At 36.9% G+C, this 72,089-nt stretch overlaps 1 pseudogene; it reads right to left on the bottom strand.

Annotated features, from left to right (window-relative positions):
• Positions 1-13,737: 13,737 nt before the first annotated feature.
• On the bottom strand, positions 13,738-71,445 carry LOC104655846 (annotated as a pseudogene).
• Between the last annotated feature and the right edge of the window lie 644 nt (positions 71,446-72,089).

Raw genomic sequence — 72,089 nt, 5'->3', positions numbered from 1 at the left:
GACCCTCCCGGCCAGGTGAGGGATATATTCTTCTGGTGTTCCCGTTTGCTTAAAGCGTGGTATTGGGGTGGGAGTTACCCGATTTTCCAGGTGTTGTGTGTCTCAGTTCCCCTGGCTAGGAAAAGGGATTCCCTTCCCCCTTGCACTCCCCAGGTGAGGAGATGCCTCGCCCTGCTTCAGCTCTCGCTGGTCAGGCTGCAGCAGCTGACCAGCACCGATTGTCCGGCACTCCCTAGTGAGATGACCCCAGTACCTCAGTTGAAAATGCAGAAATCACCGGTCTTCTGTGTCGCTCACGCTGGGAGTTGGAGACTGGAGCTGTTGTTTCTTGATTTTTTAATGATCGCCATTCTAACTGGTGTGAGATGGTATCTCATTGTGGTTTTGATTCGCATTTCTCTGATGGCGAGTGATGATGAGCATTTTTTCATGTGTCTGTTGGCTATATGAATGTCTTCTTTTGAGAAGTGTCTGTTCATATCCTTTGCCCACTTTTTGATGGGGTTGTTTTTTTTTTTTTTTCTTGTAAATTTGATTGAGTTCTTTATAGGTTCTAGATATTAGCCCTTTGTCAGATGAGTAGATTGCAAAACTTTTCTCCCATTCTGTAGGTTGCCTGTTCACTCTGATGGTAGTTTCTTTTGCTGTGCAGAAGCTCTTTAGTTTAGTTAGATCCCATTTGTCAATTTTGGCTTTTGTTGCCATTGCTCTTGGTGTTTTAGACATGTAGGCATAAAGTTGAGCATATGTTCTCTCCCAACCCTCAACAACAAGCAATAGTTCTCTCTTATATCTAACATTCTTGTTTTTCCAGTTCCTCTCCTCCCTATTCTGAGTTTGAACCATCTTTGGCTCATGAGGGTATAGGAACTTGGCCAGGCAGGGAGAGCAAAACATTACTTACTGAAGTCATGTGCTTTATCCCTGGGGGGTATTTGATGCCCCTGTTCTTTGGTTCTCCACGAAAGAAAGAAAGAAAAAAAAAAAAAACTGATGATATCACTGGATAAGACAAATGTTAGATTTTCACTTTCCCCTGAATTATCTATTTTTATTTTAGTGGAAAGCTTAAGTTGATAAACGAAATTATATGCACAGGAATTGGTAAATGCTTTGAAAGTAAAAACCTAAATGAATGGAAATAATTGTTTTAAATTCTTGAGAACGAGAAAGGAAGAATGAGCATATGGTCCATCATGCTTTTGCTGGCTTTTGGGTTGGCTCCAAATGGCAAACTATTGCCTGGGCAAACGTATGGAATCAAAATGACCATACTCTGTTTGCTGAGAATCTTTCAGTGCATTGTGTACTCTGCAAGTCATGTTCACCACTATGAAAGGACATTAAACTTGATAGAAAAAAATGTGTAATGTATTAGAGCACTAGGAAGGAGTTTGAAATTAAAGTGGCGGAACTTTTATCTAGATGTGAGCAAATTTTATATGCATGATTGTCCCAAAGACCAGAGCTATTTTCAAATGAGAATTGGATCCTGAATTATGAATTTTGTTTTAAATAAGTCAGAATATTACATTATTTTGATATAATCAATAACCTTTATGAGAAAATAACATTTTACTTATTTTGCCCTTTTTTTTTTTTTTTTTTTTTTGAGATGGAGTCTTGCTGTGTCACCCAGGCTGGAGTGCAGTGGCACGATCTCAGTTCACTGCAACCTCCGCCTCCTGAGTTCACGTGATTGTCCTGCCTCAGCCTCCTGAGTAGCTGTGATTACAGGCACGCGCCACCAAGCCTGGTTGATTTTTGTATTTTTGGGCGAGTCAAGGTTTTATCATGTTGGTCAGGCTGGTCTCGAACTCCTGACGTTGTGATCTGCCCACCTCAGCCTCCCAAAGTGCTCGGATTACAGGCATGAGCCACCACACCCGGCCTATTTTGCTTTTATTTTGACATGAAATCACTGTTTTGAAATAGCTCTTGAGGACAAAATTGAAGCAGAATGGTACATATCTGAAGAGCATCAATCAAATTATTTTAGAAAGAAAAGAAAAAACTTGAAAGATATTTAATTGGTAATAGGAACTAAGTTTTGGAGGGCGAAAACTAACATTCTTAATGCTCTCTTAATGCTCATTCTTAATGCTCTCCAATATATTATTTGAGACTAAAAGACAACAGTGGAAGTGTATGGAGGCTAGAGGTCATGGTCTGACTGCCCATACAGTCAGGAAGCCAAAGCTTGAATTTCTGTGGTACCTTCAAATAGCTGTTTAGTATTAGGCAAATCTTAACCTGTCTGAGAACTTGCCATTTGCCTAAGTATCAGTTTCCTATTCTATAAAATGGAAATATTAAAACCTACTTCATGATTTGCAATCTTTTAGCGTAGTGTCTGGGGCACAGATTTGGGATTTTGTATGTAGTCTCGGTAAATTATCTACGCAAAGCACTGATTTGATATTGTCTGAACTATTTGATTTTTCTTTAACACATTTGAGAATAAATTCAATATAATGAATATGTGCTGTGTTTTCTCTCACTTAATGACTGAGTAAAACTGAAGGCCCACTGTCTCATTAAAAGGGATCTAGAAGGACCCAGACATTAGGATTTCCCTAAAATAAAAGAAAGTTTATTCTAGCTGGCTACACTTTGGTTGTTCCCAATCACTCTAAGCAATTGGTATACTCTGAAAATTATTTTGTATTTGTAATTGTTAAAAGTTGGGCAAATATCTGCTAGTCTACCCCATCCAAGCTAGTCTAGGTCATCCCTATAGTAGGAATGTGTTATTCTCCTCACATTGTAACGCATCCCAGGAAAGGGCATTGTGTTACATGGTGGGGTGAGGGGTGGAAGCGGGGAGTATGGTGGTCTCTAAAATGATGAAATTCTTGAAGATCCTGCTTAAATGTGTCCTGTCCATGAAGTCTGTTTCTTTAGGCCTCTAGTAAAAATTAATCGCTTTACCTTTCCTCAAGTAGTTTTTATAGCTCAATTTTCCATTTACATCTCATTCTGTCTTGTATAATATTTGTGTTCTTACTTGTCAGTCTTCCTTAGGAATTAGCAACCTCTCTGAGAGCTGAAACCAGTCTTTTTCTTCATTTTTCCCTTTCATGTGGTACCCAGCATCCAGGCTTGTATGCAACTGGTGTCCAAATAGTTAGATCAGTTAATCACCCTCTATAGAACCTTAAGACTCGAGAGTTTTAGTTGCTGTCAGTGTATCCATAGAAGTGAATGCCCTTAATATGGGAATTGGGGAAATTTTTCAGGTAATTGTAATTGTCTACCAGCCCAGTTTGAGGTAAGAAAGATTGCAGATTGTGGAACCAGTCCTTCATGTAATGCAGAAAGTATTTTCTGGTTCTGCGGGCTTCCAGCTCCTTGACTGAGAAATGTCACAGACTGGTAAAGCTCACCTCCAAGCCAAAGGCACATTTATTTACACAATCATTACTATTTCTGTTTCAAATATACATCTGCTTCTCAAATGTTCCCCTCCCTTGACAGCAATGTGTCTCACTGCTCCATGTAAATTCTTCTATTTTTCTAATTATTAATCTGAAAGGGATGGAAATGGAGGCTCTTGCATGAAAGGAAAAATCCCCTGACATGTAGTTACCTTGAAAGTCTAACATTTGCTTTTAGTTGTTACCCTTCTAAAAAATAAATAATGTCCTTTTAAGGCATAAAAAAGGGACCATTACAAACTCTGATTTTAAATATCCATAGGTATTCTGGACCAGATCTAAACATATATTTTTTTATTTTTTTTGGCGGGAAGTGAGTATGTTTTGCAGATCTCTTTGATACCATTGTGCTCAAGCCAGCAGACCTCTGTTCTTCCTGATGGGAAAATGTAAGTCATATTTAAGAATTATTTCAAAAAAAGTCACAAGCTGGGTCCTTGGATGTAAAGTTGCAGCTCACTGCAGATTCCGATAGTTGAGTTACAACTCACTGAAAATCAAGGGTTTAAAATGGAAACACTGACAAACCTTCAAGCCAGGGCAGCACAAATGGCGCCTTGATAATTTATAGTCTACAGACAATGACAAATGCACTGTCATTGTTAATAGGATATTTCCCAGCAAGGACTTCTTGCTATGCAAGCCAGGTCCGTTATGTCATGCCACATGATAGCAATAAAGTCTACAAGAATTTGTAATAAACTTCAATTACTAATATATTATGGTTAATGGGAAATATGTGCAGTAAAGATATGGGTTTTTATATGCGCCTTCTGGTATTCTATGAGGCAATGATTCATGCTACAATTTATGTTAACATTTTCTACTATGAAAAGGCCCAATTTGGTAGAAAGCCACTTCATCCATAACAAATATTTAAGATAATTTTGCACCTAATATAAATGAAAGTATAAAATTAGATATTAATCTATTTAATTCTAGCATTTTTATTTTTATTGAAAGTGAAGACTTTTTTCCTCTACCTGGTAGTACCGTTGGTTAAAGATTCTTACTATAAAACAAAAGCATAAAATACATTGAGGTCTTTGAGTTAAATGTAACATCTTGTATGTTAATTTCTTTGTTTAACTTCCCTCTGTAATTAAGAATCCCATTAAAATTTGATGTATACTGGTGTCCTGCTTATGCAAGTATTATTTTAAATTAAGAAAATACACAAGTATTCATCTTAAATTAAAATGAATTTGTAATCCACATCATGTTTTCTGTCACTATAGAGATCGACAGCTGGTATACAAATGTGGAAGTGCATATATAAATGATTTGTGTGTGTCTTTATGTCTGGGTGTGTATGACACACACCCACAGATATTACATGTAGACCAGGTGTGGTGGCTCACATCTGTAATCCCAGTACTTTGGGAGGCTGAGGCTGGCTGATCACTTGAGGTCAAGATTTTGAGACTGGCCTGGCCAACATGGTAAAACCTCATCTCCACAAAAATCACAAAATACTTACTGGGAGTGGTGGTGTGCACCTGTAGTCCCAGATACTAGGGAGGCTGAAGCACGAGAATCCCTTGAACCCAGGAGGCAAAGGTTGCAGTGAGCTGAGATAGTACCACTGTATTCCAGCCTGGGAGACAGAGCAAGACTTCATCTTTAAAAAAAAAAAAAAAAAAAAAATTGAAAAATGTGACCATAACTTAGCCAAACGCAGACAAAAAATATCAATAAAATTAAACTATAAATTTGAAACAATTCACAAGATTTTGTTAAATCATTATGAATTTAAAATTCTGAAACTAGAGTTGTCACAATCTTGGGAACCCACTGAAAGCATTTTTACATCTCTAAAGTCTGTGTGTGTGTGTGTGTTTAAAATCGCTAAAATGATTTATGCAAAGCTTGGCCTTTTAACTCAGAAAATGTGTTTTTATGTTCTCTCTTTTATTCTAATCCCTGAACTTACGTCTTTTCACAAATCCTATATGATATCTTGCAAATGGCAGGTACAGACATGCTGAACACCTGTGTGCTCACTACTGCTTACTTGAATAACCTTTGAGCCATGATTTTTCTCTCTGAATGATGAAGGCTCCAAGATTCCGTGAAAGACCTTCCTGTCTAAGAGTCAAACACCTGGACTGTGAAGGGAGAAAAATCCAAAAATGGCCCCATGCTATCACTTTTTAGCTTAGACTGTGGGCAAGTCTATCTAAACCTATCAAACCTCAGAGTCTTCATCTGAAAAATGATGATAATTTTAAAGACTGACTTTTTATTGTGAAAACAAAATGAAATAATATGTCAAGAATTTTATATAGTCCCCAGAAAATATAAATACTCAGTTCACTGTAGATAATATTATTATTAATTGCAGCAATTTGATAAATACTTGTCGAGATAGGTAAGCATATGATTTTAATGTTTCTATAATTATTACTATTTTTTATTATTATAATATTCTTTGGAAACCTCAATATATTGCAGGTTTAGGGGTTTTGGTGAGCCAGAAAATCACCTGGTTAGTTCACAAAGACAGATTCCTGAACTGCACACATGGTTCAGATTTGGGATGGAACCAAGAAATTTACGTATCTAAAAAGCCTCCCAGGTCTTTCTTCAGTCCACAGAAATTTTAAAAGCAGTGCACGGGCACCATGCATAGAATCTGTTAATGTTTGTATTTTTATGTTTTATTGAAATCTAACTAAATACCATGATGAATGACTAAGTCATCTGCTCATCTTTTGGGTATTTGACATAATGCAGATTAAATGTCTAGGACTCAGGTGACAGATAAGATGAGTGCACTTCTCATCTTGATATTTTGGCCCCTTTTGAAAAAATGTTTTTCTTCCAGTGCAGTCATCCACTTTGCTACCCTCAATATAACTTATGTTATATTTTCCAATTTTTTTTTTTTTTTTTTTTTTTTTTTTTACCATTTTCATAATATTTCTTTTGGCTTCCTTTGCAGATTACAAAAATGATTCTGAAACACAGGTGGGAAATACGTGGGTCAGATTAAGCTACCCATGGTAGTTTGGACATTGTTTCAGCTGGTGTTACTCTAAGAAAGTTAACATCATACGTACAAGGTAGAATGCCCTTTCTCTCTCAGGTAACACTCAGAGGGCAGGCAGGCCACCCCAAAATGGCAACTCTGCTCTGTCAGGTCCAGGGATGCGGTTTCTTGTACCTTGTTCCTCCACATTTCCAAGGGTGTTGCTGTCCTTGTCTGCATGGTCTGACATAGATGACTACCACAGTAACATTCCAGCCATCCAGAAGGAAAGAAAGTAGAAGAGGAGAAGCTATCTCTTCCTTTGTCATCATGTTCCACAAATTGTGTTATTTCTTCTCACATTCTATTGTCTAGAACTGTCATATGGCTATATCAAACTCCAAGGGCGTATAAGAAATATAGTCTTATCTGGGCAGGCTTGTAGCTAGTTAAAAATTAGACATTCTACTACCATAGAAGGAAGGGAGAGGGGGCTAGTCTCTGCCACCTCACCTCATGACTCTGTCCAGCTGGAGCTACACGGGGCTCAATATTTGCTGTTAAAAAGCCTCTTGCAGCCAGGCACGGTGGCTCACGCCTGTAACCCCAGCACTTTGGGAGGCTGAGGCGGGCGGATCACGAGGTCAGGAGATTGAGACCATCCTGACTAACAAGGTGAAACTCTGTCTCTACTAAAAATACACAAAAAATTAGCTGGGTGTGGTGGTGGGCACCTGTAGTCCCAGCTACTTGGGAGGCTGAGGCAGGAGAATGACGTGAACCCGGCTGGTGGAGCTTGCAGTGAACCGAGATTGCACCACTGCACTCTAGCCTGGCCAACAGAGCAAGACTCCGTCTCAAAAAATAAAAAATAAATAAAAATAAAAATAAAATAAAATAAAATAGGCTCTTGTTATCAGATACGTAGTAACTGAGGATACGTTTATACAAGGTCAAAATAATGGATCAGTTCCCTGGGATTGTTCTCTCTTGCCCAAGAGACCAAGCCACAGCAATACAGGAGTTGCCTCTTGAAGATAATGTATTTTCCTCTTGAAGATAATATATTCTGGGCCAAAGTTGATCAAGTCAAACAGGTGCTATCTTTATACTAGAGTGACCAGGTGAGATCCATTCTGGGAAATAGAATACAAATTAAGAAGCTAGGAGATAATTCCTATGTGAAACTTAAAGAGGAGGAAAAGGGACAGAGAGTCAATGGAGGTCAACATTAAAGGCAGCAAGATGCAGTGGTTATGAACATGGCCCTGGGGTTAATTTGTGTGTATTAGAATTCTGGCTCCTCCAGAAGTGAGAATGTGGCACATATTATATAATTTAATATATAATTTAAACCTCAGTTTCCTTCTTTGTGAAACTGGAATAGAAATTGTAACTAACTCACTCATAAGCTTGTCATGAGGATTAGATTGCATAATGCCTATAAACTTAACATGAGTACGACACATCATAAGCCTTCAAATATGTTAACTATTATTAAAATGGGGTCTTTTAAATCCCCTGTGGTCTGTTTTATTTAGCAAATAATCTTCTTCCATGATTAACTCTTTTTCAAGCTGGAAACTATGAATTAGAGTGGCCAAAGAAAACAGGGAAGCAGCCAACCTGAAGAGCCAGTTTTTGCTCCACCATTCCTAGGACACACAGATGGGAAACTCAAAAGTTGCCAACCTTGCCCAAACAAATTCATGCCATGAGGCTTCTCCTGGATTAGTAAGCCCTGGCTAACTTCCTTGCCTGGGTAACTTATACAATGAGGAATAAGACCAAACTCTTCTCCTAGTCAGTCCTGGAGAAATAAAAACCCTAATAAAAATAATTATAAACAAACCACGAGGAGGGTAATGCATCTTCCATTAAAGGCTATTGTGGGGTAGATGAAGTCTGTTGGGAAATGTGCAGCATGGCAGCAATATCTTGATAAATAAGCTAAGGCTGCAGTGTGCTCGTGCTGATAACAAGCAGCATGGAACAACTGCCTCTTCTACAAAACCCTGGTATTTATGTCCAGTCTGCCTGCATTGAAAACCAGAGAATTAACTCATGAAACTCATATATCAACACATGCAAAAAAAGGAATCACAGTATAGAAATGAAATTAGCATGAAATTAGTTAGCTGTAGAACATAAATAAAGGTACTGACACTTTTCTGCATCTTCTATAGCAAATGTCTTTGGAGAACTCACCAAACTTGGACTATACCTGATGGCTCCTGTGATTTATTTCAACATTTTCTATCCTAAGCAGGTTGTTTGCAAAGTCCTTCAAGTATCATTAAGACAAATCAGGAAACAGATAATTCTTCAAGAGAAAAATATGATCATGGAAAGACACTGCTTATACAGAATATCCCCGTGTGTCAGTGTAGCTTCAGAACATGGTCTTGTTGTATTTATTAATCCATTGCCACAGAGATTACTACAGTTTGACTCAGAGTCCTAATTAATTTTTGGCACATTTAGAAATTGTGACTGTCGTTACCCAGGGAGCCTCTTAAATCAACCCCCCTTTTACTGCAGTTGCCTTTTTATGGTGTATATCACATTGAGAAATGGATTACAGGATCCTTAGCTTTAACTATCCTGCATTAGTTGATCGTGTACTATGGATGTGTATTGCACAGTTTATGAATCATAGGGGAACTAGGGTATGGATGACAGATAATTTAAACATGACATTGGTGATGTCTGGGACCTGGTAGGAGGTGAGGCAGAGAAATACAGGCAAAAGTCAAGGCAATGAGATGGAAAAATCAGATATTTATGACAAGCTTAAAATGAACTTATTAGTGAAGTGTAGTATTTAGAAAGAGTCCTATCTCGTTATTCAAGGAGGTGATTTTTTTTCGTAGTACTCTGATCCTCTGATTGCTTCTTCTTCCCTTTTATGATCAGATCCCCTTCAACGTGCAAGTGGATATTTGGGGGCAATAGTGATTTAGTTCTATAAAGTCATACTCTGCATCTAAGATGAATGAAATCACGTATTTAACTTGTCCAATATGTAGACATACAGTGTGAGTCGGTAGATATAGGGTTTGACTAATTTCCTGTTATCAACTTGCTTTGGGAGCTGGGTTAAATTGTTCAATGTATTAGTATCTCAGTTTCCTCACCTATGAAATAGGATAATAATAAATAATCTTTCTAATTCATGAGGTAAGAACCAAATAAGATCTTCTATTTTGCTCTACCTAAGACATTTGGGAGGCAAGAAGCAGACACCCACAAGGACACCTGGAGTAAAATGGTATTTGTTTTCAGGTTAGACACAGACGGGAACAGAAATTGCAAGGACCCTTCCTTGAGACAGCCAAAGCTCATCTCCCATTCCAAGCCCATGTGGTCTTACACTCCTGGCATCTCTCATTCTCTCTGCAAGTTGGTTCCATGCCTCACCTTCAAACCATGGCAACCTAGTGAGGTCCTCACACATGTGGCCCACAGTGGCGACTCTAGACTTGAATCTATCTTAGGACCTTTCAGCTCAGCTACTATAGAAAGCCAACTCACCTCCTTATTGTCCTTTAGATATGTCAAGCTCATTTCCACATCAGGGCCTTTGTATTCGCACTTCTTCAAATGCTCTTCTCCCAACTCTATGCATGGTTTGCTCCTTCACTGCATTTCAATCTCTGTTCAAATCTCATTTGTTTAAAGATCGCTTCCCTGATCACTCCACTTAATATTACATCATCTGGTACTCTTTTCCCCTTATTTACTTTTATTTTCTTAATACCACCTATCATTCTCTGGCATATATTTATTTTTTGTCTATTTTACCCACTAGAAATCAGGTCAATGAGGTCTGGAACTTTGTTGTTGTTGTTGTTGTTGTTGTTGTTTTGCTGTGATATGTCCTTTGCTTCGAAAACTCCCTCACACCTAAGAGGAACTCAATAGATACTGATTAACTGTATATATCACGAATAAGTGAATGAATGTCTTATTGCCCCAGATTTGTAGTTTCAAATTTTTAAGAGAATTTTTAATGGATGCATTTCATAATTTTCAGAAAGACCGTTTCATCAATTTCTGCTTATAGGTTTCTATCCATGTGCCAGCTGGATAGTCTCATTAGGCAGGGTTGAGATGGGGCCATTTCACATAGTACTGAGCACAGGCACATAGAGCATGGATAGCCAAGGGAGGCAGATCCCTTACGTTGGGGCTTGGATGGTGCAATCCTGAAGGCACGTTGAGTCTCTTGGACGACCAGCTTAGCTCTGAAAGACACAGAGGCCATCTTCCTGTGGCTAAGAATCTCAAGGTCAGAAACTAGGCCAGATCCTACACGTACTAGCTCTCTGGCCTTAGTTGTAATTTTCCTTAACCTGTTTATTTACTCTGCGTTTTGTATTGAGTTTCCATGAGTAACTAATAACAGCAGTGGTTAATATTTTTGAGTACTCCTGATGAGTCTAACACTTTATGTCCATATTTGTGAAGCTTAACTCCTAGGCTTCTCATAACCATCTTCTGAGGTAGATACTATGATTCACTTCATTTTGCAGATGAAGAAATATGAGAATAGAGAGAAAATAAAGTGCCTAATGTCACTTGGTGAATAATTAATACAACCAGAATTTGTACCCAGTTAAGTCCGGCTTTTTAGCTCTATTTAACAAGGTTATTTTAATCCACTCACTCCACTGTGGGACTTCGCAAGAAGTTCACATTTTCTTAGAAGTAACATTCTGATGAGGTGACACATACAAATATGATTTCAATAATAAATTATTATGTGCAAGCTATTCTCATTAAACAAACATTTAAAATACATTAAATATACATTTGGTCTGTGCAGTTCCACAGACTTAAGATCTAGTATTCTCTATGGCCTTTGCATCTCTTTTTATGGATGTGCATTAGAAATTACTTAATTTTTGTGGCCCAAAATGGTAGGGTTTTTAATTAAGAAAGTCACCAATTTTTATAACAAGCAAATATCAAGCCCTAAAATTCTGTGCTCCATATCACGCTTTCTCTTTGGGTTTTGGCAATATGCCCTAACAAAACATGCAAAAAAGTGTCTGAAAGAGTCCTAAATAAGTTAAAGTTTACACTCATACTAATGGCAACACATAACTTTGTTGGCTTTCTTGAGCTCTGTTTATAATAATAATATGAACACACAAGGTACAAAATAAATGTTTGAGAAGGAAAAAATTCATTGATGCCCCTTTACTTAGCATTTACCATATGCAAGGCACCATGTTAAACACTGAGAGATCCACGATACATAAAACAACATTCCAAATTCACCCCGAGCACTTTTTTCTGAAACACAAGAACAAACCTGAAAAGTTAGTATGTGACTGCCCCAAATGTTGGTTATATCATACAGTGCAAGAATAAATCAGGGATAGGTTTATCCCTTGAACTTATATAGCTTCCCATGGCTAGCTAGTAGGTTTTCATGGGAATTTCTCTCTTTAAAAAGGCTGTGTGTTTCAATTGCATTAAAATTAAGCAGATGAGAATTTATTTATCCTTGTATACTAAAGGTTTAACAAGGATGAGAAAAAGGCCATATTTACAAACACCAATCTATGGACTGCAATTGTTTTGCATCTTTCAATAGGATTGTTAGGTCTATTTTTGTTTGTTTTTGCATGTGTGCTTTATACAAAAGACTCTGTAAAGTCTTGATTTCCATATTTCTGGTGAAGCTCTTCAAGGTCTTCATGGCCCCATACCCATCAATCATATGTGCCTCACAGATTTCCTTTGTCAGTAGCACATATCAGGATGATTAATGATTCAGTGTTCATACTCAGGAATCTGATTGGAGAACTGTCGTTTCATTTGCTGGAACGTATAATTCAGAAAGCAATGATGAAGTTGTCCAAAAGAAAGAGAGAGCAATACAAGTCCGTCTTACTTATTATGAACAACAAAGCTTGGTAGCTTATCAGTGTAAATAGGCTCTCTATGCCAGTATATTTCCTGGGGATAAACTAGGTGATTGAGAGAGGTCGTTTAAGTTTTTAGAGTGATTATACATCAGCATTACATGGAAGGCCTATTACATGAAAGACTGAGTATCACACCGGGTTGAAGGCTTCCTCATTGGCAGAATGAGGGCTCATGAGCTGTTTAGTAAAACCTTACTTTTGTTTTGTTTCTGACAGGGAGTACTAATTATTTACATACTTAAAATATTTATTAATTAATTATTAAATTAGCTATTTACTTATCTAAAGATATGTACTATTTATGTAAAAAATGATAGAGGGTTATTATTAAAAATAAAAAGCATCAAATATGTTTTCAAAACCCCCCTGAAATCCTACAGTCCAAATGACTCTTGGTCTTACAGGAGGTCTTAAGAGTGACATAAGAAACTATAAAGTATCAAAATGCATTGAAGGTTTTCTAGAACCTTGCATTTATGCAATTCCTAGAAATCTGGTAAAAGGTGCATTTTAAGCTAGAACAGGTTTTAGTTTTGTGGTTTTTTGTTCTTCAATAAATTTTATTTATATATCTGGCTATTATTTTGAGGGGAAACAGTTTGTTCTCACTGTTATACTTACCTAAATTTCAAACATATTAAGGACTTCATTTAAAAAAAAAAAAACTATAATATTATTTTAATAAAATGTTAGTATTCTAAAACCTTGGTTTTAGAAGGTCTTTTAAAATGTGCCAAAGCCCAGACTTTAAAAAATTTGGCTGAATATAATAGAAAACTTCAGTATATCAAAAATACAAACAAAAATCTATTAATTCACAGATAAAATTACAAGAGAAACACCATGTGAAGAAATGACAACATATGATAAAGAATTAATTTTTAGTATTCTAAAGGTGCTTATTCTTAAAAATTAATAAAAATGAGATAAAAAGTACAATAGAAGAATGTACAAAGAGAAATATTTCTTCACAAAATGGCCAAAACAGTAACACAGGCTTTGAGTTCAAAGTATTGATAAGTGCATACTTCACTAATAAAGAATCTATAGTATATATTTTATTATTATTCTAGAAAATTTCAGACAATCAGCAAATGGAATGAATTTTATTATCAATATGCCATAGAAATTCAGTCATCTAATTTTTCTAGCTTATGTTGTGTTGAGCCTGCATGTGGTCTCTCTTCCCGGAGGAGGGACAGGATAAGACCAGCAATGTCCCATATGATTCCAAATGGAAGTCCAAAAATGTCTTGGAATTCGCTACATCTCATACCCAAGCAGTGCTTTATCTACATTAATGTAGGTGTTTGTAATTTTAATATGGAAATCAATGAGCAATCAGAGTTGTTCAAAATATAATTTTTGAATATACTTTTGTGATTCATAGTTATGCCCCAATCACTATGAAACTCAGATTATTATTAAAAAGAAACTTCCCCTCTTTCTTAGTACTAAATTCAGGCTCTTGTAGATCTTTCACAAGCTCTGCTTTGAGATTTGCACGTTTCAGTCAAAAAATCCCAAAGCAGTTCTGCAGTTTCATTACCATCAGTAAAGCAATCAGATATGTCCAAGGTGGACAAAAGATCATAGCACTCATACTTAAGCCCTAGGTTGTCCAGCATCTAAGTGAGGTCATCTGATGTGACATACAGGCAGAGGTCATCCTGGGGTAAGCACATCCGTACTTTTTCCACAGCTTGTCCCAGCCACTGCTTCCTGTGCAATAAAACACAATTCATGCTTTCATTTATTCTTTCTTTCATTTGCAGTCTGCCAGAAAGCACACTAGATGCTTAGAACAGAACAAAATAATAATCTTGTCCTTTGTGCAGCTCGTATTTCAAGGAGTACGGGAGGAGAGAGAAAAATAAGTAAATATATGGTGATAAATGCTAAATGAAAAAGTAATCTGAGTAAGTGCTAAGAGGGTTAAATACTTTGATGGGTTGCTGTTTTAACTAGGGTAGTCACAGAGTCTCTCTAATAATCTGATATTTCAGCAGAGACCTGACAGCAAGCCATGAAGATATCAGGTGGAAGATGACTCCAGGAGACAGATGAGCAGCTGCAAAGGACCTGAAGCAGGATGATACTTGGCCCGTTAAAGAACTAGCCGGGAAGCCAGTGAAATTGGAGCTGAATGAGTGAGGGCAGAAGGGAAGGAGATGAGGTTGGAGAGATTAGGGGTGGGGAGTGGATGAGCGAGCCAGATCACTTGGGGCCCAATGGGAAACCACCATAATGCTGTCTGATAGAACTTTCTGAACCAATGGACATGTTCTATATCTGCATTGTCCAGCAGGATTGTCACTCACCACTTGTTGCTATGGAGCACTTGAAAGGTGGCTTAGGACTTGAGTTTCAAGTGTGACTGAAGACCCGAATTTTAAGTTGCATTCATTTAAATTAATTTCAGTTTCAACTTCACTACCAAAACATGGTTTCTGTATGGAACAGCACATTAGGATGACTCAATATACATTTAATAAGGTCACCCTGGCCACACAGATGAGAAGAGAGTACTGGAGCATAAGGGCAGAGGTGGGGAGAACAGTGAGAAGGCTACTATAATCACCTGGGGATAGGTGGGGGCAGGTCCCATAGACCAGCGAGCTGGGAGGAGAAAAGAAGTGGTGGGAGTTTTTATGTATTATACTCCTAGATCCAACAAGGTGTGCCAACAGTTTGGATGTAGGATATGGGTAAATGGGAAGAATCAGTGATGACCCCAGTGATTTCTGCGTGGGAGCCTGAGAAGACAGAATTGCAATTATTGGAGAGGAGAAGAATGAGGGACGAGCAGTTTTGTATCATCAGGCCTCTGGTTTCAGGAATATAGATTTGAGATACCTAGTGGATATTCAGGTGGTGACATGAGAAAGGTAGTTGTTAGTCTGGAATTCAGACAAGAGTCTTTAACAGTAAAAATTAAAATGGAAAAAAAGAGCACAGTAATGATGATTTACTCAAATAAATGATTTTTTACTCTCGTCCCTATATAAAAAATGATGCTGCCTTGGACTGACAATAACTAGGTGGATTTCTATAAATCTTGTCCCCAAGTTCAGAAGACCCTTTAGCAATGTTTGTAGTATTTAACTGAAATTCTAACCCTGCAGAGAAGCTACAGAATACCTTATCTGAGAGAGACAGACATGAACTGAACTCTTCTTCTGATGCTTTATGAATGAGATGAGGCTTGTGAGATGAGCCTCTCAGCACTTAAATTTCTCATCTGTAAAATGCAGATTATCTTACTTACCTTGAATGCAACTACAAGCATTACATGAGATAATTTAAGTGAATTATTGCACAATGGTAAGCAGATGAAAGATGTGTAATAAGTGCTTATAAAATACATGAATTAGTCTGCTAGTGCATTTCCACTGATTGCAATCTTGAGACTAAAAAAGCAAACCTGCTATTCAGAAATCTAAAATAATAATGAGTTTCTATTTATGGGCCTTCTAATACATGCCTATTACATACACAGTCAGTACAGGCAGTAATAAAGAGCATGGTCTCTAAAACCCAATTGCCTGAGTATGAAGCCTGGCTTTCCCTCTTACCAACTTTATGAACCTGTGTCTCAGTTTTATCATCTGTAAAACAGAGGTGATAATATAATCCGTTCATAGACTGCTACAAGGATTCACTGAGCTAATAAAGTAAAGGCCCTTAGAACCATGACACATTAGTTAACATTACTGAAGTGTTAAACTGGATTTGGCAAAAGCAATATAAGAGACAACTTATACCTTCTTTGTGCTTCTAGGATTAAATGTCTTGAGCTACTTTTGGTTCCCAAGTCCCCTTTATGATTTAGTGAGAGTAACTGACTCTCCAGAAAAATACACAAACAATACATACCCATACAGTTCTGCATATGATTATAGAATGCTCAAAGACCCTTGACTCTCGTGCATGGATTAAGCTAAAGTTCCCAGATTTAATTCAACCCAAGAGATGAACCAAGACAAAGAATAGGCTAAATAATAAATAGCCTAAGATAACTGATGTTCTACTTACATTTCAGAAGAGGGAGAGGTAACTGTAGGATATGCTCTAGGAGAAGGTGGAATTGGAATGAAGTAGAAAGAATAAAACTTCCATTCAATGAAAATAAATGAGGGTTGTGAGTATTTATTACAAAATCTTTTATTCCAAAGACAGTGAATTGTCTTCCTAAATAAGAGATTGCCGGCAAACAAGACATTACAAGAAAATCAGCATTTCAGTGGCTGAAGAGAGGCTCTGTTATCATCATTATTATTATTTTTAACCTGGCAGAGAAAAAAGAACCAAACACTAATTGCAGAAAATGTGCTGGTGTCAGTGATGTGACTTGATGCCATTTCTGAGCTGAGCAATTATGCACCTCCCGACTGATGCATTATCATAATGGCTCTCGGTGGGCACAACATATGGTGTTACTTTTGTTTTCACCATGATGTAAACCAGATTTTTTTTTCACTGCATTTAAATAACACACAATGACTTGCCTCCTTCCTTACTCAGGTAAGGAGAGGACAGACAGAAAGCTTCAGTGATCTCCTTCTGGCTCATCTCCCTTAACCAGACAGGCTGCCTTTTAAATAGCAACCCTCCCAATTGATGTTTGGCTATAACATTTGCAGAAAAAACATTTCTTTGATACAATTTCAGTGTGGGACACTCCACATTTTTTTAAGAAATCCAACTCTCTTGTTCTTATGTCTCTTCTTTTTTATCCCCAGATCAAATTTCTTTCATCTCCATTATCAGGAACTTCTACTAGTTATCACTAAATGACTATCTCTTGAGTTGGGGTAATTCTGTAATAGATATTTAGAAACAGAGGAAAGGTTGATTTCCATCAAGCAACATAAATTTCAATAAGCTGACCAGTAAATGTTGTCATTTAATTCTGATTTCAATTTATTTTTCTTTCCCTAATTAGTTTTAGTTGTTCTTCATTGCTTTTGTCTGGCTGCTTCCATTTGTAGAGTGTGTGTGTGTGTGTGTGTGTGTGTGTGTGTGTGTGTGTGTGTGTGTTTATTGAGTCTTTTATTCCTATTTATTAAACTCCATCTGCAAATATCCAGAAATTTCTGTGTTCTCTGATTTCATTAAGTCAGTTTTAGCTGAAATATACTCTTTTTCCTTGGATGTATGTTCAGAGCTTATTGTAGTTCTGAAATAATAATAAACAATTATTCAGTTCAATTAAAACATGTTTACTGAGTATTGTCTCTGTGCCAAAGTCTTTACAAAGATCTAGGAACAGAGATGAATCTCCCTATATGCCTCCCTATATACCATGAGTACTCAGTTTTGTGCATTGCAGAGCAGCTATGGACAATATTACCCTGCAACAAATGAACATACACAGAAGCATCTTCCCTTTTATGTAATTATGAGGCAAATTCCATTGAGAAAGTGACCCAAAGAATCTTGATAAAAACAGAACCTAGTGTAAACCAATGTGGTACAGATATTCCAAGTTCTAGGTCAATATTCAACTTTAGGAAATGTTTCAGTCTGTTGAGTAAATGGAAAATGGGGTTTAAAGAATTATTTTGTTCACTGACATCGATACGAAAATATCTGATTAGAGATTTCTTGGGATCAAATTTGTTCCCAATGTTGGAAACTAGATTTTATCTATTTTTCCAAAAGCTAACCAATATATTTGTATTGGCTATGTTAATATAACAAAGTAACTATTGCTATTTTTTAAAAATAGAAAACTACAGTCACCTTCATCATATACCTTATCTGAGGGAGACAGACATGAACTGAACTCTTCCTCTGATGCTTTATGAATGAGATGAGGCTCATCTCAGGGAGGGGAGCAAAATAATTTATCTCAGGGAAATGTGTTGTTGTTAAGACAAGTTCATGTATGCACAGGTTTATCTAGGTGACAGAAATAGAATAAAAGGGAATTAAACTACTCTATAAGAGGGTTGCTGGGTCAACTGGTAGTTCTTCTTTTAACTCTCTGAGAAATTGCCATCCTGCTTTCCACAGTGGTTGAACCACTTTACACTCTCACCAACAATGTATAAGTGTTCCTTTTACTCCACAACCTCATCAGCATCTGTTATTTTTTGCTTTTTTAATACATAGTCATTCTGAGTGGTATGAGATGGTATCGCATTGTGGTTTTGATTTCATTTTGCTAATGATCAGTGATGCTGAGCTTTTCTTCAAATGTTTGTTGGCCACATCTCTGTCTTCTTTTGTTTATTCATGTCCTTTGCCCACGTTTTAATGGGGTTGTTTTTCTCTTGTAAATTTAAGTTCATTATAGATGATGGATATTAGACCTTTGTCAAATGCATAGTTTGCAAATATTTTCTCCCTTTCTGTAGGTTGTCTGTTTATTCTGTTGACAGTTTCTTTTGCTGTACAGAAGTTCTTAAGTTTAATTAGATGCCATTTGCCAATGTTTTTATTGCTTTTGGTGTCTTTGTCATGGAATCTTTGCCTGTTCCTATGTGCAGGAAGGTATTGCCTAGGTTGTCTTCTGGGTTTTTATAGTTTTGGGCAGTCTTTAAGCCATAGTGAGTTAATTTTTGTATAGAGTATAAGGAAGGAGTCCAGCCTTAATCTTCTGCATATGGCTAGCCAGTTATCCCAGCACCATTCATTGAATAGGAAGTCTTTTCCCCATTGCTTGTTTTTGTCAGCTTTGTCAAAGATCAGATGGTCGTAGATGTGTGGCCTTATTTCTGGTTTCTCTATTCTGTTCCATTGGTCTATGTGCCTGTTTTTGTACCAGTACCATGCTGTTTGGTTACTGTAACCCCCTATAGTATACTTTGGAATCCCATTACTGGGTATATACCCAGAGGAATATTAATCATTCTATCATAAAGACACATGCACATAATATTCATTGCAAGATTATTCACAATAGCAAAGACATGGAATCAACCTAAATACCCATCAGTGACAGACTGGTTAAAGAAAATGTGATACATATACACTACAGAACACTATGCAGTCATAAAAAAATAAAATGAGATCATGTCTTTTCTGGGGACATGGATGGAGCCAGAAACTATTGGCCTTAGAAAACTAACGCAGAAACAGAAAACCAAATACTGCATGTTCTCAATTATAAGTGAGAGCTAAATGATGAGAACTGATGAACACAAAGAAGGAAACAACAGACATTGAGGTCTACTTGAGGAAGGAGGGTGGGAGGAGGAAGAGGAGCAGAAAAGATTACTACTAGGTAGTGGGTTTAATACCTGGGTGATGAAATAATCTGTTTAACAACCCCCCCCCCCGGACACGTTTACCTATGTGACAAACCTTCAGATGTACCCCTGAACTTAAAATAAAAGTTAAAAAAGAGGGTTGCAATAGAAAGTGAGGAGGTGGCATCTCAGCACTGAACTAAGAGCACTGAACTAAGAGGGAAGACTGAGAGAAGTTATGAGAGCAGGTTCAATGGAAGGGAGTCCAGACTGACCAAGAGAAAGGTGAGAAAGAGAGTCACGGTGGGACCTTAATGCTGAATTCTGTTCTTTGTTCCTCTTTCTCCCCCACAGGTCTCAACATCTGTCAAAAGCAAGAATGGTGTTTTGGAGAAGGAAGGAGGTAGGCCTATGTCCATGTTTCAGGCAATGTGAAACAAGATGAGAAAGGGCAGTTGCAGCACATGCAAGATTTGGAGAGGAGAAATCAAAAGTTGAACTTGGAGCAGGCAGTGGATGGCAATCACCAGGAGCATTTAAGTCTGACCCCAGGAATCCTCAGGAGTAAAGGAATGGTGATGAGGGGATGGATTACCCAAGTTACTTGAAATGAGAGCTCTGTCATTTACTCTGGATGTTTAAGAGTTAAGTATGACATGCCCATAGGACTGGAGAATCTGGGGACATTCCAGTTATACTAAATTGATGACAATGATCAACATAGTTCACAATTCTATTTCTCTTTTCAGGTAGAATTATTTTTCACTGCAAAGTAATCATTAATGTGAAAAGTGGGTTTTTTAAAAATTAACTTATATTTAATTAATTTATTTACTTAACATTCTGACAAATAGAGGCAAAAAAAAAGAAAAGGGCCAAGACATTCTTAGCCTTAGGAGAAAGAGAAGCAGAAAACCCCAAATAAAATATCTAAATCTTTATTCTACTTTTGCTAAGTGGTTTTCCTTTTAGGAAAAAATGGATGGCTATAGCTGTGTAAATCTCTTCTAGGAAGTGCGTATGGTAAGGAAGGAGGTCATCAAAATCTCTTTAATAATCTGTCAAATGTTATTCGTTGCATTCTTATGTCTATTAGCAATGTTTTCCTTTTTTGGAACAGCTGTCTCCTGTGCTATAAGCAGTAATGAAGAATTGTTAATTGCATATTGAGAAAGTGAATAAAACATTTCCATCATCAAATACATTGATTAAATAATTTTTGACTCAAAATACTTTTCAAAAAAAGCTAACTGATTTTTGAGTCTTTACTCCCTTTCTTTTGATTTTTTAAATGATGAATGTTTATTTACAGATGGTACTCATGAACCACATATATGAAAAGATGTAATATAATGCAGATATGGTTATCCAGAAATAGCCCTTGAATAAACTGAGATGCAGAGACCAAATTCACATAGCTAGAAGTGCCTCAGTATTCTTGCTCCATGTATTAACATACAACACATTTCACTGAGTTTATTTTGGTCTTCAAGCTTCTTGATGCCAATAATCATCAATTAATTCATTCATGATACAGCCAGCAGAATACTGTAGCCATAAGGGCACTTAGTCACTTCTCAGTTACATGTGGACTATTCATGCTCCATTCTAAGCTTCAGGCTGGCTTTGTCTTATTGGTAATATATACTCATAGAAAGCTAACTTCTGGGTGCTCAGATACTTAACTTCTGAAAATATGTTGGAATAAACCAAATATAAATAAGAGATTAGACCTACCATTGAGAGGAAACATATTCTAAGATAAAAAATATATGACTTCTCAATGAATTGCTATTTCTGTATACAATACTTTTTCTGTATGATTGATGAATATCATCAAGAATAGGCTGCCTACAATGTTGACAACTAAGTTTACTTTGCAATTCTAAATGCGGTTCATAACACTTTATTAGCTCAGAGAGAGGTTAGTAGGATGAATCCAGTTTCCATAAGCCCTTCTAAATGGGAAGTGAGACCTCTCCCACATGAATGAGTATTTTTAATGAATTAGAGATAAAAATAGTGTATCTAAATGTTCCCTTTGGGGAGAGGTTGTGTACAGGAGCTCTCTATTGCCAAACTTTCACATAAGGTCAAACCCAGGATTACAAGCTATAACCATGTTTGCCATCTTTAAAGCAATTCTTCATATTTAAGAACAAATCAATTTTTTGACATACAGTGTCCAAGTATGGGGTCTGGTATAACCTTAGGGAGACAGAGTCTGCTGTGTATCTAAAATCAACCCATAAGTACTGGTGGACAATCCATAAAGATTAAGAATGGAAGAAGTAATAAATACTGTCCTCAACAATGTCAATGTTTCATTATCTAAACATGTTTACTTGGGTTCTCTGTGTGATACTAGATCCCTGGCAGCAACTGGTCATGCTCACATGCCCCCCTAGAAAATAAAACACCAACACAAAACACAACAAATGAACTGTTTTTGATAGGCATTTGAAAAAACCTATAGCAAGCAGTGTTGATCATGGCTCTAAGAATGCAAGTTAATTAAATTTGATGATATCTGAAATATTTAAACCTTTATTTATTAATAAACATCACAGAGGGAAAAGAAACATTCAAATGGCACAAAGTAGGTAAAATAAATGTTTACAATTTTTAGTCTCATTTAAAATCTTTTGTCAGTTGAATTTACTCTAAGCTTTATAAAAAGGATTCTTATATAGAAGAGAAAGACATATTTTACCAAAAGAAAGAAGTAAACAAATGTTTAATTCCACTATACCTTCTAAATTGAGAACTGTTGTGAATGACTTCCCTAATGCTGTGAAAATTAGTTGGTGATGATTAGAGACCAAGGCAAGAATTTCATAATGAAGTCAAAATATATAAGCTTCTTTCAAACACAGGGATCCATGCATACATGTACCATTGCTGTTTTTAAATTCAGGCTGAATGAAAATAACTTACCTTACACAACAATAATGAGAATCTTAGTAATGGTACCTAAGAGACTATGGAAGAATTTCAGGGTAGTTGGGATGTCTTTTACATAATACAGCATCTAGAAATGAGGAAAAAGAGAAATGAGATGCTTCTTTATGTTGAAGTTTTTATTGCTTGGGCTAGATACTCCTAGAAAGTTTGATTTTCTAGTTGAGTCAATTTTTATCGAAGAAAACACTTAAGAAATTTAAAAATAAAATACGTTGCATGAAGACATAGAACAATAATGTGAGAAAATATTTGGGGAAATGGAAAAGTATGGTATTTGTTCGACTAGAGTCAAATGGTTTTAAATTTACTCTTTCTGGCTTCCATAGCACAGACATTTATAGCTGGAGACACTTAGTCACCATTCCACATGGGGACATGAATCCTATGCCTATTCTATAATTCGTGAATTGTAGTTCTTCTGGGAGAAAACGGTTTTGGCACCATAAAAACAGACCCCATTTCATGGAACGTTGCTTTACAATTAAGCCCTTTGCACCAGCTTCTCCATATGCTCACAGATGCTTTTTTAAAATCACAGAAAATGTGACAGGCTCTGATGATGACAGATTCTGTAGGAAGTTGGACTAAATAAAGCATGAGGTTATCTGCTTGGCCACAGGGCGTTTAGGGGTCAGGCCACCCATTTTTAATAATTATGGACCAATCTCTAGTGAAGTACAGGCCTTTCCACCCAACACAGAGCTTGGACTTAGGTATTGACAATGGGAAATTGTTCCCCATGGCTTGCATCTTTGGACCCCACCCCCATAGACACTTCTTATATCTCATCTTCATCTTTGTTGGACAAGAATTCAATGTTCCATATAGCCTGTCCTTAGAGAATTCATTGCACAAAAGAAAAGTACTTTAGCTATGCCTCTTTCATATGAATGAATGAAATAAAATGGACCTGACCTGTGCATGAGTCATGGTGCCTTAGGGGCCACAGTCCACATTTTCCACCACAGGGACCATAGGCAGGTACCTAAATATAGCAAATCAATATGATGACTAATAATCTGCAATATGATCTGGCTAGAAATGCAGAGGTGGCCCATAGAACATCCCTTAAATTTTTCTCAAAGACAGTGAAATTTTCTGAATTGACAGTGAGGTTGTAAAAGTATCACGAGAGTGTGAGGACTATAGTGAGTAATAGAGAGGCAGAGATGCTGCACAGAAAAATGGGGCATAGACAGAGATGGAGAGAGAAGAACAGGATAGAGATGCAGAGGGAAACAGAATTGCTGTAAGAAAGAAGGAACAAACATGGAAGTTTTAAGAGAAATAGGAAAGAGAAGTTGATTCCCGAAATCACAACATTTATAACAGAGAAAAGAATGGGATCCAGGGTTAAGCAGAGGGAGTGATTTTTGATAAAAGGAGGTTTTTGCAATAAGATGGAAGAAGGAGATGGTGCACAAATGCAGTTATGTTTGCAAAGTTAGCGGGTGAAAAATGAGTTTCTATCTGGTAGTTTCTATTTTCTCTATACATTGTGAAGTGAGGTCATCGGTTCAGAACGAATGATCTGGGAGAGATTGCAGGAGTAGTAAGGAGAGAGGGGAGTTATAAAACAGTTATGTGAGGAAGTGGGAACAAAAGCAAATCTGGTAGAGAAATATCTTGGCATCCTGGACAGTGATAAGTACTACCTGACAGGCAAAAGATTTAATCAGCTAAAGAAGCAGAGACATAGAATTGCCTGTATATGACAAAATCAGAGTATTTCTTTCTTTGACTTGTAGTAAGTTTATTCTTGTGGGGTGACTATCATTGTAGACCAGGAAGAAAAATAGTGTTTTGTTGTTAATCAAGTGGTATTGCCAAAATAGGTACATTTCCCGACGGTAACCAGCTTCCAAAACCCATACATCCCTTATGCTATTCAGAAATATTAGTTATCTCTGGAAATCCAGCCCCATGTAATCTACTCAATAGTCACTCCTTTTCTATAACATGTGTAAGTCAGTTTGTTGGATCTGGATAATAGAAGTACAAATTTATTGAACTGAGGCATCATTTAATCTGCCCCTTCGACGATATGTCCACTACAGAAACACTCTGGGACATTGGTCCACCCAAACCTTTAGAGTCACTAGAGAATATGTTATGATGTTATCATTCTCAAATTTCTATATAAACATTCAATGATATAAAAATAAATTAAAGACTGGGTACAGTGGCTTACACCTGTAATTCCAACACTGTTGGAGGTTGAGGTGGGAAGATCACCTGAGCCCAGGATTTCAAGACCAGTCCGGGCAACATAGTATGGCCGCAGCTCTACAAAAAAATAAAAAAAATAGTTGGGTGTGGTGGTGCACACCTGTGGTCTCAACTAACCAGGAAGTTGGAGTGGCAGGATTGCTTAAGCTCAGGAGGTTAAGGCTACAGTGAGCTAAGATCATGCCACCACACTCCAGCCTGGGTGACACAGCGAGACTCCCATCTCAAAAAAAGAAATAAGAATTAAGCCAACATTTTTAACAATGGATAACTGTAGAGGTATTTTGATAGAGAAAACTGGTTTTTTGAATGTTAAAGAGAATCTTAGTATTATAAACATCTTTATCCTTTATTTAGGCAGATCATGGTCACTTGTAAAATTAGAAATCAGAAGATTTTCATTTTCCTTTTAAAAGTTAGAATAGTAGGTATTCATTATATATATATATATATATATATATATATATATATATATATATCTGAAAAGTCTTCTTTTTATAATACATATTCTTACCTGAATCATATGAATAAAGTCCCACTTTTGAACCTCCTTTTTCTCCAACATTCTTCTTTGATATTCAGATGATGTCTCATTATGCCAAGCAAACTTTACATTCTCAAGGTTTGATGTCTTGGCTACAAGCTCTAAAATACAGAGAAGAGGTGACACACCATCAATTTTAATTGCAAATGTGGAACCCATTTCCATTTAGAATTTTAATGCAATCAATGTTATACACAAACAGAAAGAACATTTTTCTTTCTTATGTCTGGGAGACCAGAGAGTTCATACTGCTTGTTTTCTAGTATTTAATGAAATTAGAGGTGAAAGAAAGAGTCAGTAAGAAATAATTACAAGAACCCTGGGCAGACATAGGTAATATTGTCTTAGTATTAATGAAGAATCAACTGGTGAATTTTATCAATGGAAAGTGAATTGGAAACAGATGATATGTTTGTATAATTCAGGAGTAGGCAAACCACTGTCCAGGGACTATATCTAGCCTGCTACTTATTTTTGTATGAACTGCAAGCTAAAAACTTATATTGTTCTACTTCCTGACTTTGTGTCACTGCCACTCATGTTTCACATCATTATATTTTTGAATGATTTAAAAAAACAAAAGAAGGATGCTATTTCATATGTGAAAATGATATGAAATTCAAATTTTAGTGTTTACAAATAAAGTTTTATTCAAACACAGCCATGCTCGTTAGTTTACCTTTCTTTGGCTGCCTTTGTGGCACATGGCAGGTTGATTAGTTGTGACAGAGACTGGACTGACCTTCTGAGTCTAAAATATTAACTATTTGGTCTTTGCCAGGAAAAGTTTGTGAACTTTTACTGTAACCCACTAAAAATAAGCTCTTTAAGATTGGTTTAAATAATTCTGGATCAATGAATGAATCCCTATCTAAGCATAAACATCAAAAGGTAATCATTGATGACAACTGGGGAATGGATTAAGCATCAATAGAAAAGGGAGTTTATTATTCACAGTTCACATTTTGAGATGTTTAGTCATGCCTGCCAAGAACTAATTCCGTTCTTCTCCCACTAAGCTTGTGAAAAGTATATCACAGTAACTATATTATTAATCATTCAGGGGAACAATTTGAGTTAAGTCTTTTGGGATAGGATCTGGGGTAGAGGACCAGGAGTTACAGGTACCTTTGTATTTGGCAATTTGTTCAGCACTTGGCTCAACAACTTCATTGTTGATACAAACTCCTGGGTATTGTGCCTGAACTCTGGAGACAATTTGAAGATCAGTTTCACCTGGAAGATAAACATATGAGACAGGTCACATCATTCCAGCAAGAAATGATTAAAAACAATTTTAGTTGATTTATTATTTGCCCTACCTTGACTAGGAAAGCCTAGCATTAATAAAGAATAATGTTCAACTGCTGCCCTGCCATGAGGCCTGTGATGCTGAACAGCTAGGTTCTAAGTAGGCATAGTAATGTGACTCAAGGAGGGCTGTGAGTGCCATTCATTTGTTCATATGATCTTTAACATCTATCACTACATTTCATCAAATCAAAGATGCTGTTGATTGTAGAAGGAAATTAACCCTTATTTTTATTTCACCAAGTTAGAAGAAAAGCCACTGTCAATTATAATTTTAAGATTTTATCAACTGGACAGCATAACAATATCAGAGGTATTAAAATATGAAAAAAATGCACCTCAGAATTGATAGAGTAGGCTAGGCCAGAAGAGTACAAGAAAAAAAAGTCAGATTAAAAAAGGGTACAAATAAGTCAGGTAAAATAAAGAAGAAAAACATGTCAGATATCTGCCCTCATAAACACTATTACCTGTGACACAGACACAGAAATAGCCCTGGCTCAGTTGAATCAAGGTAGGAAAGGGGAAGAGAACATGTGGGGAGAGGACGAGAGATGAGGCCAGGGTGATGGTGCTTTATGGGGGAAGATCACTTGTGAACTCTGTCACTCTCAGGGTAAATGGCAGTTAGCCCAGAAACTGTGGGGAAGTGAGGGATTGCAGATACAGGGGACAAGATGACAGACACACACACAGAAAATAGAAGAGTATATTTGGAACTACCAGCAGTCTGGATTTCTTAGAATATGGAGCAAGGCAGGGCCTCCAAGCAAGAGGTGATTCCAGAAAGGTATGGTGAGGTGACTGTGAGCAAGGCAGATATTTATTCATACTTATATTATTCATGTTATTATATGAATATAATATAATAATTATATTATTCATATATATTATTCATATTACACCATGTTTCAGGCACTGCACTAGGCTCTGCAGAATGATTATAAGAAGGGTCAGTAGATACCTGCCCTGGTGAAAATTCAGCCTGTAAGGGACAGTGTAAGAGAGATGACAATAATCAGATGGACTTGAGTTTTAAACCTGTCTTCTTCACTTACTCGGCGTATACGACTTTGGACAATTTGCTTAACCTCTCCAAGCTTCATTTTTTTTAATTAGAAAAATAAAAATAATAATAGTACCTAATTTATTAGTTGTGAGGGTTAAATGAAGTAATGCATATAATGCACAGTGCAAAATAAAGTTGGCACTGAATAAGTGTTAGCTGTTCATTATTTTTATTGTTATCTTGAGTCCATCTCTTGAAAATATCTCTTCTCTCCCTATTGCTGATGCGTCCAACTTATGTTTTGCACTTTAATTCAATTAGGTTATGATGTTGACCTTCATTAAAATGGAAATACCTCCTGGCAAGATTAGCATAGGCAAATGATGTTAGTCTTTAACATTTGGCGTAAATGACATTAACAGAACCTTTCCAAGGTTACACATGGCAGGAAGCAAAAGCAGAGGTCATAAGACTGGGAGGTCTGGAAGGAAAGAGATGAGGAAGATAAACCAGGAACAGAAGATGCTAGACTAGGAAAAGACAGTGGTCTAAGAGCATATGAGAGTCCCAAGTACTGGCAATAGGAGATGGCATACATGGTGTGTGTGGAGGGAAGGAGGGAGAGTGGGAAGGAAGCTGAAATAGAGTATGAAGTCACTTATGTGACCATTTTCTTCACAGCCAGCCCTACCTAGTTAAAATCATGTATTTCTTCATTGATAACTATAGCTGCCGTTTATTATTGGCCACCTACTAATTGCCAAACACTGTGCTAGGCTCTTTACCTGGAACATCTCCTTAATCCTGACAGCAAGTTCCATGATATTATTAATACTCCCAACTGGATTAGGTGATTTGAGTATGTTGACATTCAAGGGATATTGATATACCTGAAGTTTAAGTCACATTTGTCTAAATCTACAATGTTTGTTCTTCTAACTACTTCATATAAGAAGTAGAAAGATAATAAATACTAAAAAGACATGAAAAGCCTTTTATTCTTCTGTTCAGCAACCATTTTGAAGGGAAAAAAAGATAACTAAGACAAAAGCCTGATAAGAATAGCTGTGGGCTAATGGGAAATAGATTCTAGCTTGCCCCCAAAAGACTAGAGACCAAAATTTTCTGTTCTTGCCTCATATTAACCTAGCCACACATTTTAAATGAAAAATTTGAGGATCTCAAATTTGACATTTTGAAAAAGATAACTGAAATGCAATTATATTCCCTTAGGGCTTGATGAGCTCTCCTCCAAAGATGGACCTAGACATTTTAGGTTGGCCTGGTTGGCAAAATATATATATCTAGCACAATCTGGGACATGTTCACAACCAGGCAGTCCCCCTTCCTGGGGCACTGATAGAGGACACAATGTTAGAATCACAATTGACATACGGAAACCATCGGTTTGCATAACAATCTCTAGAGTGTAAGCCCATGTGTGCTGGATTCCTAGCAAAAATAAATTAAGTTTAAGAAGAGGCGAAAATGCAACTATTTCTTTAAGAGTCAATTAGAACATAAAATCTATTTCTGACCTCATAAGTAGGGTGACCATACTTGTTTGTCAGGTACATTTCCATTTTATACCTGTTGTTTTAGTGTTCATCTGCTTTTGTTTTTTGGTCCTAACTTGTTCATATGTTTGTTGGCTGCATAAATGTCTTCTTTTGAGAAGTGTCTGTTCATATCCTTTGCCCCCTTTTTGATGGGGTGGTTTGTTTTTTTCTTATAAATTCATTTAAGTTCCTTGTTAATTCTGGATATTAGACCTTCGTCAGACGGGTAGAGTGCAGAAATTTTATTCCATTCTGTAGGTTGCCTGTTCACTCTGATGATAGTTTCTCTTGCTGTGCAGAGGCTTTTTAGTTTAATTATATCCCATTTGTAAATTTGGGCTTTTGTTGCAATTGCTTTTGGCATTTTTGTCATGAAGTCTTTGTCCATGCCTATGTCCTGAATGGTATTGCCTAGGTTTTCTTCTAGGTTTTTATGGTTTTGGGTTTTACATTTAAGTCTTTAATCCATCTTGAGTTAGTTTTGGTGTAAGGTGTAAGGAAGGAGTCCAGTTTCAGTTTTCTGCATATGGCTAGCCAGGTTTCCCAGCACCATTTACTGGATGGGAGATCCTTTCCCTGTTGCTTGTTTTTGTCAGGTTTGTTGAAGATCAGATGGTTGTAGATGTGTGGTGTTATTTCTGAGGTCTCTGTTCTGTTTCATCAGTCTCTGTGTCTGTTTTGGTACCAGTACCATGCTGTTTTGGTTACTGTAGACTTGTAGTATAGTTTGAAGTCAGGTAGCATGATGCCTCCAGCTTTGTTCCTTTTGCTTAGGATTGTCCTGGCTATATGTGATCTTCTTTAATTAGATATGAAACTTAAAATAGCTTTTTCTAATTCTGTGAAGAATGTTAATGGTATTTTGATGGGAATAGCATTGAATTTATAAATCAATTTGGGCAGTATGGCCATTTTCATAAAATTGATTCTTCTTATCCAGGAGGATGGAATGTTTTTCCATTCGATTGTATCCTCTCTTACATCCTTGAACAATGCTTTGTAGTTCTCCTTGAAGAGGTTCTTCACATCACTTTTAGCTGTATTCCTAGGTATTTTATTCTCTTTGTAGCAATTGTGATTGGGAGTTTATTCATGATTTGGCTCTGTGTTTGTCTATTGTTGGCGTAAAGGAATGCTTGTGATTTTTGCACATTGATTTTGTATCCTGAGACTTTGCTGAAGCTGCTTGTCAGTTTCAGAAGTTTTTAGGCTGAGATGATGGAGTTTTCTAAGTATACAATCATGTTGTCTGCACACAGAGACAATATGACTTCCTCTCTTCCTATTTGAATACCTTTTATTTCTTTCTATTGCCTGATTGCCCTGGCAACAACTTCCAATACTATGTTAAATAGGAGTGGTGAGAGAGGACATCCTTGTCTTGTACTAGTTTTCAACAGGAATGCTTCCAGCTTTTGCCCAAACAATATGATATTGGTTGGGTAAGTTTGTCATAAATAGTTTTTATTATTTTGAGATATGTTCCATTAATACCTAGTTTATTGAGAGTTTTTAACAAGAAAAGAGGTTTAATTTTATCAAAGGCCCTTTCTGCATCTATTGAGATAATCATGTGGTTTTTGTCTGTCATTCTGCTTATGTGATAGATTATGTTTTTTGATTTGTGTATGTTGAACCAGCCTTGCATCCCAGGGATGAAGCTGACTTGATCCTGGTGGATAAGTTTTTTGATGTGCTGCTGAATTCGGTTTGCCAGTATTTTATTGAGGATTTTCCCATCGATACTCATCAGAGATACTGACCTCAAGTGTCCTTTTTTTGTTGTGTCTCTTCCTGATTTTGTTATCAGGATGATGCTGGCTTCATAAAAATGAGTTAGGGAGGCATCCCTCCTTTTCAATCACTTGTAATAGTATCTGAAGAAATGGTACCAGAAATGGTACTTTGTATTTCTGGTAGGACTCAGCTGTGAATCCATCTGGTCCTGGACTTTCTTTGGTTGGTAGGCTATTAATTACTGCCTCAATTTCAGAACTTGTTATTGGTCTATTCAGGGATTCCACTTCTTCTTGGTCTAGTCTTAATTGGGGAGGGAAGTGCCCAGGAATTTAACCATTTCTTCTAGAGTTTCTAGTTTATTATGTAGAGGTGTTTATAGTATTCTCTGATGGTAGTTTGTATTTCTGTAGGGTCAGTAGGGATATCCCCTTTATCATTTTTTATTGTGTCTATTTGATTCTTCTCTCTTTTCTTCTTTATTAGTCTAGCTAGCAGTCTGTCTATTTTGTTAATTTTTTCAAAAAACCAGCTCCTGAACTCATTGATTTTTTTTTTTTTTTGAGGTTTTTTTGGGTCTCTATCTCCTGTAATTCTTCTCTGATCTTAGTTATTTCTAGTCTTCTTCCAGCTTTTGGATTAGTTTGTTCTTGCCTCTGTAACTCTTTTAATTGTGATGTTAGGGTGCCAACTTGAGATCTTCAAGCTTTCTCATAGGGCCATTTAGTGCTATAAATTTCCCTCTTAACACTGCTTTAGTTGTATCCCAGAGATTCTGGTATGTTGTCTCTTTGTTCTTGTTGGTTTCAAAGAACTTCTTGATTTCTGCTTTAATTTCATTATTTACCCAGGAGTTATTCAGGAGCAGGTTGTTTCATTTCCATGTGTGGTTTTGAGTGAGTTTCTTAATCCTGAGTTCTAATTTGATTGCACTGTGGTCTGAGAGGCTGTTATGATTCCCGTTATTTTGCATTTGCTAAGGAGTGTTTTATTTCCAATTATGTGGTCGATTTTAGAATAAGTGCCAAGTGGCATTGCAAAGAATGTATATTCTGTTGATTTTGCAGATGTCTACTAGGTCCACTTGATCCAGAGCTGAGTTCAGGTCCTGAATATCCTTATTGATTTTCTGTCTCATTGATCTACTGATAACACCCACTGACAGTGGGGTGTTAAAGTCTTCCACTATTATTGTATGGGAGTATAGCTCTCTTTGTAGGTCTCTAAAAACTTGTTTTATGAATCTGGGTGCTCTTGTATTGGGTGCATATATATTTAGAATAGTTAGCTCTTCTTGTTGAATTGTTCCATTTGCCATTATGTAATGCCCTTTTCTTTTTTTATCTTTGTTGGTTTAAAGTCTGTTTTGTCAGAGACTAGGATTGCAACCCCTGCTTATATTTTGCTTTCCATTTGCTTGGTCAATTTTCCTCCATCCCTTTATTTTGAGCCTACGTGTATCTTTGCACATGAGATGGGTCTCCTGAATACAGCACACTGATGGGTCTTGACTCTTTATCCAATTTGCCAGTCTGTGTCTTTTAATTGGGACATTTAGCTCATTTACATTTAAGGTTAGTATCATAATGTGTGAATTTGACCCTATCATCATGCTGCTGTTTGGTTATTTTGCACACTCGTTGTTGTAGTTTCTTCATAGTGTCATTGGTCTTTATATTTTGATGTGTTTTTGCAGTGGCTGCTACTGGCTTTTTCTTTCCATGTTTAGTGCTTCCTTCAGGAGCTCTTGCAGGGCAGGCCTGGTGACAACGAAATTCCTCAACATTTGCTTGTCTGGAAAGGATTTTATTTCTCCTTCACTTATGAAGTGAGTTTGGCTGGATATGAAATTCTAGGTTGAATTTTTTTTTTCTCTAAGAATGTTGAATATTGGCCCCCAATCTTTTCTGACATGTAGAGTTTCTGCTGAGAGGTCTGCTGTTAGTCTGATGGGTTTCCCTTTGTAGGTGACCTGGCCTTTCTCTCTGGCTGCCCTTAACAATTTTCCTTCATTTTAATCTTCAATCTGATGATTATGTGTCTTGGGGAATATCTTATTATGATTTTCTTGTGGAGTATCTTAATGATGTTGCCTGTATTTCCTGAATTTGCATGTTGGCAGTCTTGCTAGGTTGAGGAAATTCTCCTGGATAATATCCTGAAGTGTGTTTTCCAGCTTGTTTCCATTCTCTCCATCTGCTTCTTGTACTCCAATCAATTGTAGGTTTGGTCTTCTTATGAAGTCCCATATTTCTTGGAAGCTTTGTTCATTCCTTTTCATTCTTTTTTCTCTAATCTTATCTCCATGCCTTATTCCAGGAAGGTGGTCTTCAGACTCTGGCATCCTTTCTTCCACTTGGTTGATTCAGCGATTGATACATGTGTATGCTTCAGGAAGTTCTTGGGCTGTGTTTTTCAGCTCCCTCACATTGTTTATGCTCCTCTCTAAACTGGTTATTCTAGTTAGCAATTCCTCTAACATTTTATCAAGGTTCTTAGCTTCTTTGCATTGGGTTAGAACATGTTCCTTTAGATCTGTGTAGTTTTTTATTACCCATCTTTTGAAACCTACTTCTGACAATTTGTCCATCTGATCCTCCCTCCAGTTCTGTGACCTTGATGGAGAAACATTGAAATCATTTGGAGGAGTAAATACAGTCTGACCTTTTGGGTTTTTAGCATTGTTCCATTGATATTTTCTCAACTTCTTGAGTTTGTCTAGTTTTGGTCTTTGAGGCTGCTAACCCTTCGACGGGGTTTTTGTGGAGACTTGTTGTTGTTGTTTTTGACGCTGTTGTTGCTTTCTGCTTGTTTGTTTTTCTTTCAATGTTTAGGTCCCTCTTCTGTAGGGCTGCTGCCATTTGCTGGGGTTCACTTCAGGACCTATTTATCTGATTCGCTCTTGTGCCCGGAGATGTTACTCAAAGAGGCTGGAGAACAGCAAAGTTGAGTGCCTGCTTCTTCTTCTGGGACTTCTGACCTTGAGGGGCACCAGCCTGATGCCAGTAGGAACACTCCTGTATAGGGTGTCTGACAACCTCTATTGAAGAGTCTCACCCAGTTGGGTGGCATGGGGAACAGGACCTGTTGAACACAGTGCCTCACTTGGGGGAAACCCACTTGTCTGGGCTGCCTGGATTCCTCAGAACTACCAAGAGGAAAGGCTAAGTCTGCTGGTCCACAGAGACTGCAGCCATCCCTCCCCAAAGGGAACTCAGGCTCAGGGAGATCCAGGTTCTGTCCCTGAGCCTCTGGCTGGCGTTACTGGAGTTCAGGTGGGAAAGACTCACCCAGTGAGGAAGGATGGGTCAGGCCTGAAGAGGCACTCTGGCTACAGATTGCCACAGCCAGTGTGTTGGACTGGGAGGGACAAGTCTTGGGACCAAGCTGTCCAGCCTCCCTTTCTCCAGCAGGGGAAAAGCACAGCCTGGGGCTATAGAGATGGATGCCGCCCTTCCCCTGCCCAGGGAGCTTTGTGTTAGGTAGATGGGAATCCCAGTGCTGTCTGCTGCTCCTCCCCCAGGGAGCTCAAATAGCTTTGACAGCAGGCAGCCACAGCCAGTGCTGGTCACTCCTCCCCCCAGGAGTTCGGTAGGCTTAGGCAGATTCCTTCCAACTGAGAGACTAAGAGTCTGTGCATTCTTGGGTTGGGACGCTAGTCCCTGGTGGTGTGGGTTCACGAGTGGGATCTTTCAATCTGTGGGTTGCACAGTTCTGTGGAAAAAGCACGCTCACCCATTGCCTCTCTTGGCTGGTGGGAGGGGACTCCCCCATCCCATGGGGCTCTCGTGTGGGCCGCCACACCACACTGTTCTTCTTTCTCTTCGTGGTTCACGCCAGCTTCCTAGTCCGTTCTGATGAGAGAATCTGGATGCCTCGGTTGCTGGTGAAGTATTCACAAGCTTATTATGGTTTTTTTCGATGGGAGCCTCCAAACGCTGCTGTTTCTAGTTGGCCATCTTGGCCCCGCCCTATGTTATTTTTATAATAGGTATTAGTATTTCTTACTGTGATATATATGTAAGAAATAATACAATCATCTGTATCTATAGCTAGCTATATAAATATCTACTTCTATTTACATACATATGTGTCTTTATAGAAATGCATGTATATGCATATATCAGTATGTGTGATATTATTTTATATCTATATATATTAGTTTTTATCTATGGCTCCTGGCTTATGATTCCCATAGCTCTTACTAATAGTCTTTTATTATAATGTTATGGTGCTTTTGGCCTCAGGAGCAGACCTCAGAGAACCTTTCACCTACACAAGACAGGACTAAAACATTTTTCCACCTTTCTGATTGAGGATCATAAGACCTCATTTCAGAGGAGGTCCTGTCCCATATTCTAGAGGAATTAATGCTGTACAGAGAGGTCAAGAAGAATCTGAACAGATAGGCCTCACTGGGTTTCCCCACTCAGTCTATCAGCATTAGATTACAACCTTTTGGTCCAATCACATTACTACATGGTTGTCCATGCTTCAGTCATGCCTATCCAATGAAGTTTTCATAAAAGGCCCAAGAGAACAGGATTTGAAGAGCTTCCAGATAATGAACATGTCTAGGCTCCTGAAGGGTGGCATATCCAGGCAGAGCATGAAAGCTCTGTGTACCTTCTCTCATACCTTATCCTATGCATCTCTTCATCTGTAGCCTTTGTAACATCCTATATAATAAACCAGCAAATGTAAGCCAGTTTTCCTGAGTTCCGTGAGCCACTTTAGTAAACTAATCAAACCCAAAGAGGAGTTGTGGAAACCTCAACTCGAAGCTGGCTGCTAGGAGTTCTGGAGGCCCAAACTTGCAACTGGTGTCTGAAAAGGGGACAGCCTTTGTGGAACTGGGCCCTCAACCTGTGGGATCTGACATTATTTTCAGGAAGACAGCATTAGAATTGAATTGAATTGGAAAACACCTAATAGTATCTGCTGCTTGGTGTTGGGAGAAAAAAAAACTCATGCATTTGGTCACAGAAGTCTTCAGTGTTGATTGTTGTGGTGAGAGAGCAGAGGAAAAAGTTTGAGTTTTTCCCTCAGAATATATACATATGTATGTACGTATAAATATATGTGTGTATATATACATATCCATAAGATATAAAATCACAAAATAAAATATTCTTTGACATTGTATTCTATATGATTTGCTTTTCACTATCCCTCAGAAATAGGAGATATGTATTTTTAAAAACTAATTTATACCCATAATCTCCAACATAATATTGAAAGAGAAGAACAAAGTTGGAGAACTGACACTACCTGACTTCAAGACTTACTATAAAGCCATATTAATCAAAACAGCCTGGCACTGGCAAAAGAACAGACAAATAGATCAGTGGAACAGAATAGAGGGACCAGAAATAGACCCACATAAATATAGTCAACTGATCTTTGACAAAGGAGCAAAGGCAATACAATGGAGCAAAGATAGTCTTTTCAACAAATGGTGCTGCAACAACTGGATACCCACCTGCAAAAAAATGAATCTAGAAACGGACCTTACATCCTTCACAAAAATTAACTCAAAATGAATCATAGAACTATGTGTAAAACATAAAACTGCAAAATTTCTAAAATATAACATGGAGGAAAACCTAGATGACCTTGGGTATGGCGATGACTTTTTAGATAGAAACCAAAGGCATCATCTATGAAATAAGTAATTAATAAGTTGAACTTTATTAAAATTAAAAACTTCTGCTCTACAAAAGAAAATGTCAAGAGACTGAGATGACAAGCATGAAAGAAAATAATTGAAAAGAGCACATCTGAAAAAGGACTATTATCCAAAGTATACAAAGAACTCTTAAATCTCAACAATAAGAAAACAACCAGCACAATTAACAATTGGGTCAAAGACCTAAACACCTCACCAAAGAAGATATATAGATGACAAATAAATATATAAAAAGATATTTCGTATCATATGCCATCAATGAAATGCAAATTAATACATTAACGAAATACCATTACACACCTGGAAGGGCCAAAATCCAGAGCACTAATGACAACAAATGCTGGGGAAGATGTGGAGCAACAGGAACTCTCATTCACTGCTGGTGGGAAAGGTAAATCTGGGGCCACTTTGGAATACAATTTGGCAGTTTCTTAAAAAATTAAGCATAATCTTACCATAGGATTCAGTAATCAAGCTCCTTGGTTTCTACCCAAAGGAGTTGAAAACTTTTAGTCACACAAAAATCTGCACATAGATGTTTATTAGCTGTATTCATAATTGCCAAAGCTTGGAAGTAACCAAGATGTGTCATTCAGTATATAAACTGATAAGTAAAAGAACAAACAAACAAAAAATCTGTGGTACATGCAAAAAATAGAATATCATTCAGCGCAAGGAAGAAATGAGTTACTAAGTCATGAAAAGACATGGAAGAAACTTAAATGCATATTATTAACTGGAGGAAGCCAATCTGAAAAGCTTACATGCTGTATGATTTCAACTAGATGACACTGTGGAAAAGACAACATCATGGAAACAGTGAAAAGATCAGTGGTTGCCAGGGGCTAAGGGGTGGAGGTGAAGGGATGGAGCATAGATGATTTTGGGGGCAGTAAAACTACTCTGTATAATACTGTAATGGTGGATACATGCCATTATACATTTGTTTAAACCCATGGAATACAACACCAAAAGTAAACCCTAAAGTAAACTATGAGCTTCCAGTAATTATGTGTCAATGAATGTTTATCAATTGTAGCAGACTGTAATTCTGGGAGGGAATATATATATAATGGAGATACTATCCATGCTTGAGAGCAGGGGTTGTATGGGAAATCTCTGTACCTTGCTGTCAATTTATCTGCAAACCCTAAACTTCTCTTTAAAAAACCTTTCTTTAAAATAAAACATCAAGGACAAAAATATTTATCTTTATTTTTTTGAGACAGCCTTGCCCTGTTGCCCAGGCTAGAGTACAGTGGTGCAATCTCATCTCACTACAACCTTTGCCTCCCAGGTTCAAGTGATTCTCCTGCCTCAGCCTCCCAAGTAGCTGGGATTACAGACACGTACCACCATGCCAGGCTAATTTTCATATTTTTAGTAGAGACGGGGTTTCACCATAATGGCCAGGCTGGTCTCGAACTCTTGACCTCCGGTGATCTGCCTACGTTGGCCTCCCAAAGTGCTGAGATTACAGGCGTCAGTAATCATGCCTTGCCAATCAAAAGATTTATATAATCCTCTTGTCTATAAAAAGGAAAGGGGGGGGTCAATAGTTCAGATCTGTCATATTATAGTCTTGTTTAACCATTTAACATTTAGTTTTAAGTATTATCTTTTCTTGAAACATTCACCCATGCTGTTTGCTATCCATCATCACTCAAAGTTTCTTCTTCCTTTATCTTCCTTTCCTGGCCATCAAGAAGTTTACTTTGTCTCTTCTGTCTCTACTGGCAATGCCCTTATGCAGGCCAAGATTATTCATCTTTGGAATACTGCAATAATATTCTAAAAGGTCAGCCTACCTCTGGTCTTGTATTCCTCAAAGCCCTTACCATGACAACCATTTTAAACACTGCTAAGCAAACCCATCACTTCCCTGCTTAAAATCTTCTAGTGACTATAAAATGCATGAAGGTCAAGCTGCTCCACTAAACATAGACTATCTGCCTGGCCCTTAGTCTCATCTTTCACAGTTTTATATTCTGAAATTTGTGGCTCCAGAAGCCCTGAATTGCTTGCATTCTACCCTCTTTCCTTTATGTACCATCCTCTCCCATGCTTTCTCCTCTGCCTAAAAAGCTCTCCCTCACTTATTCACTTCAACTGGCTAACTCCTACACATGTAAAACTCTACCACTCATAGCTGATAATCTTAGTGGTCTTTCCCACAGAGCCCAGAAGCAGCATGAGAATCCTCCAGACACTACCCATCAATTGGCTGGAGCTGGCAACACAGATAAAACACACTTGTCTTTACTGATCTAAATTACTGCTTTTCTTCATTTATATAATATACTAGCAAAGGCTTGGTTCCGATAAGTTTGTTAAAAATAACTAAGGATACTTAAATGCTGGGTTGAATAACTGAGCTGGTTTGATCATTAATCATTGCAAGCATATGAGAGGTTATTACCCTATAGAACCATGAGCCATCAGAATAAGAGATTCAAAGTAAGAAAAACAAAAAACAAAAAACAAAACAAAAAAAAGTGGCATTTGTCCTTTCTAACTGAATCCTTCAGAGCAGGACCCACAATGTTATGAATATGTTCCAGTATCAGCTATGAAGTGCTCTACAAATGCTTTCAGAGAGAACACAAGTCAAACTAATATTTCAAAATAATAGCAGAAAGTAAACTAGACTTGAGTCAAATAATTCAGAAATTCTCAACAAATTCAGGGGTAAGTGAAAAAAATGTGGAAGGCAACAATCTACTTTTATTGTACATTGCAAAACTTTCTAGGAATCTTAAACTTGAGATCCAGACAATGGCATTTAAGGAGAGTAGGGCAATACACGCTCAGTTTATAGTCAGTCTCTTCCCACATGTGACCTCTCATGGTCATTGCTTGGTCATAACTCTGATGATTGAGGACTACTTAGTTTTGACCTCCTAAGGCCTTTAGGTACAAACACACCAACAGCTGTTCAGGTTAACAAAAGCCCTATTAAGAAGTGACATTAACTGTTTCCCCCTAAAGAAACAAAGTCTACAGCATTTTCTGTGACAAATAGAGAAATAATTTTGATGATTAAGCAAACTCTATTCAAACATATCATAGTATTTTCTTTCTTTTTTTCTTTTCTCCCCTTTTGTGAATAGCAAGACAAATTAATGATTTTTCAGTCTGTGCTTGTGATGATGATGTAACTGATTTTCTCAGTTGATCCCATGTGTGTAATTTAGCAAAGTTGGGCAAATCCAAATATGTATCAGCATAAATCAATGGGATACAGAGCACTTAATTTCAATAAGCAATGTTTAGAAAGATATGTACCAAATTAAAATCAAGAGTTATCTAATGGTGACAGAATTATAGGTTATATTTAATTCTTTTTTGTTTATAATTTGAAATGTTTCTATAAAAATTTATTCAAATTAATTATTCTTGAAGTGTTCATCTCCCAGTTAGAAAACCTTTCTGTGATGCTTACTTTTATGTGTCATCTCTCCTGGGCCATGGGGTGCTCAGATATTTGGTTAAACATGATTCTGGATGTATCCATGAGGGTGTTTTTGGATGAGATTAATGTTTGAATTGGTAGACTGAGTAAAGCAGACTGCCTTTCCTCATGCAATCAATCCAAGACCAGAAGAGAACAGCTTGAGCTGGAACTGGTCATTTCTGGCCTTCAAACTCAGACTGAAATATCAGCCCTTGTTGAGTCTCAAGCCTTCAGGCCTGCTGGCTTTGAGACTAGAACTTACACCATGGGCTCTCCTGGGTCTCCAGCCTACCAACTGCAGATCTTGGGACTTGTCAGCCTTCATCATCACATGAGCTAATTCCTTATTTTACATATTAAGGGGTGTGTGTGTGTGTATACATGTGTGTGTGTATATATGTGTGTGTGTGTATATATGTGTGCGTGTATATATGTGTGTATATATATCTATGTATATATATTATATATAGTATATATTATAAATATATACTATATATAGGATATATAGATATAATCTTGTTGGTTCTGTTTCTCCAGAGAACCCTGACTAATTACTATAGGTCTAAATTTATTCTGTTGTTATTTTATATGCAAATGACTATCCCAAGGCATTTATCAACATATATGAAACAACTCACATTAGCAACAATTTGGCCTTTAGCTTACTGTAATCATTTAACCTCTCTATGCTAATTACCATATTTACCACTAACACTAGTACCACATTTACCACTAAGTATCTAATTAAACACCTTTATTTTATTTTAATTAATTTTTTTTTTTTTTTGAGATGGAGTCTCACTCTGTCACCCAGGCTGGAGTGCAGTGGCGTGATCTTGGCTCACTGCAAGCTCCACCTCCTGGGTTCAAGGATACTTTGCAATGCGAGTTGTTCTCTCACATCCTGGAGGCTTACATTTGGTTTTATAAAATCACGTGTATTTGATTTTAAAAGGCATGGCTGTATTATAGTAAATGTTTGTATACTGAAGATGTGACTATACCTTATATCATATATGAACTTTATCTGGAGACTCCAAGAACTGGTCTTCTGAGTGGAAGACTTTCTGTTCTGGGTAAGTGCACTAGTAAAAGAGGCTACAAAATGAAATTTTTATTGCTTAAAACATATGGATAAGTAGGTAGACGGCTGATTAGATGGATGCATGAATGCACAGACAGACTCACAGACTGCTACTAGTAAGATAGTTATTTGGATGACTAGAAGAATAAAAGTATGTAGGAAAGAGAGAAGTCACAACTTGGAAAAATAGGTTTTCTAGGTGCTCTGCTGTGACATTTAAAAAAGCATATTTAAAGGGTAGGATGTGAAGATAGGCTGGAAGGAAATCCCTAACAAAAGCTCTACAAATCCTCTACTCTTTAGCTAGCACATATGTGAAATCCTATTCTTAGGACATGGCTTTAAATTGAACATACATTTCCACTTGCATTGTTGATGGACATACATTTCTGCTATTTGAGATTCCAAGGCAGTCAAGGGATAGAGTTAGAGTGGTTTTATACATTCTTAATTCTTTTTTATTCTTTTAGTTTTGGTTCCTGTGGCACTGCCTTTAGCACACACCAATTTTGTCCATGCACATTTTAGGCAGATAGTGAGAAGTTGAGAATCTTATGTGTCATGTCTCTTCTGTCTTAAACTGGTCTATCATTATAAAATTATAATCCTAGTTTACTACTATTCAAAGGCAGAGAATAGAACTTCATGACATGATTGGTGTTATATCAAATGTTTTATTAATCACATAATGATTATAATTAACTCATGCCAGCCCTAGCTAAATGGTCCAATCTTTTTTCTTTATCCTTATAGTGCTACCAGAATTCTGCATGCTTTTCATAGGGTATTTAAATCTCTCCTGAACTCACTTGCTCATCTACAAAATGGGAAAATATAACTCATAGTCACTCCATACATCATATGGTAACTTTTAAAAAATGCTATTTTTATAAATTTTTTTAAGTTTAATTTCTCTATGCCAAACTTATTGACAGTCTTCTACTGTAAAATCAGGACAACTGATTAATATAGTTAATTACTTCAAAAATTTAATTCCAATATTTACTTATTGTTCAGATTTTGAGATAACCAACAAGAACCAAAAATCAAAGCCTGAGACTAATTTGGGAATTTTGTGTGCTATACTGTCTTTCTTTCAATCATACACTAAGGATCCATTATATGCCAGGAAATGCCCACTGTTGGGCTTACAGAGATAATTTCTTTAAAAGTTAATAGGCACATTGACATTGCTCAAACTCACTAATAATCAGAGGTGAAAATTAAAATGGCAATACAATATCATCTGATGCTTGTTGGACTGGTGAAACATCAGAAAGCTAAAGCATGCTAAGTAATGACAGGGATATTCAGATAGAGAAATTTCATCCAGGCCACTGAGAATATAGACTGGAGCAGCCACAATGGGGACTAATTTGGTAATACTTATTCAAATTAAATACATGCATAACCTATGACCCAAGAGTTCTGAATTGAGCATGTAATAAAAATGCATAAGCCAAAGAAATTCTCACATAGGTGGATAAGGAGATATTGAACCACATTTACTACAGCATTGCTTAGGATAGAAGGGGGTTAGATGGAAAGTTATAAGGCAGAAAAATTGTGGTGGATGCACAACATTCAATATTCTGTAACAGTCAGAATGCATAGATCAGATCAATATTTAGCAATACAGGTAATCTTCAGGGTATAGTACTCAGTGACAATGCAAGAAAGAGTAATCTAATGAGGAAAACCAGAATAGGTGACCTCAACATCTGCCTCTTTGACAAGAAAATTATTTTTGAGCTAAAGGCAATTAAGAAGCAGCAAATGGAGGGAAAATTTTCCCTATCCTCCTGCTTTTCTGCCTAAGGGCAGGATATAAATTCTCCTTTGCTGGAGACAACTCTAAACTCTTACCAGCTCAGAGACAGCACCAGAGGAATCCGCAAACAAACTTACTCATATTTTCCACCCATATATTTACCTTCCCACAGTTTCCCAGCCTTGGAAGCCTAAAATAATTTTCCTTTGCCCTGTCATATCCCCACAAGTTTATTTTTTCTTGAAGGTGCTCTACAAGCCAGAGTTCCAAACCACCACTTCGAGTTACTTTTCCATGGGGTTTATCCCACATCATGAGCACTGCACATTAATAAAAGTGTTTGTTTCCATCTTATTAATCTATCTTTTGTTATAGGGATCCATCCCAACTAAGAATTCATGAGGGTTGAAGGGGAAATTTTTTTGTTCCCTATAATACATATTGTATACACTATATGTATATTGTATAAAAATATACAATAGGAGAATAAAAATGTACAGATTGGTAATGGGAAATAGAATACACATTAAGTGCAATAAATTATAACAATGGTATAACGGAATTCTTCAGGGCAAACAGTGAAAATACAAAGCCAGAGTTAGTGACTGTAGTGAGGACAAGGGAGGCTGAGTCCAAGGAGAAGAGCAGGAAATACTTTGTGGAGGATGTGCAGGATATACCCCTTGGGCAAGTGTGTGTATTCTACTGTTAGCTTTCTTCCTGATTTTGGGTTACTTTAGACTACTTTAGGCTCTAGAACTTTCTCTATAATAATAATGAGCAACTACATCGGTTCTGCATGATATTTATGGATGAGGTTTTGGGATAACAGGAAAAAATCATGTGCTTCAGGAAAAATCCGACCTGGGCTTGGAGATCGGCTCCACCATCTATTACATGATGAAATGCATCTTAAACCATCTGAGCCTCAAAATATCTGAACTTCAGCTCTTTCATTTTTAAAGGAAGTCCCCACAGAGTTTCCATGAGAATAAAATGTGATTACATATGTCAAGTGACTAGCAAAGTGTCCGGAAAATAATAAGCCTTCAGTAACACTTAGCTCCTCTATGATTCCGCTTCCAAAATAGATAGCACGTAGGCAGTTTATGTTATTATAGCATATAAAGGGGAAAAAAAACTTTTTACTAAGCAATGTTGATGAGCAAATTTTTGGAAGCTAGCTGGTTATAAATTTCTTAAAAATGTAATAAATTTTAGTTTAATGAAAACTTGTTTTCTAATCAGCTGAATTGTGGATTTTTTCTTTTTTTCACTCCTGTGTAATTTCCCACCAAACAGAATATGCTGGCTTTTTGATTTGGGAAGTTAATGAAAACCGAATTATTAAAAATCTCGTTCCCTGTAAATCTCAATTTTTGGTACCACCCTATCCCTCAAATCTGCCACAGCCATAGAATTAATTCCCGTGTCTCCATTCTGGGCTATGTTGAGTATTTTACTTAATTTTAAAGTCAGATATTTTTGTGGTTATAATATCCTGCTTTCACACAAACCATATTTTAAATGCATCATACTTACATTCAGTGAAGGGCAGATAATTGAGATCTCTGAATGTGGAACTTGTAAGTTCAAAAACAAAGAAAAAGAAGTGTCTCATTTTCCAGACAACTATTCTCCACTCCCTGAAGTTCAAGGATACGTTTAATAAGATAGAAGAGAAATGCTGCATTTTTTAAAATCCAAAGACATTTAATTTAAAATGGAAAAAAAAATGTGAAAAGAAAAAATTAAGGCTGGGTGCAGTGGCTCCTGCCTGTAATCCCAGCACTTTGGGAGGCCTAGGCTGGTGGATCACTTGAGGCCAGGAGTTCATGACCAACCTGGCCAACATGGTGAAATCTTTAATAAAAATACAAAAATTATCTGGGCGTGGTGGCGTGAGCCTGTAATCTCAACTACTCAGGTGACTGAGGCACGAGAATCACTTGAGCCTGAGAGACAGAGGTTGCAGTGAGCCTAGATCGCGCCACTCCACTCCAACCTGGGTGACCCAGAAAGACTCCATTTCAAAATAGTAATAATAATAAGAAGAAGAAGCCTATAGAAAGACAAAACAACTCAAATTTCTTATTCACCAGAATTATCCTATGCAAATGTGTGGGCCTCTCTGTCCTTTAAATTGCATATGTGTAAAATGGATATAAAATGGTTTATGTTATAGGGTTAGAGGCATTGTAAAGATTACAGGCATTATATGGAGATAATTTACCACACAGTTCATGATATATAGTAATTACTCAATAAAGTGAAGCTATTATACATTAATTCAACAAATTTTTTGAGCACCTACTAAATGTCAGGTTCTAACCACTGGAGATGTAGCAGTGAATAAAACAGGCCAAAAAAAACCCTATTTTTTATGGATGGTGAGAAGTCCCACGAAGAAAACCAAAGCAACAAAGAAAAGGGAAGCTGCAGTGTGAAGGCTTTGTAATTTTCAACTGTGTGGTCAAGTAGGCTTCAAGGAAAAGGTGACACTTAAAAGAGGCTGAAGGAAACTAGGAATGAGGGAAAAGAAGATGTGCCTTATTAAACGGGCAGCTCCAAATGGCAACTCAGAAGAGTGCTCATCATGTATCCTCATGCCTGGCTTGTCTTTCTGACAGGTCCTACACAAAATGAAACACGAATTCTGCTTGAGAACCCTGGAGCTTCCCCGAATGAGAAAATCTGCAGGTCAAGAAAATAGGGGATTAAAGACTGTGGCCATATCTCCTGCCATTCTATTTCAGCCTATCCCTACTTCATTTCTCATATCAAAATATATATTATCAGCAGGAAAAATTTAATTCTATTACATGTTGCATTAAGATTATTATCATTTTTGTTTCCTCTACTAGAATATCAGGCAGTAAAAAAAATGGTTTCTAGGAAGAGTGATTGCTCACGTAACTCCGTGCTTGGAGATGAAAGATAATTTCAGCTGTGGGTTTGCAGCCAGCGCAAGAACAATCTGATTGTGAACTGCAATGTGAAAGATAGAAGATTCCTGACAAGATTCTTTCTTTTCTTTACTTCTCTCTTTCTCTCTCTATCTCCCTCCAATCCCCTAGTACCTCAGTATTGAAGCAGTCTGTCTGTATGAAAATATGAGTATAAAATATTAAAATAACTATAGAGTTTCAAGAAGGAGATTATAAATATAAATTCTTTTTTTTTTTTTTTTTTTTTTTTTTTTGAAATGGAGTCTTGCTCTGTCGCCCAGGCTGGAGTGCAGTGGCCGGATCTCAGCTCACTGCAAGCTCCGCCTCCTGGGTTTACGCCATTGTCCTGCCTCAGCCTCCCGAGTAGCTGGGACTACAGGCGCCCGCCACCTCGCCCGGCTAGTTTTTTGTATTTTTAGTAGAGACGGGGTTTCACCGTGTTAGCCAGGATGGTCTTGCTCTCCTGACCTCGTGATCCGCCCGTCTGGGCCTCCCAAAGTGCTGGGATTACAGACTTGAGCCAACGCGCCCGGCCTTTATAAATATAAATTCTTAGTCAAAAGGCTATTGCCATTTGTTTTCACGTGTCTTCTGGCCCTTGGCCCAGGAAATCTACTGCCTAAGGGTTTTGCAACTGCAGGAAAAAACGTTCTACAAAACACAAACTTAGAGAAAATGCTTCAAAGGGTGCTGAAGATTGAAATGTACAGATATTTGGTGGAAAACTCAGAAAAGATACATCAAATACCTCAAGAAACAGAGGATAGCCACCATTCTCTTGATCAGCATCATCCTCACCATCCTCAGAGCTGAAGAATACTCGGTTCTAGGCACTGACAATCTACGGGCTCTGAAGAAAAGCTCTGCTAATCTACAACATAGCTGAGATCGCTCTTTAAGTATTTGCACAGGTATAAAACCTTTACAGGGCCGGGCGCGGTGGCTCACGCCTGTAATCCCAGCACTTTGGGAGGCCGAGGCAGGAGGATCACGAGGTCAGGAGATCGAGACCATCCTGGCTAACACGGTGAAACCCCGTCTCTACTAAAAAATATTTAAAAATTAGCCGGGCATGGTGGCAGGCGCCTGTAGTCCCAGCTACTGGGGAGGCTGAGGCAGGAGAATGGCGTGAACCTGGGAGGTGGAGCTTACCGTGAGCCGAGATCGCTCCACCGCACTCCAGCCTGGTGACAGAGGTAGACTATATCACAAAAAAAAAAAAAAAAAAACCGTTACAGGTGAATTAAAATCTTCTGAAGAAAAGCTGTCAGGAAAACATACTTATTGGAGCAGTGCTTTGGGCTTCAGCTAATTAGCTGAAGGAGATGAAGGAGAGGCCAGGGAGTCTAGTCCCTACCATCATCTCTCGTATATAAAACTATAGTTTTGTTTTTTTCTCTCTCTGGCTAAAAATTAATAATGCAGAAAACTCGGGACATAGAAAAAGGTAAAAAAGGAGAAAAGAAACATCTCACTGCTCCCTAAACTTTTAATTTTCTCCATTGATCAAATCAAGGTTTTTCTTAGTCTAATTAGGTGAGATTATTATGATGTATATAAATTATTTTGCCTTTCTCTTGAGTGTTAAACTATGAATATATCAAAATTTATTTTAATGTGTTATTTGTAGTGGCTATACTATATTCTCTTAAATGGACATGTGAAATAATTCATTTAATCATTAACCTTTCATATATAATACAAATAAAAGTATATATTTATGTAAAATACATTTATATTTGTATTTATATATACTTTATACATGGAAATATATATGGATATATGTTTATAAGTGAAAATATAATTTTACATTTAATTTGTCTTGTATATACATAAACTATACTTTATATATTATATACTATATATAACACATAATATATACTAACTATACTATATAACATATATAAACTATACTATATATTATACAATATACTATATTATATAATACAGTATACTTACGTAGTATACTATATAAGTATATTATATGATGTATTACCAGTTATATATTATATAATATATTACTCTTATATAATAGATCACCCATTTTGTGTATATTACCTATTATGTAATATGGAGTAGACTTTATACTATATATTATATAAGGACTATATTGCATATTATATAATTATATTACATAATCATAAAAGTATTATAATAATATAGTATATATTATATACTATGTTATATAATAGTATATATTATATAGATAATCATATTTATATATAAGATATACCATCTATAGAAATATATAATATAAAATATATTATAGATTAGTACTATAATATTATATTATATTATAGTTATTATTATTAATGGTATTATGTATTATATATACTATCTTAATATAGTTATAATATAGTATATAATTATCTACTATATATACTAAAATATAGTTCTACTAAATAAAAATAGTATATATGTATTATATATAATATATTACTATATATGTTATCTTAAGATAATTATAATATAAAATATTATATTATATATTATATACTTATAATTATACAATGCTATATTATATAATTATATTATAAATAGTATAGTATAGGTAATATATACACATATAACTACAGTATAGTTAATATAAACACATATAAATATACTTAAAATTGACTGTCGTCAGTCTCATATATAGTTTTAGATGTTTTGCTATTGTGAGGAGACTGAAAATGAGCCATAAATTTTTGTGCAAAAATATTAATTTTTTAAAGTTAATCCCCATAATGGGAATTAATGATTGGAATAAGACTCTTGATATATGATGATATTTTTAAAAACAGTGATCAACAACAACAACAACAACAAAAAGCCCAAGTACAACGGTGGCAGGTGCTCAGAAAGGATGCAGGCTGAGGAACTGTAGCACAGTCCTAGCAGCCCTCCTGGACTGGCAAGGTCAGGCCAGTTGCTGGAGCCCTGGAGTTGAGGGTTGGGGAGGCAAGTCGGTATGTCCAGGAGAAAGCACTGAAGCAATATCTGGGACTGTGGTAATATGGAAGAAAAGTAGCTGTTTATCAAGAATTTCAATATTTTTAACAACCAGCAGGGCCAGGCCAGGGCATATTAGATGAAAATCAGAACTGTTCTTGCTATAGAATGCCAAATTACTTTCAGGGAAATTTTAATTTCATACCCTTACCTTTTGCACATGAAAGCTTCCATATCATTGTAACCTCATCGGTATTATATGTTATTGGTTTTTAAGTCTTCTTGAATTATTCTTAGTAAACATTTGAACTTTCCTTTTTTTATATTTTGAATAAAATATATTATTAGCTAATTAACCAAATATTTTTTCATTATTTCTCTTAGATTGTTATTGTTAATAGAGATCAAGCTGAAGGAGACCCAAGGAATTGATCTCAAGCCCTGTAACCTCCCCAATTCCCTTCAGGCATATATTATTAGGTTCACCATCTATAAAATGAAGATAACAACAGGTCGCCTACACCAGAGTTACATGACTGTGTATATTAAATTGCAAAGTTTTATTCAGTGTGACTGTCAAGAGGAAACTTACTCACTAATTAAGACACCACAGACCAAAATGGCACAAAAACTGCCAAGATACAAATTTGTCCTTCAGCAACATTACAGATAAACACATGCCATGGACTTTTATGTAGATTGTAAATAATCAAAATTGGGAATGGAAAACACTCTAACGTTAACAACAACAAAACAAAATGAGAACCTACCGTATTGCTTTTTTTCTATGTCACCTGTATAAGCCCATTGCTGCATTCTTATTAATTCTAAGGCTTTAGAACTAAGTTTATTTGCTTTTGTAAGTATACAGTCATTTAATCTGCAATGATAGTTTTGTCCTCATTTGGTTCGTTATCCCTTGTTATGCTGTTTCAAACCTTATTGAATTAGCCAAAACAATCTTGTTTACTCTACTTTTAATGACAATCACTCCAGTGTTCTAACACTATGTTCCATTCTCTCAAATCTATAACTTATCTGTCTTTAACAATACCTCAATGTTCACTGAAAGTTTTAAATACAATACGATGGGGTAACTATTTTGGTAAAATTGTTTATGAAGAATATTTTATTTTTAATCACATATTTAATAAATGCCTTTAATAAAATGATGCCCCAAACTATAACTGTGTTTATCTAAAGTAGTTCTAAATCTTGTAGATTAGTTTATGATTATAATCTATAACCTTCTGATAAAGGAGTAACTGCTATGATGCTGCGTATAAGTACATTAGTTTTTACTTATTTTTTGTTATAAGCAATTAAAATCCATTCCCAAAGTTGTCTGCAGGTCTAGAAACCCCATTAGAATACCACTTCCTCAATACGACAAACATGGTAATAGCCACACTACTCTGAAAAAAATTCCTACCTCTTCTCTAGAAGGTGACTCATAAAAGAAGATTTTAAGACTCAAAGCACGTTTAATGGCCCAAAGACACAAGAAATCAGTGCCTGAGTCCCTTCCATAGCATATCTGTAAAGTATTTCTCCAACCTATGCTGACACCACAAGAATGACAGATAACTTTTTATCTCCCAAGGAGTGGAAGTTATTTTCTATTTATGGACAGGTTTCATCATTAACATGCTCTTTTACTTTTTTTTTTTTTTTTAGATGGAGTCTTGCTCTGTCACCCACGCCAGAAGGCAATGGCCTGATCTCGGCTCACTGCAACCTCCTCCTCCGGGTTCAAGCAATTCTCCTGCCTCAGCCTCCCGAGTAGCTGGCACTACAGGCATGTGCCACCATGCCCGACTAATTTTTGTATTTTTAGAAGAGCCGGGGTTTCACTATATTGGCCAGGCTAGTCTCGAACTCCTGACCCTAGCAGGTGATCCGCCTACCTCGGCCTCCCAAAGTGCTGGGATTACAGGCATGAGCCACCAGGCCTGGCCAACATGCTCTTACACTGAGCCAAGAAATCACTCTCTGAAGCTTTCAACCATTGGCCCTTTGAGGGCAAATATTCTATTGTTTGCCCATCAGAAAATATACAAAAATGGCAATAAGCACAATCAAATTCTTTTTTCCAAGCAAAAAACACCTCAGTTCCCTACATTTTCTCACACATTTTAAATTTGTTGATCCATACTGTTGGCTTACTATGGATCACTGGTAAAATAACCTTTGCTTCCTGCCACCTCCTAGTTTCTAAACCTGACACACTGGATCTTCCAGTTCCTACTTGAATTACATTCATTCTATTGCTGTCCAATCAGCTTAAAGTATTAAGCTTCTGTGTTACCTTAACATGTCATTTATGAAAGGAGGCAAGATTAATAATCTGATAAGGTTAGATGGTCAAATAGCTAGTCATTGCTAAGTACCTAATTTCTCTTGTGAAAGGAAAATAAAATCTTGGGACTCCAAACTCACTATGTTAAAAGGAAGCGTTACACTTGAGAACTGGGTCAAGCAAAATCTGCCTTCCCTTTCATATGTAAACAGTTAGGTACAATGATAGAAGGCCACTGTTTCTCAAGTGGCCCCCCTCCTTTTACATATAACATGTGGATTCAGTAAGTACTAATCAAACCCTCACAAGAAAGTGACCACTTACCTCACTACCTACCCTCCCTATTACTTTCTTTCCTCCTTCTCTCCTGCTTCTCTTCCCCCTTTAAATATCGAAGCCCTCAAACACCTCTTTGGAAAAAGCACAGATCACAGATGCTACTGCAACCTGTGTCTCTTTTTCTCAGTTGCATCCTCAATCTTGGTCAAATAAACCTCTAAATCGATAGAGAGCTGTCTCAGACACTTTCTTCTTTAGCAAGTTAAGAATTAATTTTTAAATCTGTTTAGTGCAATTTGTTGGACTGGACTAAAGTCAAGAGATCTGGGTTTTGTTCTGCCTTGTTGGTCCCCAGATTTCTTATTTGTGAAGTGAGAGTGTTGATGGTCTCTTAAGTTTCTTTTAGGTTTTAACTTCTGTAGAAATGCTGGTGTCTATATGCTGCAGAACAAGAGAACCATCAAACTGCTCTCAACATATGTCAGAAAAATTATGACAAAAAATATTATGAAGGTTGATAACACCTGTATTTCATATGTGAGTTGCTTGAGTGGATTAAAAAATTATAAATGTAAATACAATGATTGGTATAGCAATGATATAGTGACTGAGTTAGAATACAATAGGTTAATGAAAATAGAAGTAGGAAGCTGGATTAAATGTGATTATTTGAGTTGTAGTTCTAACTCTTAAAAAACTTTCTGGCATTTGAACATAAGAACTAAATAGTGGGAAAGATGAAACGATTATCCTTTAAGCAGAGCCCAGAGCAAGGAGAACACATTGGCCATGACTGCTTTCCGGAACATTTTTTCAGGTATAAATATATGCACTGTAAATTAATAGCATTCTCTCTTACCAAAAAGAATATGGGTTTCTTTTTTCCCATGTACCATCTAGCATGAAGGCAACACTCATTAGAAGTTGAATATAATGAACATCCATTGAGTGGTTTAATTTATGAAAGCACCAATGCTGATGGATCCAAAAGTATGTTCTATGAAATTTAGAATATATGCATTACTCTCAAAACCTAAAAACAATTGCAGAAATTAACAACATGAATACTTCAAGACCCTGAATAAAGCAATTCTGGCCACTCATTGTGTCTCATTAAAGCACACAAGCTCATATACATGAACATACATGCATAACTTTACACTTCCCAGTTTGTTCTCTGTAAAAGTTACATGGTCTGTTTTTCTGTTCATGGTTTGTTTTCCTCTCTTTATTCCTATTGGGTTCATATAATATTTATTTCATACATTTTCCTAACATTAGAATGCAAAATCTATGGATAACAGTGTTATTTATCAGTTATACTTTATTGATATGGAAGATGACTCAAAGAGTTTGCCATCTATTTCCTTTCTTTTGAATTTCTCAGAGCCCTAATAATTGCTTGGCTTCTAAACTGAAGTGCCAAGCACCTTTTGCAAAAACCTTACATTCTCTCTTAAACTATGAAAACTCTTTCCACACAAACACCAGACTCAAGAGGAGAATCTAATCGATAGGGCATATGTGCATCCCCTCCCTGCTCATGTTTCTGAAAAAAATCAAATAGACCCCCCCACCTCAAAACATGATAATTAAGTGGTATAAAAGTAGGAATTTCATCTAGGAAGGCTTTTAGCTGGTTTGCTTTTGTGTGTTTTTGAAGCACGGTGGGAGAAGTGGTAGCACCATTATGAATGCTTAGAGAATATTTGCACCAAAGCCATGTGCCTACCTATCTGTGCAAACAAGGAAAGAAAATTGAGGTAGTAAAACCTGTAAACCAAGACAGAAACGGGACCCTATGAGATGCATTGCAGGAGCTGAGCACAAAGGACTGAACAGGATCAACGGCTTCATTTGCTAGGGACTGGAGTTTAATGAATGATTTGGAAGGATACTCAAGCCATGGGACAATACAAAACTTTCAGGCACCCTGTAGATCACAGAATATGTGGGGAGACCATTTCTCTAAGGCAAGGATAGAAAGTTCCTTGCTGTATAGTAATGCATTGTTCTGCCTGATGCTTGCAGTCAGGCCAATAATAGGTGATTAGATAACCATCTCTCAGTTGCTACATGAGCACTCAAACTAACTGAAGTAGAGTGTCCGCTCCTTTCAAAACACTGGTTTTTCAAGCAACAGACACCTAGACCTAGGGATTTTAAATGCATTGCTTCTGATTTCATATAACTTAGTTGGGTAGTGAAAGCTAAGTATATACAACTTGAATTTTTCTTGGAGTTTTTCTTACATTTCTGATTGATTTCTTATGAAAAGTGACCTTAAAGGGCACCCACATTCTCCCCAAGGCGGAGCTTGTTAATAATACATTAGTAGGGCTCAGTCAGAAGAACTCCAAGAGTTGCTCCCTTTATTTTGTTAAGTTCTCTGTATCAGCTTCTATGCACACCTTTATGTAAGGACTCACCGTGCAGGCCAAATGTTCCTTTCTCTAGATAGCTTATAAGCATCTGGATAAATTTGCATTAGAAATTCAATTAACTTTATATTAAAAGGTCAATTAACTTGGCCATGGTAGAGATTGTTTTTAATTACTTTTTCTTGTAGGGCTTCTCTTCTTGTCCAAGCACAAGTGACACTATCAAACGATAGTCTCATTGCCTGTTGGTTGCCTGAAACTCGTATCCAAAACACACAGGAAATAACTGTCTTGGTTAAATGAATTAATAAGACATTCTTTAGACAATTTGTAAGTATTATAATTTTGGGGACTTAAAGTATCCGTAACCAATAACCAAGTATTTTAGCTTAAATACCCTTCATGGTATTGTTCATGACAATCCCCTTCATTGTCTGTCTTTGTTGGTTTCTATTTTCTTGGTGAAAGATGATAATAAAGTAAAATGATTTGAAGGATTAGTTCTTATTACACTATATCACAGTGTATTTCAAGAAAAATTAACAAATAATGACATTACAAATCAGCGATCTCTGTCAGGCATGGTGGCTTATGCCTGTAATCTCAGCACTTTGGGAGGCCGAGGCAGGCAAATCACTCAAGGTCAGGAGTTCGAGACCAGCCTGGCCAACATGGCGAAACCCCATCTCTACTAAAAAATACAAAAATTAGCCTGGTGTGGTGGTGGGTTACTATAATCCCAGCTACTTGGGAGGCTGAGGCAGGGAGAATTGCTTGAACCTGGAAGTCAGAAGTTGCAGTGAGCCAAGATCGTGCCACTGTACTCTAGCCTGGGCAACAGAGTGAGACTCCATCTCAAAAAACAAAAAAACAAAAAAACAAAAAATCAGTGATCTCATTTCATTAGACAGCTCTTAGTTATCTTTGTGTTAATATGAGCCACAATTCAACTCATTCATGGGGCACTAGAACACTTATACTTAAGAGGTTCAAGGGATTACCACTTGGCATTAAGTTACAAGTGACAATAGGGTCCACTTGATATTAGATTGTAACCATTATTGAACTATCACTCAGGCAAAATAAAAAACTAAAGATAAATATATCAATAATATATCTACATATGTTATACATTAATGCATTAACCCAAACTTCCAGATGAGTAGCAACTTAAAAATGAAGCAAACACTGCTCAGGAGTTGATATGAGGAAAAGTCTTGAGATGAAACTTATTTCACTTTTGCAGAAGAGAATAGCCTTCACCCTCCCAGGAGCAATAAGATGTCCTAAGCACTTCGTAAATGCTACCTATATCACTCTCACTACAACCTTATACGATAAAATTCATTTTTCTCATTTTACTGATGTTTCAACCAAGATCATACAGTTCATTGGAGGCCTGTGTTCATCTACCTTTCCAGACTTTCAATTTTCCCCTAGAATGAAAACACTGGATCTAAAAGTAATGAGACTATAAAATGCCTGTAAAATGGTGCTTAGGGCTGCGTGTGGTGGCTCACGCGTATAATCCCAGCACTTTGGGAGGCCAAGGTGAGTGGATTATGAGGTCAGGAGTTCAAGACCAGCCTGGCCAAGATGGTGAAACCCCTGTCTCTATTAAAAATACAAAATTTAGCCAGGTGCAGTGGTTGGCGCCTGTAATCCCAGCAACTCAGGATGCTGAGACAGGACAATTGCTTGAACCCAGGAGGTGGAGGTTGCAGTGAGCCAAGATTGCACCACTGCACATTCCAGCCTGGGCGACAGAGTGAGACTCCATTAAAAAAAAAAAAAACAGGCGGGTGCTTAGGAGTGTTCTGAATGCTAGAGGTAATTCTAAGCATTCAGTCTTGGAACTAAGAGGAAGGGAACAGATTAGGCCCATGCCACTCAAAGAATGTGTTCACAAGAGTGTAAATTAACTCTGTCGTTGAGCACAATTTTTACCCATGGTGAGACTTTCCCAATGAAAAAAGCTATGCATCAGTTTATATTCCAATGCATATTTCTAATTTTCACATGGACAAATAACAGTTTGAAAAGCAGTAACCAGTCCATGAACAAGGCTTTAAATGGCACAAGCTTAAGAAGCTTCTTATGAGATTTTCCTTTTCTGTGAGTATTTTAATCATTTTGGATAAGAGTTATCCTTAAAGTTATCCTATTTGATTTTTCATTTATCAAAAGAATAAGTCACATCACTTTTTCACAGTAGAGATAGTAATGAAGGCTAGTGTCCTATACCCTGTAAATCTCTGGGGGCATTAATGTTAGTTGAAGTAATATTGCTAGTTTTAATAAGCTGATTTCTTCCAACAGCAAAGAGAAAAAAAAGAAAAAGAAACCTTCCTTAAGAAATGAACAATATTGTCAACACACAGCACAATGTTTGAAGTGAAATACAAACTTTAAAAATATATTATTCATACCTGCACCTCTGCCTATGCTTAGAATCTTAATTTCTGATTTTGTGTCTCCAATCCTGAAAGAAAAAAATTATGTAGTTTTAGAAAAATTTGTTAGGTGCTTTGTGAAATCTGATTATCCAGTCTAGTTGAAGAGAACAGACTAAAAATACAATGAATGAAAACTAGGCCAACATGAAAGTTCCCAATTATACCAGTTACATTGCCATCTTTAGAGTATATTTCAAAATACAGGTTATATTCATTAACAATCTTGAACTAGGAGACTTGGAAATGGCAGTATGTACATCTCAGAGGTAGAAAATGCCATTTGTTTGAATATTGTTTGGAGAACAAGAATAGAAAAAGTGGAGCTTTGAGTCTGGTAATATAATAAGCCACCCATCGTAGATAGGGGAAAGGCTCAGGTGGTTCCCACTATCTATAATGTCTGTCTTCTTTCCTCCCCCACCTCCTTTTTTTTTTTTTTTTACCTTCCTTTTAATAAACAAATGTTTATTAAACATGTATTATGTATATTCTATCCTAGGCATTAAAAAACAGATATCACTTTGCTCTCAAAATGAAATGTGAGATAATAAAGCCCTGAATTATGACTCAGGTACTAGAAATAGAATGAAGTAGACAGATTGGGAAATAAGCCAGTAGGACTTGCTGTTAGATTGATGTGAAGACATCAGAAAAAAAATATGAGTGCGCAATGATTTCCCTGTTTCAGGCTTGGATGACTGGGCAAAGGGTGATGCCAAAAAGGAAGCTGAGAAATATAGTTTGGCAGCAAGCTTATGTTTTGTCAGGGCTTTTTAAAAAAATAAATACGAATTCGGCAAACATTTGAATTTGCAAGATTTAAGCTGGGAGAAGAGAAATCAGGGTCAGTGATGTATTCTGGAGAATCATCATCATAAAGTAATGGTCAATGCTAGAAGAGTAGATTCCATCAACCAAAGATATTGCAGAGTTAGAGTAGTAGTGGATGGTGATCCAATACCAACTTCTAAAGATAACTGGATTGTGAAGAATATACAAAGAAGACAGAGAAGTAAAGAAAGCACAGAGAAGTACTAGAGTAACTGGAGGCAGAGAAAGTCCTTAGTCGTGGCAAAAGCAGCAGAGTGTACTACTTAAAAAAGGAAAAATCTATATCGAATTTGACAATATAAGTGTCTTTAATAATAGCAGTTTTAAAAGAAGACTGAGGACTTCAGTCAGATGGCAATGGGATTAAAAGTGAGCTAAAAAATGAGGAAGCGGATCTGGAGTCTGTTGAAAAAGGATGAAAGAGAGAAGGAAAAGAGATGACTGCTACAGGGGAACCATGAAGGGAAAAGGATGGTGTTTGTTTCTTTGGACTATGGGATGGTAAACAAACCTGTGTTTTGTCTTCATTGCAAAAGCTTGCACAGTCACAAGATGGGAACAAAGGTTGAAGTAAGGTTCTAAAGGAATCTTGCAAAGTCTAGGGTCAAGAACACCTATAAATGAGTTGCCTTTTTCAGCTCTAATCATCCTCCAGTTCATAATCTTACATCCTAACACATCCATTTCTATCTTAACCTTTTGTTCATTCTTTAAAACGCTTACATCTATGACAGCATAGGGTGGCTATGAAGCAGAGGACCCAAGTTGAAATCCCAGGTTACTGATATGTTACCTTGAGCAAGTTATTTGACATCTCTGTGAAATAAGATAATAATATCACCTCTCTTGTAGGATTATTAGTAACTGTTTCTAATTCATGGAGAAATTATGAGGATTCAATTCTTTAATTCATGTAAAGCTCTTAGAAATGTAACTGCACATGACAAGCACTCCACATATATTAGAAATTATTATGATTCTAGGCACATGTAAGTGACTTATGTGAATTACCTCTTTGAATCCTTAAAATTCCTCTATGAGTTAGATACTATTATTCATCCCATTTCACATATTATAATGACATCAAATAATTATTGAAAACTTACTATTTTCTAGCCAAGGATTTAACAGTTTTATATGCAACACCAATAACCAAGTTTACTATTTATAGTTATATACTATAATTTTTCCTGCCCCCAAGCCCTGCCCCACCATCTACCCCCAAATAGGGGATTGAAGAATTCCTCTATAGGGAAACAAATCATCTCAGTAATAAAGTTAACATGATTTTATATCTGAGGATCACCCAGGAAAGAGCTGAGTCCACACTCAATTATTCAGTGAGCTACTCACTCAACAAACCCTGCCCTGACTTACACAAAGAGAATCTGACTACCTTTTAGTGCCTCATTATTTGATTGAACAGAAAACCAAAGCTCATTAGGCGGTTGGGGAGCTGTCGAACATAAGAAACAGAGACTGAAAGAGGCAGAGAGAGCAGATGAACATTTTGTAATGAATAAGAAGGTATTACATCTGAGAATGATGAAAAGAATGCTATAGAAAACATTCTTGGAAATTAAAACTATAATAGTAAAAAATTAATAGGTGGGCTGAAAGAGAAAGTCATAGCAAACTGGAAATATAAGAAAATTAGGTAATCAATCCAGGAAGTATTTGATGAGTAAACGTTTCAGAAAAAGAAAACAGAGGGGAGGAATGATTACCAAAGTTCCTCATAACTGAAGGATCTGAATCTCAATCGAAATAGCCCAGGGAGTACCCACAAAATGGGTGAAAAGGAACCATTTCACAACTCACTATTTTAAAATTTCAGAGTACTAGAGATAAGAAGATTCTAAAAAGTTCAAAATAGGGAAAACAAAACACATAATGTAAAAGTTATTCCACAAGCCAAGGATGAGAATTTTGAGTAGCATTTGATTTCTTTTTTTCTCTTGTGTGAGACAGGGTCTCACTCTGTCATCTAGACTGAGTGCAGTGTCGCAATCATGTCTCACTGAAGCCTTGATCTCCCGGACTTAAGCAATCTTCCCACTTCAGCTTCTGGAGTAGCCAGTGCTACAGGTGCATGCCACCTTGTTCAGCTCATTTTTTTACTTTTTCTGTAGAGATGGGATCTCGCTGTGTTGCCCAGGCTTGTCTCTAACTCCTGGGTTCAAGTAATCCTCCTGCCTCAGTCTCCCAAAGTGCTGAGATTACAGGCAAGAACCAACACACCTGGCCACTATTTTATTTGTTAACAGCAATTCTGGTATCTAAAAGACAATGTAAAAGTACCTTTAGATCTATGATACAAAACCATTTTCAGTATACAGTTCTATATCCAGTCAAACTGTCTAATGATGAACATAGAACCAAGGGATTTTTAAACATACAAAGTCTCAAAAAGTTTACCTCTCATTCACTCTTAAAGCTTTTAAAGCATTAGTTCAGGAAACAAAGGACTGAGGAAACAAAAGAAAGGCATGAGACACAGAATCAGGGAATCAAATACTTCAGAAAGAAAATGATTCTCAGAAAGTGAAATAAACTCCCTCCTTAATAGTTGTATAGCAGGCCAAAGCAGATCTTCCTAAACTGAAAAAAAGAACAGAGGGCTTCAGAAAAGTTGTTCCTTTGGGGTAAAATAAACAGATTCCTTGATATATTTGCATATATTGAGACGAGATTAGTATATCTGCTTCGGAATCAAAGTAGTAATAGGTACATAGAGAACTAAGAAAAGAAACCAAAATTAAGGCAATAGTCAACTCTAGGGAAAACAGAAAGTTGTACATAAAAGGAAATGTAAGTATAGTCTAATATATTGCTCAATTATTAATAATATATACATAGGCAAAATAACATGAACACTCAAATTATTTAACCAAAATTTTGACTAAATATAGTGACATGAAAGGGTGGGAAATATGCATGCTAATTAGCTATTTTAATACAGCAAAATGAAGAAATAGAAAAATAACATGTTATTTTGAATTATGAAAGAAAATTCCATAAATAACTAAAAGATTTCAAAGTGCTGAAAGTGGTTGCTTCTGGAGAGTGAGAAACAAGAATGGAGTGGGTGGGATTTGTTATAGGCCCCACCCACTTTAGAACCATTTGATTGTTTTTAGAACCATTTGATGTTTTAAAATATGAGCATGTCTTGCTTTAATAAAAATTTAATATGCTCGCTCCACACTCAATTAGCACAGTGAGCCACCAACTCAACAAACCCTGCCCTAACATACACAAAGCGTATCCTAATCACGTTTTGGTACTTCATCACTCATAGACAACTTTAAGCAACAATTTTAAAGGTTCTTCAGCTAAATCTTATTTCAAACACTACCTTCAGGAAAAAATTACTTTTTAAATAAATGACACTATTGTTAAAAGACAAACAGTGTGCCCTTAAAAATTCTTCAGTCTTTCACAGATTTTATAATATTTCCAGTTAGATTTAAACTTTGAAGATAAGGAAGGAGTCATTCATCATTTATTATGTTATCTCCATCCACAGCACCTCTTCAAACCAAACTGTGTATGGCTGAAGAAAACCAAGGATCTGGTAAGCTACAGACATGAGCAATACTTTTGGTACTGGAAAAGAATTGAGAAATTAACTCATTACCTTTAACTTTAGAAGTGAGCAAAGAAACCCAAAGAGGTTAACTATAATTAGTTCCTAGATAAGAAGTTATCTGTGTTTGCCATCTGCTTTGATGTTTGGCATCCTTATCCTATTATATATTAATTTTTAATATATAATATCCTATTTTTTGAAAGCTAACATTTAAAATCTGAATCATGTCAAATAGAAAGGGAAATACAATTTTATATACATCTAATAATGCCTGCTCTGGTCAGACATAGGTACTGCCCTGGTGAAAGAATTTCAGGCCTACAATAGAGAAATTCAGCAAAAGATAAAATACCACTTTCCTTTGCTGTTTGCAAACTGGATCCATAGTCATTTCTTCCCAGTTTTCCATTATTATTTCCTGAAGCAGAGTGAGTTACAGGAAATCACCCCCAGATAGGTGAGTTAATTATCTTTAGCACGTGGAATCTGTTACTCTCATAATGCTTATCAGCTCTGGCACAAATTGAACACATTAATCACCCCAAAAAAGAACTCTGCAAGAAGGGTAGGAACCAGTGAGTTTCACTGATAATGGGAAATGGTTCTTTTTTTAAGGAACACGTTGCTAATACTAAGTTGAAAGAAAAAGACAATTTGGGGGAAGAGAGTGATAACTATAACAATGGATAAGGAAAATAAATTTAAATGGATATTATGAGAACTGAGGGACTCAGTCCTCAGGGCAAATCGTACTTTGGCAATTATTTATATTCGATTCTAATGAAAAGCATACCAGACTCCCTTTGGGCCTTTTGGGGGATGTAAAATTTGGAGGAGGGCTGAAAAGTCTGAGTTCGAAGATTAGCATCTTATCTTTTTCCAAATGAACATGGATTTGTGCCTTCAAATGGTTAACGCTTATCTCTATGCAGCTGGAAATACAGCACAAATGGGAGCCTTTGAGTGTTTAAAGCAAACGTGGAACCGAAGCACTGCAGGAGAAAGGCAGGGCAGGGCAGCGAGGAGGAGGACGAGGGGGAGTTGCTGTCAGTAACTCGCCCTTATTCCGTGCCCAGCCTGCGAGGCTGAGCTAGACCCATCTATCACTGAAGCACAGCGAGTCTCAGGCTTGTCCCTTTGACAACAAGGTCCCTTTTGTTACCTTGCTATTATGCCTGGCAGCTTCTTGTCCATGAATTCCTGCATGCACTGGTGTTCCGTGGAATGGCTGAGAAACCTCCGGAAAGATTCAATATATCTCCGGTGGTCAGAAAACAAGCTCCTCATGGAAGATGCCGTGTTTGGCTTTCTGAGAAAGACAGAGTGAGAAGCAAGGTTTAACTTCCCCTCCTTCTCTTCCCAGTTCCCTCATTCGTTCCCCACCCCCACCAGTTTCTATCCAAAAAAAAAAAAAAAAAACGCTAAACTTGTTTTGAATTTAACATGCACCAAAGGCTGGCGTGCAGAGCTCATTATTGACTCAATATTTGAACAGCACTTTGCAAGGATATTTTAACCCCTACACGGTTGTTTTATAAGAAATAGAAGTGCTAAAGCAAAGCTGTAAATACACTGCTAAAACTTTTCAAACTCCTGATGCTGAAAGGTCATAAAAACAGACTGTATTCAAATCACTTCCTGTTTTGTCAGCAGAGCCACAAGTAAGTTCCAAGTGGGAAAGTGACTGTTCAAAGTGGCAAACGCAGGATGAAAAGGACCGCTACACAGCACTCTCAGAAATCTACAGCAGTGAAATATTTGACGAAAGACTGTCATCTGCCTCTGGGCTTTCTACAGGATTGTTTTGGCCTTTACATCCCTCAGCACTTGAATTTTCAACTTATCTGCTGCATTTCTTCAAATGCTGATTTGTGGTAACTCAAATTATCTTAAGAGGAAGTCACCAAGGAGGAGCCCAAGAACTAGCTAGAAGGTGTCAGAAGCTGCATTTAGGGGATTGAGAGTGGTGAGAGAAGTCTTGGAGCAAGAATGCAGGACACCAGGGTAAAAGCCCAGTCCGTAGAATCCTTCCCTAAGCACTTTGAACACGACTAGGTCAAAAACACCTCATTTGACTGGTTGAGCCTTTGGAAACCCAGTGGTGTCACCCACCAGAAGACCCAAAGCTTCAGAGTACTCACACACAGTCTTTCTCCTGGGAAGTGGTCTTTAAGAAGGTATCTAATCCTTTATCTAATACTGGGTTGTTAATAATAGCATCCAACTCATGGAGGAGTTGTGAGGATCAAATGAGTTAACTCATTATAAGTCTCTTAGAAATATGTCTGTTTAAACCGTCCCTTTCTAATTGAGTTCCCAAACTGCCCTCTAAGCATTCAAAACACTCCCCAACTCCCTTTGTTTTTTGTTTGTTTGTTTTTGTTTTTTGAGATGGAGTCTTGCTCTGTCGCCCAACCTGGAGTGCAATGGTGCGATCTCCTCTGACTGCAACCTCTGCCTCCTGGGCTGAAGTGATTCTCCTGTCTCAACCTCCCGAATAACTGGGATTACAGGCGCCCGCCACCATGCCTGGCTAATTTTTATATTTTTAGTAGAGACTGGGTTTCACCATGTTGGCCAGGCTGGGGTTGAACTCTTGACCTCAAGTGATCCACCCACCTTGGCCTCCCAAAGTGCTGGGATTACAGGCATGAGCCACCATGCCCAGCCCCCAACCCCCTCCCCCAGCTCTCTTTTATAAGTATGTTTTGTTCTCACTATTCTTAGAGCCAGTGCTTTTACCCTAGGGGAAAATGGAACATCTGGATAGGCAGATTGCCATGGATGACTCTGCCCTTAATGAACTGTGTGACTTTGGCTGAAATATAAGCTACAGTTTGCTCATCGGTAAAATGGGAACAACGAATTTTATCTCATAGGGTTGTAGTGAGAATAATATAACTAATGTTTAAAAAGTGCAAGCCAGTCCTTTCTGTAAAATAATAATAATAATAAAATAACAAAAACAATCGTCACTTTATTCATGGATGTTGAAATTTGAGTTTCATATCATTTTCACATGTCATGAAATACTATCCTTCTTTGAATTTACTTTAACCATTTAAAAACACAGAAGTTATTGGTAGCTCATGGGCTGCACAAAACAGGTGGGTAGGGCTGGGTTCGGCCACAGGCCCTATTTGGTCAAGCCCTGATTTATCTCCTCTGCCCTTCACTCATCCTTGGATAAGATCTTTGCTAGTTCTCTACTTACATCTCTATCCAACCAGCCTTCCTTTTCCTTAGATTGACTCTGACAAACTTTTGCTTGTATTACCATCTTCCATTTTTCCCTTTAGAGCTCAACCCAAATCATTCATTCATTCATGTATACATCTATCTGTTTTTGTTTCATTTTAACCCAAACCAAAAATGGCCAATAATGTATTCATCTATCGAATAAATGTTCAGTAAGAGTCGCTGTTGGCTATTCTGCTAAGGAATACTCCTGACATGACTTTCTCTTGGAAAGCTGCTGCTAAGACCTCCCTTAACTGAAACTTGGTCTTCTGAGACTATCACCTCCCTTGCCTGCTGTCAAATATTCTCCAACAGAGCCTGTTCTTCATGTGGATCCCATTGAGGACTTCCTTTCCATTCCCACTATTTCCACCCTACTTGAGATTCTCTTTATTTTTCACTTATTGTGCTATTTAAAAAAAAGAAAAGAAAAGAAAAAAACAACTTTTAAGTTCAAGGGTACATGTGCAGATTTGTTACATAGGTAAACATGTTTCATGGGGGCTTGTTTTACGGATTATTTCACCACTCAGGTATTAAGCCTAGTACCCACTAGTTATTTTTCCTGATTCTCTCCCTCTTCCCACACTCCACCTCCAATAGGTCCAGTGTGTGTTTTTCCCATCTACTGTTTCCATATTTTCTCATTATTTAGCTCCCACTTATAAGTGAGAATATGCAGTATTTGGTTTTCTGTTCCTGCATTAGTTTGCTAAGGATAATGGCCTCCAGTTCCATCCATGTCCCAACAAAGGACATGATCTCATCATTTTTTATGGCTGCTTAGTATTCCGTGGTATACATATATCACATTTTCTTTGTCCAGTCTGTCATTGATGAGCATTTAGGTTGTCTCCATGTATTTGTTATTGCATATAGTGTTGAAACAAACCTTCACATACTTGTGTCTTTATAACAGAACAATTTATATTCCTTTGGGTATATACCCAGTAATGGGATTGCTGGGTTGAATGGGATTTCTGTCTTTAGGTCTTTGAGGAATCGCCACACTGTCTTCCACAATGGTTGAACTAATTTACACTCCCACCAACGGGGTATAAGTGTTTCCTTTTCTCCACAACCTTGCCAGCACTTGTTATTTTTTTACTTTTTCATAATAGCCACTGTGACCGGTGTGAGGTGGTATCTATCTCATTGTAGTTTTTATTTGCATTTCTCTAATGATAAGTGATGTTGAACTTTTTATTCATATGATTGTTGGCTGCATATATGTCTTCTTTTGAAAAGTATCTATTCATGTCCTCTATCCCCTTTTTAATGTTTTTTTTCTTGTAAATTTATATAAGTTCCTTATAGATGATGGATACTAGAAGTATCAAGTGCATAGCTTGTCAAGTGCATAGCTTGCAAAAATTTTCTCCCATTCTGTAGGTTGTTTATTCTGTTCATAGTTTTCTCTTGCTGTAGAGAAGATCCTTAGTGTAATTAGCTCTCATTTGTGAACTTTTGCTTTTGGTGTCTTCATCATGAAATCTTTGTCCATGTGTATGTCCTACATGGTATTGCCTAGGTTGTCTTCCAGGGTTTCTATAGTTTTGCATTTCATATTTAAGTATTTAATCCATCTTGAGTTAATTTTTATATATGGTGTAAAGAAGGGGTGCAGTTTCAACCTTCTGCATTTGGCTGGCCAGTTATTCTATACTGTGCTATTTTTTTAATTGGGTTTCCTGTTTTAGGAATCACACAGATCCTAACCAATTTTATTGCCACTGTCAACTTCATGTTTCTTTTTCTTTTTTTTAAGTAAGTTTGGATAAAGACACTCTTTTCTTTCTCTCATAATATTTAGTCTCCCCACTGACCCCCAAGTCAAGTACAAGATCCATTCTGCAGCTCCCCCAATAATTATCCAGAATTGTGTCTCATTTATCTCTAGTTTTGCATTTATATCCCCTTCAAATTGTGCTGCTTCTCTGGATACGTTCCTATGCTTTGTTGCCTACAGCCTCTCCTCATAATAGTTCCTTCTGTAACATGCTGCTTCCTTTCTTACCACATCCATTGAAAAATTTTCTATTCTTCATATGCTACCACTTTCATATATCCTTCCATATTTCCCTCAAAAAATTCAGCACTCATGCTCATAATTTCTGATATTCTTGCAAGCATTCATCCTTGTGTTATTGTTGTTTAATATATTTGCCTTAACTCCCCTGCTTGTCCCCATGTGACTTAGCTCATAAAGACAGGAACTGAGTCACAGCTACTTCCCTGATGTGTTGCCCAAATAGACTTTCACTTCTTTTTTAAATAATTAAGAATGTGCTTGAACATTTACACTCTTGAGATGTTCTCTGCTATCAGATGTCCTCCATCCTTTTCATTATTGAGTAGCTCTATGTTACCAATAACACCAGAATTCTATTTCTTGAGCACTTACTATGTGCCAGAAATTGTATGGAACTTATAAAATGTAATGTAGGATTTACTCTTTGTGGTACCTCCATCAAATTCTCCCTATTACAAATGAGAAAACCAAGTTTCTAAGAGATTAAGCTACCTAGCCAAAAACTGCAGGACTGGTGTTGAATTGTAGTTCTGTCAAATCCCAGGACTAGCGTGCTCACAAAAATCTTTATATTCAGCCAAAACCTACTGCCCTGTAATTCTTAGATAGTACTCTTATTTCTGGTTGCTTAAACTAAGGAGAAGTAATCCAGTTCTTTCTCCATATAACAACCATTAAAAAACTTGAAATCAACCATCAGGACAACCTTACTCCCCAAAGTGTCTCTTTCATAGTTCCTAATTATTTCTTCTGCAATATAGTGTTATATAATTCATTACTCTGGCCCTCCTTTGGAAATATTCTAGTTTGTCTGGGTTCCTTTAAAAGGTGATGTTTGAAAATAAACCCAATATCCCCAAAGCTACCTAAAAAGTGGAGATTTATTTTCCAGGCTTACACTAGTGTTTCCCAAAGTTCTGCCCAACCCAACTTCTTTCAGATTTTACTCTGCTAAAAAAGGGTTCCACAGTCAAATAATTTAAAAAGTGCTGAATTGAGTAGCTTCCTCTGGATATTTATAATGCACATTAGTATATTAAATATTCATAAAACCTTTGTCACATGTCCTCTTCAGATGCAAATATATCATGGCTACGACATTTCTCTTATTAGTCTTGCAGTCCTTCAAAAGACAAAAAAAAAGAGGAAATCTTGTTGCTTTCAGCATGATTTGTGTTTGATTAAGTGCTGGTTTCAGCAATCACAACTTCCTTTTAAAATTGCATATAGAATATCTGTTTCATAATCCATACTGCATCTGGAATTTCCTTCTAGCTGGTTGGTTGGAATTACTGAATCTTGAAAATCTTTTTTCCCCTTTTTTTTTTTTTGGATAATTGAAGCAACAATCTAGCACATCTATCATTTGCCATGACTTTTCAAAAGTTACCAGCAATGACATCAGTATTGCTTTTATGAGTTCTTTCAGCACACTGAAATGTAATTTTTTTAGACTTTAAATTATCACCTAATTTAAAATTCTTATTTATTTTCTTACCTATTTTGGGCATCCATCCCCTATTACATATCAATTATTAAGCTGTTACTGTGTCAAAGTGCCTTATAAACTTCTAACACTCTGGGGGATGGAGCTATTGATACCATCAAGTGAGACTCAGAGCAGATAAATAGTATAAGACCGCGTAAGTCCTAAGAGAAGAGCCTGGGTTCAAATTAATGTTTGATTCCAAGGCTCATTTAAAAAAATTATGCCATATTACCTCTCACCTTTCTGTGTCTTTCCAACATGAAGATTATTTTCCATGTTACAGAAGATAGGAGCAAAGAAAAAGTGGAATAATTCTGTGTTCTTTCTATCACCTTTTAATAGAACACCATCTTTGCTAGGTCAAAAAACAAAGGCTTTCCCTTGTTCATTCTTCTTCCTCTGTATGTGGTATACCAAAAAATAAACACATGAACAAAAGAGAAGAAAAAACAATAGCAAAGTCTTCAGGACCCATTTTCTTCTACAGAGCATTGTTCAGATATTTCTGTTCATCCTGGTCTTTAGTTTTCCGAACACCGGACTCATTGGTCTAGCTTCTTATTCTTATGTCCAATCATCTAAATGGCATAATACATAGTAGGTATATGTTAACAGCAATATTACTAAAATATCTTAGTCAAATAGGTCAAAGAATCCCATTTTCTTTTCACTTGACAAGAATGGAGGAAGACAGTATTTTATACAAATTGATTGATTTAATTGATCTGCTAGCTGATTTGAAATTTATCAGGAAGACTGATCCAACTGTGGTCTCAAAGGAAGGGTTGGAATTATAGCACATAAAATTTTAGAGCTTGATTAGACTGGTAATTTCAGTCAAATATAATAGGCATCAGGAATCTTACATTCCACAGGAGACTTAGGTAAGTTTCTCATAAACATGGAAATAAGAAGCAAGAAAATTGAATGCTATACAAGCCTTGCCTCTTACTAGGTAAATCTGCTCTAACCTTTTTTTTCCATATATAAAAAAAAGGGGAAAGATGAGAGGTGAGATGATCTTTAAGCTTTCTTGAAGTTCTAGTTAAACGCCTTCCATCTTTAAAAAGATAAGTTTTTGTGGGCTTGTGAAACTAAAAGTAGTTGTATATATATTCATAGCTAGTTGAGCCACTGTATCTAAAGATTGTCAATAAATCATAAATGATAACCTAAAGATGGGCTCTGGGTAAGAAGCCCCTTGACTTTATGGTATTAGGCAAATTTACCAATGTGAGTTGCTTAAGGTCACACAGCTGGTAATAATGCCATATATCTTGTTACTATTAATGACTTAGCTGTTTCAATTACACTTAATTAATGTGGAGTTTATGATAGTTTTGTTTTAATTAACTTAAAACAAGAAAGGTCCAAAACACCCAATCAGGGACAAACCAAACCATCTTGTGATGCAGATGAAATACTTGGATGATAATTAATTGAGAAGGAAGAGAGAAGATGGACAGACAAATCCTGTTAAAAGACATAAAGAGTAATCAGTGAAATTCTAGAGATATAAAGCTTATATGAAATATTTAGGATGTGAACAAAGAATAAGTCACAACAAAAAAGAGTCTGTGAACTAACTTTCCATTTAATAATAAAAAAAAAATTTTAAGTCACCTTGAAAGTACTAGATCTCTTCTCAAAGGTAAAGGTCAGTAAGTATTTAGAACCTGGAAAATTAGCAAGAACTGGACAGCTATCAAAACAAAAAAACAAACAAAACTACAATAATACAATTCGTGAAATGAGATTTTGCCTCACTGTCCTTGTTACAGATGATGCAAACTTCAGTGACTACTATAAGGGGTAGCAGTAGTGTGGAGGTGGGGATCTGGTGAAGGGAAAAGCTTCATGTTAAAGGAATTTTATAAATAGAGGGATTGTGGTAAGCAAACTTCTCTGGCATCTGGTGAAGAAGTGTGTGCTCAATATACCAAAAAATGTAGTCTATGAAACCTCAGGACTAGAACATTCTCCTGGGCTAGAACATTCTTATCTGAGATGCTTTGTAGTATGATTTGGCTGAGTCCCCACCCAAATCTCATCTTTGATTATAACTCCCACTATCCACATGTCATGGGAGGAACCCAGTGGGAGGTGACTGAATTATAGGGGCAGGTCTTTCCCATGCTCTTCTCATGATAGTGAATGGATCTCTGTAGATCTGATGGTTTTAAAACTGGGAGTTGCCCTGCACAAGTTCTCTCTCTGCCTGCTGCCATCCACATAAGATGTGATTTGTTCCTCTTTGCCTTCTGCCATGATTGTGAGGCCTCCCCAGCCACATGGAACCTTGAGTCCAACTAAACCTCTTTCTTTTGTAAATTTCCCAGTCTTGGGTATGTCTTTATCAGCAGCATGAAAACGGATTAATACACCTTGCTTGGGCATGATCTGAGAACATATGCCTGCGGGGCCCAAAGACTATTTTTTAAAACTTTTAAGCATAATTTTCACATGATAAACTATACAAATCTCAAGGGTACAGGTGGAGGAAATTTCATATATGTATGTATCCATATAACCATTGCCCAGATCAAGTCTGCTTTCTATAATATTTACATTTCTAGTCTCCTAGAGGATTAACTCATGTCTGCAATCAACAATACTCTCTCCACCCCGAGACAAACACCATTTGGACTTTAACTTTCCCAGATACATTTTGCTTGTCTTGACCATCATATGAAAGGGTCATACAGAGTACTATGCATACTATAGTCTTTTGTGTCTGCCTTCTTTAGCTCTACATAATATGTTTGAAATACACCCACATTTTGTGCATCGGCAGTTCATTCGTGTCAACACACATTCCATTGTATAAATATTCCATAATTTTTAAAACCATTTTCTTTTACTCAATTGGGCATTTGAGCTCTTTCTTCCAGTTTAGGCTATTAGGAGTAATGCTGGCAGAAACATTTCTGCACCTGTCTTTCATGGATATATGCACTCATTTCTATTATCATGAGTGAAATTGCTATGTCATAGGACATTTTTTGTATTGCCAGTCACATTTGCTTTACCCTTCTGGGAGTATGTAGCAGTGTCTATAGTTTAGTCAACAAATACTGACTGCCTTTTAGGTCTTTAACCAATGGTATGGTGGAACTGATTGTTAGAATTTCAGGAACTTTGTGAGCTGGTTGGTATCACATGAGTAGCTTGAAATGAGCCATGGTGGGAGTATTTATGTAACTGAACACAGGTCTGGATGCTCACTGCTTGCAGAGTCCAAGTAACAAGAGCAATGTCTGGTAGAAAGAAATAGAGACTTTGTTAATCAATACGAGTAAAGTGGAAGTGGCCAGATTCCCATATAAAGCAACCACTTTGATTTTTTGTGGGAAGGCAGGAATTTAAAGAAGGAAAAGTTACTAAGGAAAGCAGGCAAGAATTGGGCTGAGTACAGTGTCTGTGTGTCTTGTTCTGGTGGCTATCTTGAGTCCTGGTCCACCTTGATCTCTGGCAGATGCGTTCTCAACAATGGCCAGTTGTTAACTAGCAGCCTTGACATATCTCTAGAATTTTGCAACTGGGTCTTCAGACTTGGTCTGTCTATCTCATGATTAACCCCTGGGACTTCTAAGAAGGCACATACTTGGATACTAGCATCCAGTTTAGATAAATGTGAAGGGAGTATATGGTGAGAAAAAAAGGGACATGAAGTATATTTTAAGACTAAGGAAAAAGGCTTCTACAGTTTGCTGCAAGGTTATGTCTTAAAACCCAAGAGAAAGGAAAAAATAAAAGTTTAAAATGCATTTTGAAGTTAAGCTGCCCAGTTACATTTACACCATGAAGACTGGAAAACTCTATGAATCAGGTCTTTTAAAAAAAAATCTCCTTGGAGAGCAGATTGTTAAACAATTAGCAGTGCACTATTGTTTTTAGCCCTGTGATTTTTTGCAAAGCGGCTTTGGAGAACTTGAACCTTCTTTTAAAATGGCTGAGTTGTGGTAATGCCATACAGGCTACCTTTCTCCAGTCTCTAGCATGAACTTCCCGAAGCGTGTGGCTAATGACTGTATGTGGGAACCACCGGAAGGAGTGGTGCCATCTTCCAGCATCTCTTAATTAATTGGTTGTACCCTTGCTATGATCTAGAGACAGAGATATCATTGTTCCTATGTCTACCAGCTATTAGTATGGCATTGGGCATATTATTTATGTTCCCTGAGCTTTATTTTCTTACCCGTGAAATAGAGATAATAATTCCTACCTCATAAAAATTAGTGAGGACTAAAAGAAATAATGTGTATCAAGTTTCCAACCTAATGCCTGGCATATAATAAACTCTCTGGTGTGAGGTTGACTTCTTTAACTTTCAGTTCCTTCATTTATGGGATGAACACAGTAATGCTGTATTAGTCAGGTTTCAATACAAATGACAAAATCTTTGTCCAGGGTTCCAGAGATAATTTTTAATACGGGTAGCTCATGATAAAGGTGTTGGAACTGAAAAGCAAACAAGGAAGGTGAGCAAGCCCTCAGGACAGCATGCCCTTGCCACCTGTACCACCTGTAGGAGCAGGTGTTATCTGGAGCTCAAGCTGCCTAGTGGGAGGTAGAACAATGGAGGGGACACAAGCACTCTTGAGGATGCTGCCTGAAACACCAGGACATGGACAGAAGTACCCAGTGTCTCCTCTTCCTGACCCCTCATCTCTACCAATTTTTCCACTTTCCTAAAACTAGCTGAAAACCAATTGGT

The sequence above is a fragment of the Rhinopithecus roxellana genome, chromosome 14 (genome assembly GCF_007565055.1).
Source record: "Rhinopithecus roxellana isolate Shanxi Qingling chromosome 14, ASM756505v1, whole genome shotgun sequence".
In the NCBI taxonomy this organism is placed as follows: domain Eukaryota; kingdom Metazoa; phylum Chordata; class Mammalia; order Primates; family Cercopithecidae; genus Rhinopithecus; species Rhinopithecus roxellana.
Note: the sequence above shows the minus strand (reverse complement) of the source record. Positions and strands in the feature narration are given on the sequence as shown.